General features: G+C 36.9%; 4 protein-coding genes across 6 annotated transcripts; 2 read left to right on the top strand and 2 right to left on the bottom strand.

The window, feature by feature from the left end:
* Positions 1-38,056: 38,056 nt before the first annotated feature.
* LOC113319841 lies at positions 38,057-42,609 on the bottom strand. 2 transcript variants are annotated; one of them, XM_026568000.1, is made up of 3 exons: positions 42,362-42,609; positions 41,917-42,279; positions 38,057-40,437 (listed from the first exon to the last, which is right to left on the bottom strand). In XM_026568000.1, the coding sequence occupies exons 2-3, from the start codon at positions 42,031-42,033 to the stop codon at positions 38,590-38,592; spliced, it is 1,965 nt and encodes a 654-aa protein (XP_026423785.1). In that variant the 5' UTR covers positions 42,034-42,279; positions 42,362-42,609; the 3' UTR covers positions 38,057-38,589. The 2 variants fall into 2 exon arrangements, with proteins under 2 accessions (XP_026423785.1, XP_026423784.1); XM_026567999.1 differs by having other exon boundaries at positions 41,921-42,279.
* Positions 42,610-46,224: 3,615 nt separating this feature from the next.
* LOC113273097 (putative disease resistance protein RGA4) lies at positions 46,225-48,412 on the top strand. The gene is made up of 2 exons (XM_026522868.1): positions 46,225-47,987; positions 48,040-48,412. The coding sequence occupies exons 1-2, from the start codon at positions 46,225-46,227 to the stop codon at positions 48,410-48,412; spliced, it is 2,136 nt and encodes a 711-aa protein (XP_026378653.1).
* A 332-nt stretch (positions 48,413-48,744) lies between these two features.
* LOC113319820 lies at positions 48,745-53,378 on the bottom strand. Of its 2 annotated transcripts, XR_003345807.1 has the most exons (3): positions 51,005-53,378; positions 49,375-49,649; positions 48,745-49,153 (listed from the first exon to the last, which is right to left on the bottom strand). XR_003345807.1 is itself a non-coding variant. In XM_026567998.1 (2 exons), the coding sequence occupies exon 1, from the start codon at positions 53,257-53,259 to the stop codon at positions 51,370-51,372; it is 1,890 nt and encodes a 629-aa protein (XP_026423783.1). In that variant the 5' UTR covers positions 53,260-53,378; the 3' UTR covers positions 50,676-51,091. The 2 variants fall into 2 exon arrangements, 1 of the variants encoding a protein (XP_026423783.1); XM_026567998.1 differs by lacking the exons at positions 48,745-49,153; positions 49,375-49,649 and having other exon boundaries at positions 50,676-51,091; positions 51,370-53,378.
* A 5,750-nt stretch (positions 53,379-59,128) lies between these two features.
* On the top strand, positions 59,129-62,658 carry LOC113319804 (probable uridine nucleosidase 2). The gene is made up of 9 exons (XM_026567997.1): positions 59,129-59,312; positions 59,586-59,701; positions 60,281-60,340; positions 60,609-60,794; positions 60,880-60,984; positions 61,288-61,384; positions 61,646-61,753; positions 61,843-61,978; positions 62,287-62,658. Exons 1-9 carry the CDS (start codon positions 59,258-59,260, stop codon positions 62,393-62,395), a joined length of 972 nt encoding a protein of 323 aa, XP_026423782.1. The 5' UTR covers positions 59,129-59,257; the 3' UTR covers positions 62,396-62,658.
* Positions 62,659-72,089: the final 9,431 nt, after the last annotated feature.

The following is a 72,089-nucleotide window of genomic DNA, read 5'->3' as shown; positions in this document are numbered from 1 at the left end:
CGGAGAGCAATGCACAAAGAAGAAAATATGCTCCGGGAGGGGCATTAAAAACTGGAGGACGTCGGGAATACCGGCGAGAAAACAAGGGGCGAGGGAAACAAAATGAAGGGGAAGACCTAAAAAGAGCCATAGAGAGTAGTAGAAGGGAATTCAGAGAAAGAAAGTATCCAACGCATCAATCAATGATGGCCGGTGGAAAAAGGAACAGTATCCTAGTGACAAAAAAGGCAATCGGACTGCAGCCAGAAATGATGAAAAAATGCGCGACAAACGAACCATGCAAGCCAGATATAGCGGCACTATTCTCGTTAAAGCAAAGGGGAAATGAAAGTTTACGAAGTCTAGTGGCGAGATGGGACGCGATTTGTAGAGAACTAAAAGGAAGGATTTCAGAGGAAGATTTAGTGCGCTCGTTCATCTATGCGCTGTCAACTAGGTAGCCATTATTTGCGACTCTGTTCAAGATCAGGAACGAAGTGAAGATGAGGGAGTTGACAAGATATCAATCTAATCACATTCGCATGGAAGAAGAACACTGATAGTCGAGGAAGGGTCGTAGGAACAAGATGAATGTACTTATTTTAATCCATCAATTGATAATGTATCAAATTTTCAAAAGGATAACAATGAAATTTTGATGAATCGTATCATAAATATTAATTTTCATACTTACAAGATAATCAAAGAAAGATAAGACTTCGCACTAGGAGGCAAATAAGATTCACGAAGTAAGCAGTTTCTAGGGAAACTTAAAACCTTCGCCTAGGAAGGCTGAGAATCCACGGCATGCACCCTAGTTCGCATGAAAGTGCTAGAGGCAAGACCTAAAGCATGTCGTGAACAACTCTCAGAGAGAAATTTGGGGGCAATGATAAGACCTATCAGTCGAGGATCCCTTTTATGATGGCCTTCGGTAAGGGGTGCAGAAATATGATCAAGGCGCCGATGTATTCAGTTGAGTTGCGGGTGCCTGGGACGTCTGGAGCGTTACTGTTTAAAAATTTAATGTGGGTTGTAGTTGTAGTGGTAAGGGGTATCGTTCAAACTCGAACTTGTGAAGGTAATGGATTTTTAGATTTAAAAATATATATACAAAATATTAACAATGGGTGCGAGAGGTAACCAAGACACTAGATTCCACTATTACGCAAAATTGATTGATAAATATTTCAAAACTCTATTTTATTCTTAAGTCTTCTTTTATCTTTAATTCACTATCAATCATACAAATTCTCAAATTTTATTTGTAAACTTTAAGCATAGATTATCAAGAGATTTAACCAAGTATAACCTATCAAACTGAATAACAAATAATTAAGACAATCATTCAAATAATTTAAAACTCTGCAAAAGCAGCGATTAGATGAATTATATAATTCAATGAAATAGTTACCCATTTATGTTGCGTGAATAGCTTCCTCCATTGCCTTGGTTACGAGGGAATTTTAGCCGCTCATCATGTTGGAAAAACTCTCAAAATATTTCATTGATGTTCACAAGTGTTTACAATGAAGAGAAAGATAAGTAAATGTTATAAAACAGGATTCTGCGACCAACAGGAGGCGTCCAGAAACAATGACACAGAAGAAATAAGACTGCCCTATAACGAAGTGTTGTAGAACAACGACAATATTCTGCGACTGTTGGGCGTGGGTTGATGTTCTTCGTGTTCTTCAGCAGCACCAGCAGAACAACTTCTTCTTTCAGCGCCTGGTTCTTCGATTTTACGCCTCTATTCACTTCCAACTCTCGACAGCCTCTTCCCAATGACCGATACTTGTATTTATAGTGTTTTGGAGCAAGAAATCCGACCATTGATTGCGTATATTTTCTCTTTAATTCGATTATTTTTTGCTTCCCAAAAATGAGAATACTTACCATTTATAGAATTTCCACACGTTAACTCGCTCCCAAAACGCTCCAAATTAGTTTCTTCATGCCTCAGAAGCTTTCCCTCTCCTCCACATCACTCCATGCACAGCAGAAACACACTTGAGCTCGCTTACAGTGCGTGTTGCTCTGTTTTGGTTTGGTGAATCGAACCAGGAATTTTAGCCAAAATTGACCGATTCCGTCACCCATACTGTGTTCCTCAACCTATATCACATCTCTATACCAAAATTCAGCCATTGAATCGACCTACCACTACTTCATTTCTTCGATCGAAAATTCTCCTGTGCTGTGAACATTTTTCCCGCCAAAATCGATATTCAAATGAAGAAGAGGGGTGTCCCCCTATCCTGTCTTGGTGTCCCCTTAGTAATTTGGGCTGAAATAGTAATTCTTGGGTTGAAATAGTAATTTTTCTGGTTTCCTCCGGGACATTTCTGGGACGTTTCCGAGACATTTCTGGGGTGCCTTTAGTACTTTTCTCCGGGGTGTAAATCATCACTTTTTGAGCAACTCTTTCCATACAAGGGTATTTTCTCCAAAAACACCTAAACAAACATAAAAACACCATAATGAGAACAAATGGGTACTAATAAAATACATAAAAGAGATCAAAATAGACACATAAATGTGTCTATCAAATACCCCTAAACTTATTATTTGCTAGTCCCCGAGCAAATTTTATTCTTGAAAAGTGACCGAGTTAATCTCGGGTGGGTTTATCAGAGGTGTACCCACAAAAACCAATACTCCATACCCTAGCTATCTACGAAAAATCTTGGAAAGCACTAAAGAACCTCCTTGGTTGGCATACTTATTAATTACATGAGGAAGTACCCTGACGCGAAATTCCAATTGCTGTATACGAGTTTGCATTCAAGCATATTAAAATTCATATAAGTGACAGAGCTCTACTAAGATAGTTTCACGATGGACATCATACTCGGAGTCAGACTAATCACATGAAAAGATTAAGAAGATGGAAAAAGAAAAATGTAGATGGTTGAAAAGCGAACGGTGTTTCCCATATCTGTCTGAAGGCCTCTGCCAAGATGAACCTAACCTAAATGACTGAGATACCGGTCTGACTAATATTAACACACTGGCATATACAAGGGAACCAGTGGTCAATAACTTAAATCTAGATCAACAAACTCGCAAATACAAGGGAACCAGCAGTTGACTACACATAACAATAACCATTTTTTTTTTAACTTAACGACATGAATAGATCTTTTTGATCCAAGCGCATTCTTCTTGTCAGCAGATTACACGATAGTTCCCACGGGTCCTGCATTCCACGCTTGCTTAGGCGACGGAAACAGGGAGAACACACGCATATTGCTATCCAAGTGTTAATACTTATTCCGATTGGTGTAACTGGTCCGGTCTAATTTTTTTTTTTTTTTGAAAAGGTAACTCAGTCACTTTATTTCACCCTAGCAAAGGTAACAACTTGAATCGTGTGCCCCACCAAATCACTTGAAATAAAAGAAAACTAAAAATAGAAAGTGAAAAGGACTCGACGAGATATGGCGAAACTATCATATTAATTCTAACACCTGAGCTCTGTGCTTTTATGAATAGACTCTATAGATGTTTCTATCTAGTCAGATTGGTTCCTCAGCTCCTAAAACAAAAATGTTTCCATCCACTTAGATTGGTTAGTGTTATCCTTAATAGGCGTAAATTTCTAGGCTCTGGAGTTTATTTATTGCAACTAAAAAGTTTCTCCCATACCCCCAAACTTAAATCTAACATTGTCCTCAATGTTCTAAAGATGAAACTAAAAGCATGAACAAGGAGAAACTGTTACCATTTGAAGCGGAAGAGTTAAGGGAAGATATTACCTTGTTGCATGAGCATGGGATACCTCCCAAGAAGTGCTAAGTTTATAGTCTTCAGCCAGACTTAGGAAAGGATCAGTCAACTCGGATCGTATAACAGTAGCCGGAATAACTGTGGGTCTTTAAAACCAAATAGAGCTGACCAAAGGAAATTGCAGTAAACCAAGAAAGTGAATAAGACTAGCGTGCCCTTACCTAGTTTCCTGATTAAGATATTTATATCTAATTGTGGTTCAGGTTCAGGTTCTATGAAAGGTTCTAAATAAAATATTTTCCTTGGATGCATTTCCTCATAGATTGGATCCAAATTACTAGGTCCTAGAGTCTGGAAAAACTCAAATAAGAACTTAGAATCACAAAATAATAATAACCTAAATAACTGAGGATCCTCTAGGTCAATCAGGTTTGACTTACATAATTGACCACAGTGAGAGTAGTGGTCATTCTTAAGCAAATGTGTCGATTCTAATTTCCTAAGGCATTTAGGTTTAGTCTCACAACTTAATATTCGACACATTTGAAATCTATATGTTCCCACATTTGGAAGAAAACTATTTGATGGGAAAACAAAATCAATCTTGGTATTATTGCCTGGGTTAACCACATCAACAAGAGGATGGGTTTCTAACAGTTGAGACTCTTGTTGGATATTATTAGGTTCTGGAAAACGAGTACGAAGATAGTCTCGTAAGATGGGTGAGGCATTGATGTCAAGTCCCAAGTGAGGGATATTTTTAATAGTTAAAGAACATGGAGAATGATAATCACCCCCAAACTTAGAGTTTTCGGCGTCTCTAGGTAGACTGGTCATAATCTCCCTAATTTCTAGGTCATCAGATTCCTGAAAGTGGGCGATTGATTTTTCTAAGTCAGGTTCATCCCCGCTAATCTCTACGAGTTCTTCTAAGACTATTGTTTCTAAATCGTTTGACTCGAAAACAGTAGTCTCAAGATAAACTGGTTCCTCTAAACCATCATCGGTTTCGTAATCATCGTCTAAAACGGGGATATTTCTAGTAAAATCCTCGTCCTTTTGAATAGGTAAATAATTATTAAAATTATTTGGATTTGAACTAGAAATATCATTATAATCATCATCACCATCCTCCTCCTCATCATCATCACAATATAATTTTTGATATTCACGAATTCTCAAGCTTTGTTCCCAACTACATGGTCTATGTTTATAATATTTCTCATAGATCGTTAGAGGTGATTCCTCAATAAAAGTTGGAGTATCCATATATCGCTGCCCACGCATATATTCACCAAGAGTCATTTCTGAAGACTTCTCTTGATAACGAGAATTTCTAGACATATATTCTCGCAACGTCATCGCAGGTGGCGTCTCCTCAAAAGGATTCATCACTGAAGAAATATAAACTACAGAGGGATTCTATACAATCACAAACAAGGCCGACTCGACTCCACCAAAGCAAACCTAAAGATTTCTAGCAAACAAAAAGCATGATGGCTCCACTTAGATTGTTTCTAGACCAGCTTCTATCTTTCGAAAGGGAATTCGTTGTAATTTGAGCAAACCCCTCTGGAATCAATCCGAGTCAAAGTAAGTTGAATTGAGGCGAGGGAAGCTCAGTGGAGCTTTGATACCCAAGGCCTCACCGCCATCACAAGGCGGCACAGTCACGCATTCAACTCACAGAAACCATCATGAACTTTGGAGTGTGCTTAAAGAGCAACCAATATTTTTCGAACGAGTTTCCTATTAAACTCGTTACCCTATCGGTCTCGTTCTATTCCAAATTTTAAGCTTGGGTTCGCGTTAGGTTTCGTTTTCCTAAGGCGGGCAAGAAGGGAACGGTGATGAAATCCGAACCCTTATCTCGTTTAGGCCAGGCCTTGCCCTTTACTAGGAAAATAAAGACAGTCCGGTTCGTCCTCAAACAATTATCACCTTAAGGCAGACAGTAACCCGCTTGCAGGAGATTCGCGGGTGTTTCGATTGGACTTACCTCCCATACCAGACGGGGGATGAACCGTTGTTGTCGACTCGGGCCACGACTCCTATGCCGTGTGCGAACCCGAGGGGCCGAGACGATATAGTAATCGTCGTCCTTCCCTGCACACAGTTTATATAATAATTTTTTTTTTTAATAATAATACCCTTCTGTAGGGTTAAAAAAAAACAAAGTCCAATTGTTTAAAGTCCAAAGTCCAAAATAAAAAAAAAAATTACAGTTTTCCTCACACACTCTAAAAAAATTAAAAATTAAATCCTAAAGTTGTCCTTTTTTCTTCTCTTTTCGCTTTTCGCTTTAAGCTTTTTCCTCTCCAAGTCCTTAGTGCTCCACTTCGAACCTGTAAATCAAAGAAAAAAGACAAAGTAAAAAGGAACAAATAATAAAAAAATAATAAAAATAAACCTATATACAAGTCCGCGTCGGCGGCACCATTTTGTTTAAAGATTTAATGTGGGTTGTAGTTGTAGTGGTAAGGGGTATCGTTCAAACTCGAACTTGTGAAGGTAATGGATTTTTAGATTTAAAAATATATATACAAAAATATTAACAATGGGTGCGAGAGGTAACCAAGACACTAGATTCCACTATTACGCAAAATTGATTGATAAATATTTCAAAACACTATTTTATTCTTAAGTCTTCTTTTATCTTTAATTCACTATCAATCATACAAATTCTCAAATTTTATTTGTAAACTTTAAGCATAGATTATCAAGAGATTTAACCAAGTATAACCTATCAAACTGAATAACAAATAATTAAGACAATCATTCAAATAATTTAAAACTCTGCAAAAGCAGTGATTAGGTGAATTATATAATTAAATGAAATAGTTACCCATTTATGTTGCGTGAATAACTTCCTCCATTGCCTTGGTTACGAGGGAATTTTAGCCGCTCATCATGTTGGAAAAACTCTCAAAATATTTCATTGATGCTCACAAGTGTTTACAATGAAGAGAAAGATAAGTAAATGTTATAAAAACAGGATTCTGCGACCCACAGGAGGCGTCGACACAGAAGAAATAAAACTGTCCTATAGCGAAGTGCTGTAGAACAACGACAGTATTCTGCGACTGTTGAGCGTGGGTTGATGTTCTTCGTGTTCTTCAGCAACACTAGCAGAACAACTTCTTCTTTCAGCGCCCGGTTCTTCGATTTTACGCCTCTATTCACTTCCAACTCTCGACAGCCTCTTCCCAATGACCTATACTTGTATTTATAGTGTTTTGGAGCAAGAAATCCGACCATTGATTGCGTATATTTTCTCTTTAATTCAATTATTTTTTGCTGCCCAAAAATGAGAATACTTACCATTGATAGAATTTCCACACGTTAACTCGCTCCCAAAACGCTCAAAATTAGTTTCTTCATGCCTCAGAAGCTTTCCCTCTCCTCCACATCACTCCATGCACAGCAGAAACACACTTGAGCTCGCTTACAGTGCGTGTTGCTCTGTTTTGGTTTGGTGAATCGAACCAGGAATTTTAGCCAAAATTGACCGATTCCGTCACCCATACTGTGTTCCTCAACCTATATCACATCTCTATACCAAAATTCAGCCATTGAATCGACCTACCACTACTTCATTTCTTCGATCGAAAATTCTCCTGTGTTGTGAACATTTTTCCCGCCAAAATCGATATTCAAATGAAGAAGAGGGGTGTCCCCCTATTCTGTCTTGGTGTCCCCTTAGTAATTTGGGCTGAAATAGTAATTCTTGGGTTGAAATAGTAATTTTTCTGGTTTCCTCCGGGACATTTCTGGGACGTTTCCGAGACATTTCTGGGGTGCCTTTAGTACTTTTCTCCGGGGTGTAAATCATCACTTTTTGAGCAACTCTTTCCATACAAGGGTATTTTCTCCAAAAACACCTAAACAAACATAAAAACACCATAATGAGAACAAATGGGTACTAATAAAATACATAAAAGAGATCAAAATAGACACATAAATGCGTCTATCAGTTACCGGCCATGTCCTAATGGCAAGTCTTGGCTACGATGCACTCGATACCAAAGAAACCTCACTTAGGGTGTGACTTCGTAACCCCAAGCCATATCGACGAAGGTGATAAGAAGTCATGAAAACCACTGAATGTCGTAATAACTGGATGGGAGGAGACCAACATGCATGTTAGGGTTAACCTCCTTGAAGGGGAAATCAGGGGGATATAAAGGGATGACACCCTCCATATTAGGGAGCTGTGTGACCCAAAAAGACGGCAATGTCATGGGACTAACATTCATGGGAATGGCTAGACCTGTCGCATTGTCGCGAGATGTGGTAAAATAAATGTTAAGGCGAGGTTGATGGAATATTATTCGAAAGAATAATAAGTGCCTGATACTACGCCGAATTAAAATCCTTAAAGAAGGATGAGGCACAATAAGACCTTAATTAGGAGGCACACTAAGACCTTGTATAAAGAAACATATAGCAATCAGAAAGTGAATAAGAACTAAATACGACAAGACGCTTTATGGATTCCAAAAAGAAAAGGAAGGTGAATAAAAGATCTAGCGAGATTCAAAGCTTGTGAAGCCGCAATGAAATAACAAAGGCAAAGCTACCAAGGGAAAATAATAGTTTGATTTGTACCACCTCGTCTTGATCGGCTAATGCTCAACAAGAACAAGAGACAAGTATATACTTTTACATTTTATGTTCTTCTTTAGCTTTATCCTCGCAAGACTCAGCGTTTTACCAAAGTAAGATATCCCATCAAAGAAAGGCAAAGAAAAGAGCAAGCGAAATAAGAAAGTCGAAGATGAAGACAATGTGAAAAGCACAGACGAAATTCAGAATAAGACGCGGCGAGATGCCTCGTGAACCCCAAGGGAAAGAAGGATCTCGTAAGGTTGAAAGCTTATAGAGGCACAACTGGGGAGGTATTGATTAATTTTACACCCTACCTTGGAAATACACAAAAGAATAAGAGGCAAGTATATACTTTGAATTTCATTATTCTTCTGAGTATTTCCTCGGTAAATATATACTTGACGAAATAAAAAATTATAATATTAACATAAAATTCAATCAAAATACTACCCAAATAAATTAAGATTTTTTACCCCCAAGCTTGGGAGCGCCCAGAAAGATAAACTGTTTCCAAGATAGTTAAGCATAAAACTAAAATATGAGGAAGAGAAACTAAGACTGTTGCTGAGGAGGGACGTCGTCAGGAAGAACATCACCCGCTCCACCAAGATCAGCACCAGTACTAGCAGAGGCACCCTTGGACTCTTCCTCCTCTACTTTCGCTTCATCAATCTTCCGCTCCTCGCCTTCTTCACTAATCCTCTCTTCTTCGCCAGAGATGATTCTATCATCCTTTGGTTGCTCGTCATCGGAGAACACCTCCAGAGGAAAATAAGGATAAGGAAGGCCATGCTCGTCGCAAAAATTACCAAAAAGAGAAACCAGATAGTTTTGAGTGTTCTTGCGATCTAACTTTGCTACCTTCGTAGAAGTTTCAATCATCTCGTCCATATTAGTATTCAAATCACTGACCTCATTCTTGAGGCGAGAAACCTTTGTGCGAAATTCATCCCTTTCACGGGAAAAGCTCATATGGCGCTCTTCGGATTCTGCAAAACCAAACAAAACTTCATCAGAAATTAGAAGTTTGATATAATCAATGGTATTCCGCACTGCACCTAAAGCTACATTTCATTTGCGAGAATTTGCGGACTTGGCTTGAGAAGAAGATTTGATAGACCTAGGACGAGACGAGTTATCTAACTGAGCTTGAAGAAGTTCCACTTTCTTCTTCAGACTGTCAATCTCTTCGTTTAAACCAGCTACCTTGTTACGAGATTTGCGAAGATAAACCACAACTTTAGCTTTACTATTGATCACGCGCTCATTATCTTCTTCCAGTCTCCTATAGGCAGCTAATGACGAGGAATGAAGGTTCCTCGAAGCAGTGAGGGAATTGCTGACCCGTTGAAGTTCAAGCTTAAGGCGCTCATTCTCATCGTGAAGATGATAATTCAGTTCCTCATTGCGAGAACAATCGATAGACAGGCGGTCCACTTGTGAAAAAAAGAGTCTCGACCTTCTCATTCAAAATATGGTTCTCAGACACATAACAATCATTTTGGGTCACGAGGTTCATATTCTCAGCACGAATATCTTCTAGCGAGGCAGATGCTTCGGAAGAATCCATTTGGCGTTGCATACGACGAGCTTGACGAAATACAAAATAAGAAAATAACAGAAGTAAAAGCAAAGGAAAAGAATGATTCTGCGAGGGGAGGGAATTTACTTAAAAGCTTCTGTATCTTCTGACTCTGCTTTCTGGAATGCTCCTTTTCCTCTTGAAGCTCCTTCGTCAAAACTTTGATTTGAGCCTCATCCCTCTTTGTTTTCTCGCGAACAAGTCTAATTTCCACGAGGCTGGCCATGTGATGGTTGACCTCCTGCGAATTGTACAATCGAAATTCAAGAAATAAATCTCGGGACAGGAAGAAGGCATAACGGAAAAAGCATAAAAGGCTCACCTGGTTCATCAAAGATGAATGTTGTTGGAGAGACAAGTTCATGGAGGCATTTAGAATTACAAATGATTCTTGAGAAAGGAAGTCATCATCACTAAAAGTCACCAGAGATTCTAAGGCACGGGACCTCATGGCTGGGTCTTTGCGAGCTTTGTCGTAGACCTCTTGGAGAAACTTCATGTACGGATCATAGACAGGGTTAGACAGAACCGACGGAGCCGCCTGCTTCTTCTTCTCGCCGACAGAGGAATCCTTTGTGAACTTATTCGGAGCTCAACCATGGGATGAACAGGAGGATTAGCTACTTTGGGAGAAGTAGTTGTGCGAGACTGAGAAGGTTGAAGCTTGGGAGGAGTAGAAATACTTGTAAGAATGACATAAGTTGGAAGTGCGGTCAAGGAAGCCAGATCCAAGACCTTTCGTTGTCTTTTGGACCCGCCAGAAGGGGGGACCCTAGTCTGCGAAATAACAAATTCAGCGTGAAAGATGGCTAAAAGGATGGGATATGCGAGGTGACAATAATAACGAAGTAAAGATACCTGAGAAGAAGGAGGAGGTGGAACAGGATGATCACGCCTTTTTCGCCCCTTAGTTGACCCAAGAACAAGATGCCTCGCAAGGAGAGTGTCATCCTGTGAAGAATTTAAAGATATCACAAGAGGAAAATAATAAGCGAGGTAGATACCTGTTTGGGAGTTGGAGACTTGGTAATAACAAGCTTTTCCTTGCACGTCTTCAGAAGACCAGAGGAAGGCATCACGAACTAAAAGAAAAGGGGAACATAAGAACAAATCGGGCCCCGAAACGAGATGAATCATAAGGAAGAAAGTCATACCTCGGCTGGCAAAGACCAGCCAAATATCCGAGGATCGCAACCAGTGAGATGGCAATGTTTAAGAAGAGGGACTTGGCGAGGAGCCCCCTTTTCGTCAAAACCCCAAATAAAAGGGCCACCAACCACTAGAGGAAACAACTCCCAATCATCATCACAAAAGAGGCGAAGTTGGGAATCCACATCTAACAATAGAGCTTTGGTCGGAGCCATAACAACATTTCGAACAAGATCAATGCCCCACTCCTTGTAATCTCTCATGCTGGTGAATTTAGCTGAGTAGTTGGCCACGAAAGAGTCCACATTGAAGTCTCGTGAATCGAATTCTTCTGTTGATGATGGGACTTGCGAAGTACCATTACCTGAGCGAACCCTAAACTCGTTGGAAATGCGGATTGCGTTACCAGAGAGTTGAAAAACTCCACACTGCAGCTTACCCAGAATCTCGAGCAAGATGGGGTTAGAAGGGTCGTAAAGCGGGAAATATAATCCAGCCCTCAATTGGCCCACAGTGACGATCATATTGTCAGACGTCCAAGTATCCGACTGAATCCACCTGTAGTTCAATTCCATGTTCTGAGTAGCAATAACAGGTGGACTCACAGAAGAATCAACAGCAGGAGTTAGGGCTAAACCCATCTTTTGAAAATCATCTTGGAATTCCTCAAGGGATTTGAGTGAGATAGTTGTGGAAACCTTCTTGGGATCCATGGTAACGAAAGAAGAGTAGAAGGTTGAGAAGGGTAGTGACAATGGCAGTAGATGGAGAAAGCGCAAAAACCAGATAAAACACAGAGCAAAGGGAGATAGAAGAGGAAAAGCAACCCAGACCTAAGTCAAGTTGGATATAAATAACATAGAGAAGATGACTGGCTCAGCGGGTTGACGACACGTTCGAGGTATATTAACCCACAATAGGCGATTACCCAGAGAACATGGTCACGTGGAGGCAGGAAAGTGGAGAACGTGGAAGGGAATCCAAAGAGGTTCTTATTCCATTCTCGAATGGCTCGAATAGAATAAGAAAAGGCAAAATGTGGGTACACGAAATAGGCTCTCCACGTGTCGTACATAAAGGGAATAAGTATGGCTAGAGAATCTCATTTAGAGATCCCAATCAGGGACTTTTCAATTCGAATGTCAGAATTACCTCGTCACTGATCGATCCCGCGAAGTACACAGGGGATACGAAGAGACTTACACGAAGAATCTAAGTTAGGAAAGACCAAGTTAGAGTACCCAACAAGATATCAACGACGAAACCGAAAGGGCGAAGTACGATAACTTGGTTGAAAAGATAGATAGCGAAGTAAATATATTGGGGAGCAAGAAAAGAGACAGGTGTCCCAACAAACCCATGTGAAGATAGCGAAAGAAGAAGAAAAACTTTATGGAAAATCGCCTGGACGAAGTATAAAGCACTCCTGAAAGAACTCGGCGAAGTAAAATGAGCTGTACCCCATTAGGGTTGATTGTCCTATAAATAGAGGTCCTTGGGCAAGGCATGGGAGATCGGATTTTGGGGAGAGAGAGGAGAGAACTCAGCTTAGAGGGTGATATTAGGGTTTCCTTGTATCCAAGAATTTTTACTCGTTTCCTTGGTTAAATCATCAATAAAGATTTTCTAGTTTATATTACTTAAACATGTCTTAGATCTTGGTTGTTTTCCTTTTGAGTGTACTACTGGATTTCCAGTAGATACAATCTTATTGCTCTTTTTATTGGACCAATCCCAGATATTAGACTTAATGTTGTCACCAAATTCCCAACTTACTCCAAACTATCCAAAAAATACTTTTAAATCTTTCTTGTCTCATCGCAATGGAGAAACAAACATCCATGGGTTTCCTGATCTCTATAACATAGCAAGCATTGATCATAGTTTACTAGACCTGCTCTATAAAGCTTATCCAAAGTTAGAGCTCCGTTGTTACAAAGTGTCCACACTAAAAAGGAAACCTTCAATGGAACTTTTGGAATTTAAGTTTAAACAAGGGAATATCTAGTAATTTGACAAGTAAGCCTTGCTATACAACTCTACCAATAATACATTCACGTATAAAATTGTCTAAGCTTCATAGAAAGAAAGGTGCTCGTTCTTCTGGATCGTGTGGCTTCAGCCGTATTGGCACCAGAGGTTGTATCGCTCTTGGCCGAAGGCATCTCTCTCCTCTGGATCATGTGTAAAACTTGAGTTGATTGTTACAGAAAGCGTAAGTTGTTATCACCATGTAGCAGAGATCTGTTTTTTTTTTAGTACTCAAAAGTTACCCATCTCTATCACTATTCTTAATAATTTGAGTACTCAAAAGGCTGTTACAAGAGCATTTGGAGCTTTAAACAAACTAACATTCTTTGATTTCGCTGGCACTCAACTCAAAGAATTACCAGAGTCTTGCAATAGCGTCCTCAATAGTTTGGAAGAATTTAAAAGTGTCTGCGGATTGTGTGTTTTCTACAAAAATAAAAAACATCTTGTATTTCCAGGACTGTTTGGACCAAGAGGTATAGCAAGACTAAGTTTCTCTTCAAAGCCTACGGACATACACAGTGAAGCACAACAACTACCAGAGTTCCCTTCTGTGTGTATGTAATGTTATCGAAAACATATCATTTTTGCATTGATTTTACCCTAGTTAGTAAACGAAGCATTTCCATTCCCTGCATTTTTGCACAACAACTGGAAGCTTCAGCAGTCATGGATATCACAAAATGAAGCCCGGTGACAAAGCCCATGCTTAGAATTTATACAAGGGTAGTTTTGGTAATTTCATTTCCACCTTAAAACCCTAAAGTTATCTATATATTCTTTCAGTTCTCTCCTTCCAAATCTCTACTTTTATCACTATACAGCGCCGTGTCTTCATCTTCAAATCTAGATCTCTAGATCCCCAACTTCAGACAAAACCTGCTACATTGAGAAATTTTGTGCAAAGATGGTTTTGCAAATCAGGGTTGTGAATGAAATACTTGTTGTGTATGGAAAACCTCACTCAACAAATCATGTTTGTTAATTAGCATTATGATATCTCCTCTTAAAAGTATGCCTCACTTTCATTAATTTTTGTGTGCATTTCCATCATTTTAATCTTAATTTCAGCTATTTAATTGATTCTTGTAAACTGAATAGTTTATTCACTTCCAACAGGTGATTCATAAATGAGCTGCTAATGGTATATTAAGAGTTGTGATGATACAATACTCTGGATGCAGTAAAAACGATTGCAATTCAACTCAGAAACTGTATGAGAAGACAATGTCTAATTTCTACCATTATGAATTTCCCTCTCAAAAATAAATTAGGTCTAATTTTTCTTTTCTTTATCCTTAAAGCTTGTAACATGTAACCCTCTTTGGGTTTAAAAGTAAATGTAATTGCATCACCGTTGGTTTTTTATCTGCTGAATGATGTACAAATTTGAATCCGCTTGTAAGCAAAGCATATGCCGGTAACCGGCTAATCCTGGTCATGTTTTCTGTTGTACATGTAAGATGAAAATTTGCATTTTCAATAAACAAATTGGTTGAAAAACTGGACCAAGAGCAACTCCAAGCACATTTTAACACGAGTGAACAACAGTGTTGAACATCTTTGCGTTAAATTTGCAGTAGTGATCAACCAAAATTCAGATCTGACCAGATAGGATGATGGGTAATCAAGTTTCACTGTCTTTGCCAAATTTGGTGGGGATCCAGCTTTGGAATTGGCCACAACAACAATTCGCCTCGACCTTGTTATTATCTTAATCTCGAGGAATTAAGATAATAACAAGGTTATATTTGACTTTTTTAAAATTTGGTTTTGAAAAAAGGTTAGGTGAATTAATTTTGGTTTTGAAATTTGATTTAGTTTAGATTTTAGGTATAATAATGGTCAAGTGTAAATTTGACTTTTTCAAATAATTTAGGTCCCCCTTATCCCCTAAGTATATAATATAGCATGTCAAGCACCTAAATTTCAAAAACTTTAAGCCCCATTAATAGGATTCTTTTAGAACCGGTTTTGAAATTCTATAACCAAACTGATTTCATGTATTTTTTGATTTTTGTTAAAGGGAGAGTAAAAAAGGATAGAGGAGAGCGAAAATCGTAGTCGACTCGCTAAACCTAGTCAATTTATTTCACCAACTCGGACAAGACTACCCTAATTTAATACGCCCGCAAACCAACATAACTCGTACTATCTCCAGAAACTACTTCACGACCGCACAATCCACCTCCAATGGGTTTTGGTTTACGTACCATAACGGCTTATTTAGTTGATTACTTGTTCATATCTACCCTTGACCTAACTAATCATCTTCTTCTGAGATTGAATAAGAAATTGATCATAATTAGTCATCCATCAAAGACCAAACAAAAGGCGAGCATTTGCGGAATCTCCAAATTTGGGAATATACCTAGCTGGTTTTTGAGGCAAAAATATCATTCAATTTAGACAAATTACCCCTGAAATTGTGAAAACAAAAATTAGGACATCAAATCATCCTGTACACAATCTGATTCTCTTTTGATATTTTAAATTAAACAAGTTATTTGCATCTAATTTGGGTTAAATAACAAATTTGATTATCTTTATTTATTTGATAATAGATGGACTTAGGAAAGATGGTGGAAGCCACGCAGGAAGAGTAATAATTAAGTAGATGAAGAGATTCTATTGGAAAAGTTGGACAACTGAATTCTAGATCATCTTGATGCCTCAGATGATTAGTAGTGAAGGAATGTTTAATTGTTGTCTATATGGTTCACAAACCAGAATTATTTGTTTCTGTACGAAGAGATTTATTATCTCTGAGTGAAATGTATGTTAATGGTGAGCATTAAAGAGAGGATCGACCTGTAATTGTGTTAGTGGCCGTGCAATAAATAGTTTGATGATGGTGCGGCGGAGAGGGTGGTTACCGTGAGAGGAAGATGAACATTTGGGGGTAAACTGTGTATCATCAAGTGTACTAAACAGGGGTAGTCTAGTCCGAGTTGGGAAAATTTATTGGCTAGGTCATAATTAGTGAGTCGAATACGATTTTCGCTCTCCTCGAATCACTTTTTGCTCTCCCTTTAACAAAAATCCATTTTTTTACTTCCATTTCACAATGTGCATCTCAACCTGATATATTAGAGGAAATGACATAAAATGAAAAATCAACCAAAAAAACAAAACGTGGGGCTCTTGTTGGAGCTTAAAAGGAAGTAGAAAGAAATTATTAATAGAAAAGAAACAGATATAACGATCACAATGTAACCCTAAAATCTAGGAACCAGATCTAGTTCTCTAAATTTTATAAGAAGAAAAGTTTCTCCTCCGTCTGTGGTGAAAAGAAAAAATCAGAACCCTGAAAATCAACAGAAACAGATCTCTATTATGTTCTTCTTCTTCATGTTCCAACGACGTCTTTCCATCACAATGATTTATCCTCTCAAAAAACTTTATTTTCAATAGTAGGAATTACCTATAAATTCTATTATAATGGTATTAGTTAGTGGCAGGTCCACCCACTAAAGCCCAATAACCGGAGATCCTTTTTTATAAAAAGGAAAATTATGGACCCATGTTTTTATCAACAGGTCCTACCACACGTGTGAATTTTGGTCGAAATACCAATAATATCCTTAATTTGTAGGAATATAAGAAAAATTCTTATCATAACCTTCTTTTCATTTCTCTGATCATTTTCGTCTCGAAGGAGCTCTGGCAACGAATGTTTTATTGAGATCATGCGATTTTGGGAAATCAAGCTTCGATTGATTGTAACTTGTAAGTTGATTTACCTATTATTGATCTTTAACTCAGGTTTCTTCTTGATTCAATCTTAATCTGAGATCCAAATCTCTTGATTCCTTGGAGAGAAATTAAGAATTAAGATTTTTGGGTTATGGAAAGAGGAATTGAACTCGGTTTTTTGTGTGTTTACGATCTTTATTCTTGATTCGTTAATTTTTTTACTTCAATTTTTATAAAAATACTTCAGATCTAGATACATAATCATGTTTTAGGTTCATTTCATTAGTAGATCTGATTTTTTAGTTTCATTTTGTTGGTCTTTGGTTTGTTTTTAGTTTGCTTTTGTGTATTAATCATCAGTACGTATATGATGTATTGGTGGTTTTTGATGAAAATAGTCCAGATCTAGTTATAAAATCATGTTTTACGTTCGTTTCATTTGGAGATCTAATATTTTGGTTTCATTTTGTTGGCTTTTGGTTTTGTTTCTGTTTGGTTTCAGTGTAGCAGATGTGTACTCGATATAATGAGCATGTAGACACACACGTTTGGTAGTCAGGGTATTGTGGTCATTTCCACACATTTGGTAGATTTATTTAGTTACAATTTCGTAAACAGTAGTATGATGCTTCATGTTATAAGCCATACCATGGTGTCTTGCTATGTCTTTTTGCAAACCAATGACCATTGCTCACCGTCACACAACCATTTGGTCAGTCATGGTACGTATATATCATCCGTATGCCGACCCTCTTGGGGTTCAAATCTTCCAAGAAACCTCCTCCATATAATATGAGTGGAAATCTTGGGAAGTATCTACCCACCTTTGGTGTTTGGAAAGACTAGCTATTAGGAACACGCGAAGATGAAGATCCAGGTACCAGTAGTGTTGAAAAATTGAATAGGCAATTTGAAGTCTTACTTAAGCCTAGTTCCATTGTTCGCTAGTGAATTGAGGGTCGGTCATAATATACCTTGCCCCATTGTATACTCCCTCCGTTTCTTTAATAGAGGCCGGTTTGGGATATCGGATAAATTAAGGTTTTTAACAAAATCAATCATTTCGGCCGTTTTTTTGTTGTTTTTTCCTTTTTTGCCCTCTCTCACGATAAATTCCTCTTTCCGAAACTGAGAAACAATTTTTCAGTGAGTGATTCTTTCTGAAACGGAGAAACGAAATTGAGAAAAAAAAATTCCAAACTGAGAAACAATTTTCCATGGATTTTAATCTGCTCCTGTTTTTAATTTAGGGTTTTCACCCAATTCAAATCTGTTATCAGATATCTTACTCTTCTTCATCTCCTTTTTTTGGTCGTTTTACTTCCTCCTCCTGGTTTTCACCCAATTCAAATTTGTTCAATTGATTAGTTAGATTGAGGTTTATCATGGGTTGGTATTAAAGAAAGTCTGTGTTTAGTTTGTAGGTCTGATTGGTTAAGTAAAAATGCGATTGTGAAGATAAGATGAGTTTCAATAACCAACTACTTCCTGCAAGTGAAATGGGTTTTGACCTGAATCAATGGGGATTCACCCTATAACTGTTTGATAAAATTACCAAGTGAAATGGGTTTTGACCTGAATCAAACTCCTGAGGATACTCTATCTCAAGGTAATTTTCCATCAACTACTCCAATTACAATTCCATCTCCAATTACTACAATTCCATCTCCAATTACAATTCCATCTCCAACTATTAGAGATTTAAATCAATATTGTCTCATCGATTTGAATAAATGTTACCCGGAAGAAAATGATGATGGTGATAGTGAAGAAGAAGAAGAAGAAGAAGAAGAAGAGGAGGAGGAGGAGGAGGAGGAGGAGGAGATACACTGTCCCTTTAACACCATTGCAGAACCAGAACCTATTCGCCATGGAAATAAGAAGAAGAATTTAACTTCTGATGTGAAGATAAGAATTCTTGAAAAATTGATGCAAGGGAGCATAGATGGGAAACTTCACAGGGGACTAATCACTGATACTGCGGCTCGGTTTGGAGTTGGATTTCGAACGGTTTCGAGATTATGGAATTGTGCAAAACTGGCTAATGCAAATGGAGATGTAGTTGATATCTCTTCTAAGATGGTCAATAGAGTTGGTAGAAAGAGAATTCAATTAGATTTAGATAGAATTAAGTTGATACCTCTTCGCAAACGAACAACAATAAGAGGAATAGCACACGAACTAAACTTGTCAACATCAACCGTACATCGACTAATCAAGAATGGAAATCTTCGACCACATTCAAATGCCTTGAGGCCGGGACTTACGGATGAACTAAACTTGTCAACATCAACCGAATTAAGTTGATACCTCTTCAAATTCATTCATTGACATGTTGGATCGGATTCATATAGATGAAAAATGGTTTTACATTACAAGAAGAGCACAAAAGTATTATCTTCATGCCGAAGAAGAAGAGCCTTTACGCACATGCAAAAGTAAGAATTTTATCACCAACATTATAATTGTGTCTGCACATACGTACAGGCGAAGAAGATGATGTATGCTGTCGAAGAATCTGTGGAAAAGCTTTCCAAGTAAACATGCCAGATCCAGAACTTCAATCAGGCCACTTTGATATTTGTTCAGGTTCCAGGATAACAGAAAAGGAACGTCTGTACAGGAAAAGGAAAGGGAGGAAAGCGTTAAAAGTTCGCCAACCAGTTTAACAAAAACTTCTAGTACTTCATATGAAGTCTAGAGATTATATTCATGATGATTCATTCTGCACAAGCAGATGTACTTGACCCAAATTTAAAATTTCCATTTTTTTTTTCCACTGTATTGGAAGACTTTTTGATGATTGAGTCCACATCATGGCAGGCCTTTGTTTCTTGACCAGAAGGTGTACATATTTTGTTTTAGACAGAGAAATGTGAGAAAGTATGATGAATAGAGAACTGTTGCAGGTGCAGAGCTAACTTCTTTGCGCGATATTTCAATGTCTGTAATCTTTACTCATACAAATTTGGATAATTCGGAGTTTAGATAGCTCATGCATGGTTATCGTATATCATTAAGTTTGGATAATTCGGAGTTTAGCTAGCTCATGCATGGTTATCGTATATCATTAAGTTTTACAGAGAATAACAGGTTTATCAATGTTTGACCCAAATTTAACAAAAACTGCATCAGTATCAGCTTTCACATCAGCTTCAGCTGCGACAAATCCCAAGGTGCCAGCTCCAACAAGTCTACATCAACTTCACCATCCCGTTCTTCCAACTGCTCAATCTTCAAACTTAATTCAGTAGCAGGACAATTCTCAGGCCAGATTCAAGTGTACACTATCAAAATGGCATCTTAGGGAAATTCAAATCTGTTATTATACCTGGTCTTTCTCGAAAGCAGCTTGAGCACTGTTGACAGCCATTGAAAACTGAAATCACAATCAGAAAATAAATACTCCGATTTTACAGAAGCGAGAAATTAAAAGGATCTCGAAATTCTCATTCCGGACTTTCTACAAACAACTTGTGGGCGTAAAATTCTCATTCGAGTTACTGAATTCTTCTAATCCGATTTGTTCATCAACAAAAAGCAGCAACGATTCGAGTTACTGAAAATTCTCATACTTCTACCAAGAAAAGATGGATATATCAATTTATGGCATGCAATTGAAGAAAATCAAACAGAAGAGAAGGGTGAAATCGATGGGGAAGAAAAATCACCTGGAGAGTTGTAAAAAGTAACTGTTACGATGATGGTTAGGGCACAAGATTGGGTTTGTTGTTACGATGATGGTCTTTGCTGTAATGGCGGCGATGGTGTTGCTGGTGGTGATTTTTGTGGGAAAAGATGGAGTTGAAGGAGGCCTGTAATGGCGGTGAAGGTGTTTCGGTGATATAATGGTGATAGAGAAAAAAACGATTTTATGAAGGTTAAAAGCGTAAAATTGAAATCTAGTACCCTCCCAATTAGGAAACCAGCCTATATTTTTGTAACATCTATTTTAGGAAACCAGCCTATAATAAAAGAACGGAGGGAGTATAACTTAATGGCTTTGAACATCTGAAGCCTACGAATGCGTAATCATTAGACTAATGTTATTCTTTTAGACTAATGTGATTCTTTTAGAATACAGCTTGCATCAAAAACTGTGAAATTCCTCAAATAAAAGACCAAATGACAGCATAGTATTTGCAAAGCATATTCTGAGACCAAATGACAACATGTTCTGAGAACTCCAAGTGCACGTCAAAAAGTTTCGTTTCCTAAATCATACTAGTAGCTAGTGTTGCACTATCTTTATACTAGCAACTTAATCAATCTATTCTATGAGGTTAAATCCTCATATCCCAAAAAGATCAGAAATGGCAAAAACTCTACTTGATGAAAGATTACCCATCCATAATAGTAACGTAATTTATTATTATGGACACTATGTGTTAGAATATGGGCATCCAACTCAAAAAAAAATTGGCAATGAGTGGAGTGGCCCATAAAGTGATCCATGAGTGGATCTAATAATCTCAACACGCCCTTCACGTGTAGCCTCGTTCGATCTAACACGTGGACAATTAAATCCGGTGACGCTAAAATATGGTATCAGAGCATGTTAGAATATGGACATCCAACTCAAAACCAATTGTGGAGAGGCCCTAAGGATTATAAATCGCAGGATCTTAAATTACCCGAACAATGTGGGACTAATAATCTCCTCAACACGCCCCCTCACGTGTAACCTCATTTTCATTGGTTCTAATACGTGGACAATAAATCGGGTGACCTGGAGTAAACGTGCGGTCAAGTGACTCGGCACAAATAGCCGAGTCTGATACCATATTAGAATATCGGCATCCAATTGAAAACCAATTGGCGATGAGTGCAGTGGCCCATTGAGCTATAAACGGCATGATCTTAGATAATCTAGTCAATGTGGGACTAGCAGTCTCAACATTATGGTTATGTCCTGCTCTACCTCTATGGTGGTGTGAAAAAAATAAAAACAATAGATGGATGTTGAGTTTACTGAGTGAGTGATTGGACCGCATACTTCGGCATGCCAGTGCTTAGGTATCTACCATATTGTAGAGAAATTGCGCGTAACTTTTTCAATATCAGTTATTTTTTTTAAATGAATCGCCCATGTTTTCCCGATGAGATAGATATAACGAGTCCGAGGGGATAGATATAACGAGTCTGAAGGAAATCCATTGAGATTTTTCCTGGGAGAGACAAAACTCATGGGATCCAGACCATCCCCAATTTTCCTTGGGGTGAGTAATAATCATAAATTTAGATTAATTTGAGTTGTTAATTGCATCCATGGCCTGTGATTCATTTTGGTCTTTGGATGGTTTCAGTGGATTCAGTTCTATACTCTTATCCTTTTGCAAGTCCGATCCAACTCTGCAATTAATTATATTTCAATAATTAGCTCATTCATTTATCAATTAAGGTTTAGCCAGCTGTTAATTGCTTAAGAAATGCAGAATTTAGAGCTAACAGAAGTATATTATAAGCCATGCCATGGTGTCTGGTTATGTCATTTTGTAAACCCTTGGGTTCAAGTCTTCCAAGAAATCCTCCAGCATATGAGTGGAGATCTTGGGAAGTAGGCCAGACTACCGATACCTTTGGTTACTTGAGCAGAAGCCCTGGACTCTTCAATGTGTGTATATTATCATTACTCTAAGTTATTCATAATGTGGTATGTAGCTGAAGATGATTCAACTAAAGCAGGAAACCAGAGGATAAAAATCCTTGGGAATGGCATATTTGATATATCAGAATCCTTTGGTTATGAGATTTAATTTTAAATACAGCTTGAATGTAAACAAGGAAATACATGTAATTTAGAAGCTCATGTAATTTAAGCTCATGTGTGTGCAGTGTGTAATTAGACGATCACAAAAAAAAAAAAAAAATTTCCCAAGTAGTCCTTGAAAACTTGAGGGATATATAAAAAAGCTCTACCCATACATTCATAGAAAGACAGGGACGGGAAAAGAAAGGTGCTAGTTCTTTTGGATCGATTTTTTTTAACGATTTTGGCTACAACAGATATGGAGTTGGACCAGTAGGGTCCTGGAGAAGCTGATTAGAAATTTGTTTGCTTAAAAAATATGCCTTCAGCCGTATTGGCACCAGAGTCTGTATCGCTCTTGGCCGAAGGCATCTATATCATTCTCTCTCGATGTCTAAAACTACAGATGATTGTTGCAAAAAGCGAAGTTCGTTGGCTTAAAGCAAACTTCAATGTGTAGTGTGTAATTAGCCGAGTACAATACTTTGGTGTAAGTTTAAAGCTCTTAAAGAAAACTCAAAGAATGGAACAAAGAAGTTTTTGGTCATATCCCGGCTAAATTGAAGAACATATTATTTGAAATCAAGTCTCTTGATTCTTTGGCTGAAGACATTTTTTTATCTGACGCACAACAAAAGGAGAAGTTGGAACTCAAAGCTGAGTTTGAGAAAGTTACACATATGGAGGAGATCTCTTGGAGGTTTAAAGCTAACTCAAAATGGTTAAAAGAGGGTGACACGAACACATCTTTCTTCATCAGAAAGGCTACTGCTAGAAAAAGAAGAAATATAATCAGGCAATTATACATAAAAGGTGATATGGTATCTGATAAACGTACTCTGCAAAAACACATTGTAAGTTTCTATGAAAACCTTTTCAAAGAAGAAGAAATTATAAGGCCTGCTCTTGAAGGTATTGAGTTCGACACTGTTGAATCTGGTATCTTGATGCTAATATTACTGAAGCTGAGGTATTGCAGGATATTAATGATTTAGGAAAAGATAAGGCTCCCTGGACGGATGGTTTTCCTATAATTTTCTTCAAGAATTGCTGGTGTTTCTTAAAGGGAGACATTATGAATACTATTGCAGAATTTTGTGAGAAGGGTTGTATTGATATGAAACGTAACTCTACCTTTATCACTTTAGTCCCAAAAAAGGAGGATGTAGAAACTATTAAGGATTGCCGACCCATATGTTTACTTACTAGTGTTTACAAAATTCTTGCAAAGGTTTTAGCTTCTAGATAGAAGTTAGTTATGTCAAAACTAATATCTCCTGTACAATGTGCCTATATTGAAGGAAGACAAATCATTAATGGTACTCTCATTGCCAATGAGTTGGTGGATTCTAGATTAAAATCTGGCAAGTCTGGGTGATTTGCAAAATTGATCTTGAAAAAGCATTTGATAGAGTTAATTGGAGATATTTGGAGTTTATATTGCAAAAAATGGGTTTCAGTGACAACTGGTTTAGGTGGATGAGATTCTGTTATTCTACTGCCTCTTTCTCGGTGTTAATTAATGGCTCTGCTTTTGGTTACTATCTCTAGGGGTGTAAGACAGGGTTGCCCTCTATCACCTCACTTATTCAACATCGCTATGGAAGGTTTTTCTAAATATGTGGATTAAGTAGCAAATTCTCACTTTTTCAATGGGTTTTCTATGACTGAAAATGGGATGGTGGTGAACCATCTTCATTTTGCTGATGACACTATCTTTTTTGTTGACAACAAGAAAAAAGAGCTCATTAACTTATTCTCGATTCTAAAGTGTTTTGAGTGTATTGCAGGCCTTAAAGTTAATACCTCAAAAACAAGTATCATTGCCATTGAAGACATTCCAGAAATTAACAGTTGGGCTGTGGAGTTAGGTTGTAGAACTGACTCTATACCTTTCATGTACCTTGGAATGCCTCTCGGTGCAAAAGCTACCTCTAGAGAAATTTGGGACTCAATTTTAGAAAGATTTGATGCTCATCTCTCAATATGGAGTCAGATTTCTCTTACAAAAGGTGGTAAGATGACCATGCTGAAATGCATTCTTACTTCTCTCCCCATGTATTACTTCTCTCTTTTTAAAACTCATATATCGATTATCAATGCTTTGGAGAAGAAGATGAGGAATTTTTTGTGGAAGCATCATAGTGGCAGTGGTGGAAGTTGTCAAATTTGATCAACTGGAACCAAGTTGGTGCTACCAAAGAGAGAGGAGGTCGTGGCGTGCTCAATCTGGGGAAAATAAATCAAGCATTATTGGCGAAGTGATGCTGGAGATTTGGGGTGGAAAAGTCACAACTATGGTATAAGCTTATCACAGAAAATTATTGGAGTTGTTCTCATACTGGATTCTAGGTAATGTTAGAACTCCTCATGGTGTTTCATGTTGGAGAACTATAACTGAAATGAGTTCTCTAATCTCTGAAAATTCCATTCTCACTTTACATTCTGATACGTCAATATCTTTCTGGCACGATATATGGATCGGAAGCTGCAGTTTGGCTACTTCTTTTACTTCTCTTTATAAACTGGATATGTTGCAGTTTGCAAGTTTTGATGAACATATTACTGCAGATGGGTCTTGGCAATTTGATTTTAAGAGAACGTTATCCAACTCTGAGACAAACTCTTTCGCTGCCTTGATGAATATCTTTAGATCCTCACCTCCAACAAGGGATACTTTTTTTGATACTAGAAGATGGGTTCTTCATTCCACTGGGATTTTTTCAGTTAAATCTCTTTATGCCAAGCTTGTTGTAGATGAAGGTATTCCTGATTTTTCATACAAATTCTCTTGGCAGTCTGGCGTTCCTCCCAAAAACAATTTCCTTCTTTGTGCTGTGCATGGTAAGTTAAACTCGCTAGACATGCTGCGACATAAAGGTATGGATTTATACAGCTCTGGTATCCTTTGAGGAGACAGCCCAGAATCCCACGATCATATTCTTATTCACTGCAAAGTAGCCTATAATATTTGGTCTAGTATTACTCCAAACTAAGATTGGGCATCCCGGAAACTATGTTTTCTTTGGCGTATACTTGGAATAATAATCATATTTCGGGTGCTGGTACTTTGATATGGGATCTTATTCCTGCGACTGTAACTTGGATTTTATGGAGAGAAAGAAATTGCAGAATTTTTTAATCTAATTATAATTTCAAAACATATCTGGAACTTTGTACTGAAGCAATAACTCTGGTTCTTACTTGGGCTACGGCTATGGGAAACGAGATACACAATATCTTCTCTTACACTGTAAATAACTGGGACTTATCCTTTTGCTAATGTCCCAAGTCTTTTATTTTGCTTTTGCTTTTGCTTTTTTCTTTGTCTATACTTTGTAGACTTTGTAAATCCTCCTTTCTCTTAATAAAATTTCTTTCTTCCTATCAAAAAAAAAAAAAAAAAAACAAAACAAAACAACGAAGTTCGTTATAACATGCATGTAGCAGAATATCTCAGACTTTCTGCTGGGAAAGTAAAGTATGAAAAAGTCGAGAAAATGGCTGCAGATATCCTAGATTTGTTTATACCGAGAAAAGATTCATACACGGTTTGGCATGTAGTATTCCTGCTGTATGAGTCTATCCTAGATTTATTTCTGCAGCGAAGAGAGTCTTAAAAGGTTGGGCATGTGATCTTTTTTTTGTATGAGTCGAAAACGATTCCTATGCCCGCATCGGTCTTAATTATTTGAGTACTCAAGGGGTGTTATAAGAATTGCCGATAGCATTTGGAGCTTTAAAGAAACTATCACTCTTTGATTTTGGTGGCACTCAAATCAATGAATTATCAATTTACCAGAGTCTTGCAATAACTTCCTCAATGGTTTGGAAGAATTTAAAAGTATCTACGGACTGTGTGTTTTCTGAAGAACTTAAAAACATCTTGCATTTCCAGGACTGTTTGGACCAATAAGAGGTATAGGAAGACTAAATTCTCTTCAAAGCCCAAGGATATATTCACTGAAGCACAACAACTACCAGAGTTCTCTTTCTGTTTTTTGGTTACCCTTTCTTAATGTTATTCAAAACATATTCATTTTTGCATGCATTTTCCTTGATCAGCCCAGGTATAAAAGTACGGGAACACATGGCAGTATGCTTAGTTCAGCTGGATGATGTGCAGAGCTATATTTCCTTTCAATACTTCCAAATATATATTTATATATGTTGGGAATCTTGGGATCATGAGCTGTCTAATGTGTTTTAGACTTTTAGTAAGTTAATGCGCTGCTTTCGTCCAGCATTTAGAAGAACGATTTTTTTAGGACCATGGTTTTTTAGGGGATCATGGTCTTATTAGGCCAACCTCCCTATACTTATAAGGGATGTTCCAAAATTAGGCAAAATTTTTAATTTAAATTAAAATTAACTTAATAACTATATAAATCTAATCATATACATCTAATCTAAATGAATTTATTAACCAAAATCAAAATCAAAAGAGCAATCGAAAATTTTTAGTTTTGAAAAAAGTTTATTCTCTTCTTCTTCTCTCTTTCCTTGACGTTCCTCGGTCGATTGAAAAACCCATCAATCGTTTTAATTCGTTTTTGGATAGGAAAATTGAGTAGAAATCATCAAAATATGGTTTAAATGGATGTTAAAGTGGCATGTTCGGTTAGGAATAGTTTTAAAAAAACTAGTTTTGTAACCAAACATTCTGAAACCAAGAACACGAAGAACACTTCGGTTATCACAAATTTAATTTTTTATAACCGAACTCCGAGTTCGGTTGGTTCACAAAAAATTCTAAAACTAGTTAGTAACCGAACTCTACCCATAATACAAAAAAAAATGTAACCGAACTGTGTTATTTTTCCTACTATGTTGAGTTATGATATAACCGAACTTTACCTACCTTGTTCGGTTGGTTCGCAAAAATTTCTAAAACTATCTAGTAACCGAACTCTACTTATATTCCAAAAAGAAATTTTTTTTCCAATGTAACCGAACTGTGTTATTTTGTGTACTATGTTGAGTTTCAATTTAACCGAACTAGTTCCACTATGTTCGGTTTGTTCGCAAAAATTTTTGACAAACCGAACTCTTCACTAATTGCATACATGTGGAGTTCGGTTAGATATGTTGTTGGGTTAAAGTTTGCGAACCGACCGAACATTACTCTGTAAGTCCTATAAACAAAGTTCGGTAACCTGCGTGTATGGAAAAGGTAACCGAACAACTAAAAACCTCCATTAAAGAACGAGTTCGGTAACCTGCGTATATGGAAAGGGTAACCGAACTACACTTTCAGATGAGTTCGGTAACCTGTTCTTCACATAAGATAACCGAACAAGCCCAAATCTACCCTAAAAATTTACAGTTTTTTGAAAATTTGGAGTAATTCAACCAACATTATCTAAGTTTGAAACATACCTGGGTACCCAAATACTCTTTCTTCGGTTGTGGTTGGTAAAATCCTTTGTTTTTCATGTTTTCCTTCTTCATCTTCTCCAACTTTACTCTCTCAATAATTCTGATTAATCATTTTACTAATCACTACACTAACTATTATTAACACTAACTAATCATTACCAAAAAATTAATCAAGAGGGTAATTTAGGCATTAATATAAATATATAGATAAGGGGTGATCTAGATTTACTTCTAATGTCTTTACCCAAAATAAAACTATGATCCCCCAAAATAACCATGGTCCCAAAAAAACCGTTCATTTAAAAGGGTTTATCACAAAGTGAAGCCGGTTGACAAAGCCCATGCTTAGAATGTATACAAGGGTAGTTTTGGTAATTTCTTTTCCACCTTAAAACCCTAAACTTATTCTTTCAGTTCTCTCCTTCCAAATCTTTAAACCTTATAAGAAGAAGAGCTTCTCCTCGAGTTTTCTCCTCTTTCATCTGTGCGGTGGAAAGAAAAAAACTCCAAACCCTAACCCTACAAACAACAAACAGATCTCTCTTCTTCGTCATGTTGCATCAATGGAAACAAAAACATCAACAACAACTTTACATCACAATGATTTCTCCTCTCATAAAACTTTCATTTTTTGCATATTAATTTCAACCCTTGATTTAGATTCTTTCTGGACCAGCAGCCTTTTCGTAATCGGGGGATTCTTCTGCACTAACTTTTTCCGTTGAGTATTCATCGATCTGCTCAGTCCAGCGGAACCTGTTTCTACGCTATGGGAATTTCCGTTTCAAGTGAAGATTTTAATTTTCTTTTTCTATTAATTAACACATCTTACAAAACTGGTCTTCTACACTTTTTTAATGTTTGTATCTCAAATGTGAAAATCAAATTTGTATGTGAAAAGCAGGAGCTCAATTATTAATCATCATATAGCAAGCTGTTAATTATTCAAGAAATGCAAATTATGGGGCCATAATAGATTTATTTCGTTACAATTTCCTTAACAGAAAGCCATGCTATGGTGTCTGGTCATTTCATTTTGTAAACCAATTGCTCACAATCACAATTAAGGCACTTGAACTCTTGTTTTGTCTGTGTTCATCTACGAGATTTGACATTACGGTGGAGTTTTGATTTTGTCAATAACAGCACCAACTGAAGGAACAAAACTACTACAATTGTGGTTTTTCTTTCATCAATAGCTTTTCTAGACCTAGAAGTGGTATGGAATTTTGTTAATGATTAATGAAAGAGGTGGATGATTCACAGGAAAGGCATTGTTATATGTAGAGAAAGCATGAAAGATTGATTTTGTCAAATGTTTTAGCCAAGTTAGTGCACTTTAGAGCTTCAGCAGTTATGGATATCACAAAGTGAATCCCTGTGACAAAGCCCATGCTTAGAATGTATACAAGGCTAGTTTTGGTAATTTCTTTTCCACTTTAACTCTAAACTTATCTACATATATCCTTTCAGTTCTCTCCTTTCAAATATCTCCTTGCTTGAAATCTACTCCCTCCGTATCTATTATATTGGTGGAATTTTCATTTTCCCTGTACCACTATAGGCGGAGTCCAAATTTCAAAACCATCTGTTACTTCTATTATCCCTATTTATCATCACAATTAAGTGTATGTCTCTAATATTGGAAATATAATTTAGGGTAAAACAGGAAAAAACACAGAAATTTATAAAATCAAAAAAAAATCTTAATCTAAAAGATTTTACTACTCCGCTTATATATGTGGTACGGAGGGAGTAGATCTCTACTCCCCCAACTTCAGACAAAACCTCCTTCTCAGAAATTCTGTGCAAAAATGGTTTTGCAAATCAGGATTGTGAATGAAATACTTGTTGTGTATGGAAAACCTCACATACACACCCCAACCATTCTAGTTAATTAATATTATGGTATCTCCTCTCAAAAGTATGTTTTACTTTCATTAATTTTTGTTTGGGTTTCCATCTTATTCATCTTAATTTCAGCAGCTATTTAATTGATTCCTGTAAACTGAGTGCTTTATTCATATGTTTGTTCTGTTTCCAACAGGTGATTGATAAATGCAACAGCTGTGTTTACATTCCTCTCAAAAATTAGATCTAACTTTTGTTTTCTTTTATCTGTAAAGCCCAGAGCTGATCCCGTGTCTAGAAGGACCCTGTGAGAAATTTTTTCGTAAAACTTTTTACAATGTCGAATATTTTGTAACAATAATAAACAAAAAAAATCAATAATTTTTATTTAATTTATAAAATTATCGACGATACCAAAGAAAAATTTACAACAAAATAACGGTGTTAATGTGTATTTTATATAGAAAAAATGAAAGTATTAAATCAGAACTTTTTTTCTGGATGTCAATAAGAATACGCAAGGATAACACAAATGATAGTAAGCTTACTCTTGGGTTAAATATGATCAAATTTAAATTTAAATTTAAATCAACAACGAATTGATTGCTCAGTGGATGGATTGTTTAATTATTGCCTCCATAGGTTTTGTGTTCGAGTTCGGCAAGGGTAAAAAAAAATTTAAATTTTTTTTTTTCGGCAGAGCTGGCCCTGGCCGCACACCCTCAGGCCCGGCTCTGTTAAAGCCTGTAACTGAAAACCCTCTTGGGTTAGAAGTAAATTTAATTTCATCACCGTTGGTTTCATTTTCTGTTGAATAATGTACAAATTTCAATCCACGTGCAAGCACTCATATGCCGGTAACCGGCTGGTCCTGGTCATGTTTTCTGTTTTACATGTAAGATAAAAATTTGCAATTTCTATAAACAATTTGGTGGAAAAACTGGACCAAAAGCAACTCCAAACACATTTTAACACTAGTGAACAACAATTTTCGATTTCTTTAATTATCTATTTTCAATTCAAGTCTTCCTTCTGACGCTTACTGTTAAATATGTCTACAAGCTCTTTGAATCAAAACCAAATGAAAAAGAATATAGGAAGAATAAGGTTAGTGGTAACATTGCTTATCGTTAAATAATAAATATGCTTATCGTATTTCATCTTTATCCGGTATGAAGCTCCCATCATGGTTTATGGGTAATCAAGTTTTACTGTCTTTGCCAAATTTGGTGGAGATCCAGCTTTGGAAGTGGTCATATGAACAGCTTATAATTACCTGCAACAACAATTTCTCATGGACCTTGTTATTACCTTAACCTCGAGGATTTGAGGATTATTTTTTGTCATGACTTGAGAATGGTACCAACATCGACACTTCCTTCTATTAATAAGATGGGTTGTGCTCATTGCTAAGGTATATGAGATTCCCAAACTCGAGTTTCTACCAGTAGAGATATGGAAACCTGCTCTCAAATGTCACAGGCTTAAGAGAGTTGGAAAAACGGGAATCTTACTGTTCGGTGGTTTTGCCAGAGTGGCTTAGAAATTTTTCATCACTTGGAAAACTATCCGTATTGGATTGCCCACTTTTGCTAATTAGCCTTCTAGCGTCTCTTTATTAAAGATTCTTCTTTTCCAGTTTGTATGAGAATTAATTTGTAAGTGAAAATGTAAAAATCAAGTTTGTATGTGAAAAACAGGCTGTTAATGAGTAATCATCATAATTTAAACTAATTTAAGTTGTTAAATAATTGCATCTATGGCCTGTAATGCATTCTGGTACTCCAAGCACCTTATCAAAGGATCTATAGGGTAAGCGCAGTGTTGGGGAATGACATTAGTTATGAGGGGAGTTTTTAAGGGATTACCAAATTCCTTCCTTACTTCAACTAAGGGAATCAAGCTTATGTTATAGACTCAGATACCTCACCGGCAAAAATAAGCAGGCTCAGTAAAACGCACGATCACAATATAAACAGACAGAAACATGAAGTAAGAAAAATTCAGCACTAGGTTGAAGGATACAAGACATTCAATCTGATTTGAGATCACAAGAATCAAAAGACTAATTAAGTACCGATCAAAAAATAAAATAAAAAAGACTAATTAAGCGTGGTGGTCAGTCAGTGGCCACAATAATCACATATTAATGTGAATGTTAATATGAACTGTCGGTTTCCCTTTAACGACAACTTCGTCTGTCCACATCTGTCGGTTGCATCGATCAACTGCTTGTTTTAAGGTTTTGACTAGATTGTGCACCCTCCAATACACCGAGGCCGAAGTCGTATAAACATTATATGCTTCAAACACCTTGCTCCTGTTGGCCGCTAGTTCGTCATACAATTCCTTGAGACGCATTTCAACATCATCGTCCACCACCGGTGGGGAGCAGGATGGGCGAGACCCGTAGGGTGATTGACCGTACGCGAGAGTGGCGATGCTAAACTCAGGCCAGTCGCCCGTGTAATCTCTCACTGTATCGCTCACCGATCTATCTTCCAGAATTGTGTTGGCCCAATATTCATCATGTAACCCATCGTATGCTTCAATATTTTGAAACTTGTCAAATATCTGACGTTTAGTATCTTCAACAGCATCGTGAAGTGGTTTCCCAAAATCACCAGAAAGGAAATAGTCCTTGAGATCAGAATCCAGTTTCTTCATTCTCCCCAGTTCTATCTCAAGATCCTCATGGGGCATATCACGATACTTTGTCTGAGCGTTATCTGTATCCTCCATTGTTTCCCATGATTTATACTTGTGTATAATCCGCATCATCGCCTTGGGTATTGACATCTTATGAAGATTCACCTAGATTATATTACTAAAATCAAAACACAGTTGCAGGAAAGAACAATAGTAAACCAAAGAAAGAAATCAAATTGATAAAGAATTTGCCACACAGAGAACCAAGGGTCTAATACCCTTTAAATACTTTAAGTTGATCACAGTAGTTTCCTAACACAGTTCTACCAGATTCAGAACTTAAATTTCCTAATATAAGCAAACTTTTTAAACTAAACCAAACTACCAATTGTAGTTCAGTATCCTATTATAACTCAGATTCTAAAACAGTCTCGTTAGACTAGGATTTCCAAAAACCTCCCTCACTTGTAATGATTCTTTCTTCATCCTTGTCAGGATTTTTTTCTATGTTTTTAGACCGATTCTTTCTTCATCCTATTTTGCTGTTTCATGGAATATCCTCCTTCCAGCATGGGTTCTTAAGGATGTTCCTATTAGTGTTCTAATTGAAATTGTATTGTTCACCAGGTATGCAGCAAAATACCCACCACCAATGAAAACCAGTAAGCTGAGCAACGCACTTAAGTACCTGACACAAGCGCATCTTGAGTACGTAAAGTTTTTGAACGGATCGATCCATCGTGATAGTTTTGTCTTGAAATTATAAATAGTTGATGCTGAAAGAAAAATATATATAATAACTGAGCAGGTATGGTATTCAAACTGGATACAAGACCCTTTTAAGGATTATGTAGCAACAACGAGGCTCTACAAGAGAATGCGTAATTTAAATCACAAAGCCGAGGACGTTTCAACTGGTACAGATGTACATAACAATAATTTTGCAAGTTGCAGGCAGAATGAACTCGATAGAATGACCCCGGGCCAACTCTTGGCCATTCATATTCATCTAAAATGACACGGAATAAAAAGGCTCTGCTGGTAGGGGTTGTCTGAAGGTATATTCTATAGAGGAATGACCAAGTACATTTCAATTGACTAATACAGATAGACTAGTGAAGGCTACTGCCTTTCTTGGTGAAAAAAAGCCACAAGTAAAGATGGTGAAGTGGAAAATATAGTATCGCCAATGGAAAGTTGTGGTTTTAAAAAGGAAGTAGGTAGATGTAAATCTTGTAGGTGGGATTTGGTGAATTTGGATGCAGGATTTCGAAGGTGGGATTTATGAATCCAAGAGATTTTGGTAGAATTATATTTCCCTTGTGCGTGTGGTTTCCAAATCCTCTGGAATCACTTTTCCAGCAAAATCCTCCATAGGAATCTGATCCCTTTCCCTTAAAAGTTTGATGGGAATCTTATCAAGCGATTTATAAACCCAATTCTTTGTACCAATAGATAGGTGGATTCTTATTTTCAAGATGAATTTTCTCACAAATATCCTTATTTATTGTACATAGAAAATTGTGTTACTAATAAGACAAAGGATAAAAATAGAAAAAACATGAAAAATGATGAATTCAAGGTGATTTTCTTAATCTAAAAGATTTGGTCCCTCCGCCTATATATGTGGTACGGAGGGAGTATATATATAGACACACACACGTAACTTTAAGATTCTGAAGGTAACGTCAAACAATATATGAACTTCAAAACAGAGAAATTCTACGAATCCAAAATATTTTAACTGAGTTCTTAAATATACGAGAAATTTGCATGAATCCCGAAAATTTAAAATTCCATGAGACTATAAATTCTCGGTAATTATATATTTCTCAACTAAACCCACAATTAGTGCAAATGGCACATAAAGAACAACATTCCACCATGAGGCTCTAGTTGGAGCTTGAAAGGAAGAAAGAAAGAAATTTCTTATATTTTTGAAAGGTGAGTCTCCCCTTTTGAAATAGCAAGAAAACATAATTCAAAAATAAAACTCCCCCACGGTGTACAAAAAGTAAATTCCTTCCGTTTCTATTAATTAGAAAAAACAGATATAACCAGCACAAATAAAACCCTAAACTTAACGGACTAGATTTAAATCTCTTAACCTTATAAGAAGAATAGTTGTCCTCCATTTCATTCTTCCCCCACCTGTGGTGAAAGTAAAAAATCCCCCCCTAACCCTAAGAGTCAACAGCAAACAGATCTCTACCATGTTCTTCTTTTTCATGTTCCATAAATGGAAACAAAAACATCACCCCACTGAACAACGTCTTCCATCGCAATGATTTCTCCTCTCAAGAAACTTTAATGTTTTGCCTCATGCTTTCCTCATTAATTTAGATTTCTTTCTTTTTCTCAGAATCTGGTTCTAATCACGAGGGTGGTTCTTCCTTGCTTTCCCAGTTGTTTTGTGTGGTTCATCACAAGATGTTCTTAATTGCATGGCCTCCTTCGCCTGAAAATCTTTGTATGTTATGGGATTTTTCTGAAAATGTAATTTTTTTTTCTTTGTTTTAATTAACGTTTGTATGCGAAATCTGAAAAGCAAGTTTGTATGTCAAAATTTCAGAGTAATTTAAGTTTTAATATGTATCCATGGCTTGTAATATCTGGTCTCTGAATAGTTTAGTGGATTCAGTTTTTTACTCTATCCTTTTGCAAGTCGAATGCAATTTTGCGATCAATTATATTTCAATAATTAGCTTCTTCATTTATCCAATTATCTGTTAATATGTCAATATTTTTCTGTTAATTATTTAAGAAATGCAAAATTTGGATCTTTATTTAGTTACAATTTCGTAAACAGAAGTTTGATGCTTCACATGGGACCGTCTGCCAATGTCTTTTTCCAAGCAAATGGCTCCATACCCACGATCACAACCGTCTGGTCGGTCATGAAATACGTATATCATCTGTCTGCCTCCCCTCTGGGGTACAAAGTCTTCCATGAAACCTCCTGCATATGAGTGGAAATCTTGGGAAATATCTGCCTACCGGAGTCCAGACTACGGCTACTTTTGGTTTTCGGAATGAATAGCTATTACGAACTCACGAAGATGAAGATCTACTACAAGTCTAGGTTAAGCCTAAGAAAAAGTTGATTCCGATTCCATTATTTGCAAGCGAAACTGAGAGTTGGTCGGAGGTGGTTTTACTCTGAAGTCATAATACCTTGTAATTTTTGTCAACAACTAGAATGAGGAAACATCCTGTATATTTTTGTCACCAACTAGGATAAGTAATCCTTGTTATAGCTCTACCAATAATGCATTCACATATGATTTGGTGGTTTTGCCAGAGTGGCTTAGAAAATTTTCATTACTTGGACTCCATCTACCCAGAACAAAATGTATTCACACTTGAAAGGCAAACTCACTGTTCCATTCAATTCAAACTTTTCCCCTTCTCCATTTACTTCCAGAGGAAGAAAGTCCATCCCTTCATCATTCATTATCATTTGCCACTTCAAAAATAGTACCAATGCTGGTGTTGGTGGGGGTACCGGAGGTTAAATCCTCCAGGTTATTCACTTGACCTTCGGCAATTTCCATCAATTCCTTATTTGACATTACACATGTAGCGTCAGAAATGAAGGGCATAATTCTGATGTCAGCAAGAATCTCTTGTTCCTTTACCGGCCCACCAACTCTTTCCTTCACTTCCTCATTTGACGTTTCACCAGTAGGTACTGTTATGGTTGTGGAGTCTCCTCCGGCGGCTTAGACGCTCTTAGGCATTGGCACCTCGCCTCGCTTCACGGCTCACACAACATAGCTCCTGGAAACCTCCTAGGTGCAAGTCATGTTCCTCATTTGGGCATTCTGGTGCTAAATATCTCAAGGATAATGCTACGGATAGAGTTTGGGTTCCTAAAGGTATTTTGAGAGATAAGGAAGATAACGGGAAGATTCAAGAACCTTAGAAGGGAGTGGAGCTAGAGATTACTGAGCCAATTGTCTTGGACGACCCTGACGAGAATATGGTGGGGAGTCTATAGGGAAAGGAGGTCACTGCTGAAAATGCTGATTTGAATGGGATGAGAGAGACTGGTGTGGTAGCAGCAACAACTTATTCCAAAGAATTCATTTGGTATGCTTGATGTTGAACCTAAAAACACGGATACTTGTCATGGTGAGGATTCCTTTGATTTAGATGAATATGAAAATGACGTTGGAGGCAAAGACTCTACAACTACAAGTAGGGGCAGTCCGAAGGTAAATACTCTTGAAGACTTACGTACCACGTACAATTCAGTTGACTAATGCGCAACAGGTAGATAGACTAGTGAAAGCTAGTGCCTTACATGGTGTAAAGAAGGCCGCAGGTAAAGATGGTGAAGTAGAAAAATGTAGAATTCCAATTGGATAATATGTTACTGTTGATAAAGGAATGATAGAAGTAGATGTATATTTTGTGCAGGTAGAAAGACTTGGTGGAAATGACAGAAAAATAACATTCGACCAAAGAACAAAAAGTGGAGCAAATTTGGGGCTCCGGTTGGAGCTTCAAAGGCGTAAGAAGCGAGACAACATGAACATAGTAATACAACTGAAAAAGGAACTCGCAAGACTAATAACACGTGTGAAGAATGTGTGGTTTTATATCTTTAACGTGAATCAAAGAACATCCCATCCCACCCATTGTATAGTAGTGAAACAAGATCAAAATTTAACCCTAAAATGAACGGGTTGGATCTTGATCTCTAAACCCTATAAGAAGAAAAGTTTGTCCTCAATTTTACTCTTCCTCCGTCTGTCTGGTGAAAGGAAAAAATCCGAGCCCTAACCATAAAAATCAACCAACAAATAGATTTTTATCATGTTCTTCTTCTTCATGAACCATCAAATGGAAACAAAAACATCAGCCGAGTCAACAAGATGTTTCCCTCATCACAGTGATTTCTCCTCTCACACAACTTTGATTTTTTGATTACCTTCGCCCATTGATTCAGATTCTTATCTGTCAATGACAACTTGATGTAATCAAATGGGTAGTTCCTCCTTGTCTATCCAAACTTTTCTGGTGTGGATCTTCTAAGTGCTCAGTGGTTCTTACGAGATGTTTTTTTATTGAACTACCTCCTTCACTTAGAAAATGTTGATCTGCTTTGGGATTTGTCTAAAGATCCAATCTTTTTCTTATGTTAATTAATGTTTGTATGCAAGTTTGTATCTAAAATTTTTAGAGCAATGTAAGTTGTTATTTGCATCTACGGCTTGTAATTCATTCTGGTGATCTCTGAACAGTTTCAATGGATTCAGTTCTTTACTCTATCCTTTTGCAAATCTAATGCATCCCTGCAGTTAATTGTATTCAATAATTAGCTTCTTCGTTTATCAATTACTGTTTAGCTAGCTCTTAATAAGAAATGCAAAGTTTGGAACCAAAATAGACTAAGCTACTGAGAATGTGGGATACAGCTGATTTAACTAAAGCTGGAAACCTGGCCTTTCTGCTTGCTAACTAGAGGATAAAAATCCTCAGAGAATGGCAAATTTGACATTTTAGAATGCTTTGGTTATTTGAGTTTTTTTTTTTAGAAATCCATGTATTTTGGATGTTTTTGAAGTTTAAACAAGGAAATAATCCTGTAATTTGTTAAATCAAAGAATTACCAGAGTCTTGTGTGTTTTCTGCGGAATTAAAAATTGAACGAATTTGAAACATCTTGTATTTCCAGTAATCTTTGGACCAAGAGGTTTAAAAAGACTTACTTCTCTTTAAAGCCTACCGACAATATTCAGTGAGTGGAGCACAAATGTGTTAAAGAGGATGGAAACCGTTAAAACATCTCCAACACCTTCCCAATGTTGAGGAACTAGAGCTGGAGCTTTTTAGTCACAATATGTTGCTAGCGATTTACCTGAGGTCTCTTCCTGTTCCTCTTCCTCATTACTAGTACCACTACCAGCAGAAGCAGATGAAGAAGCAGAAGATATCCAACACCTCATTTCCCTTCGTAGCTTACAACTATCTGCAGGGCTCAAGGGAAACTCTCTTCCCAGTCAACTTGAACACCTCACAGGTTTAAGAGAATTATCAATTAGAAATACTGCAGTGTATTGGATTAGAAATTTTTCATCACTTAAAAGAGTATCTGCATTGAATTGCCCTCAATTGATTATCTTTTCGAGGACTTCACCTACCCAGAACAAAATGTATTCACACATGAAAGGCAAACTCACTTTCCGTCGGCTTCTGTCATGTCTTCTTCGCTTGCATTCAATTTAAAATTTTCCCCTTCTCCATTTACTTCCAGAGGAAGAAAGTTCATCCCTTCATCATTTGCCACTTCAACAATAGCATCAGTAATGATGGTGGTGGTACTGAATGCCTCCTCGTTATTTACCTTTCCTCCGACAATTTCCATCAATTCCTCATTTAACATTTCACATGTAGCATCAGCAATGGAAGGCATAGTTCTGATGTCAGCTTCCTTCACTTCTCCACCAACTCTTTCCTTAACTTCCTCACTTGACGTTTCACCAGTAGCATCAGTAACAGGTGTCATGGTTGTGGCATCGGCTTGTTCATCTACTTGCCCGCCGATGTTTTCCATCACTTCCTCGTCCGGCATTTCACTAGTAGCAGCAGTAATGGAGGTGATGGTTGTGGTGGTATTTCTGATGCCGGCAAGAATCTCTTGTTCCTTCACTTCCTCATTTGACGTTTCACCAGTAGCATCAGTAACAGGTGTCATGGTTGTGGCGTCGGCTAAAGCCTCTTGTTCATTTACTTCCCCACCAACATTTATCATCACTTCGTCGTCTGGGATTTCACTAGTAGCAGCAGTAATGGCTGTGATGGTTGTGGTGGTGGCTAAAGGCTCTCTGTTTTCATCAACTTCCCCATCAATATTGTTCATCACTATCTCATTTGACATTTCAACAGTAGCATCAGTAATTGCAGCGATGGTTGTGGTGGTGGCTGGAGTGTGCTCTTTCCCATAAACATTTTCTGTTGCCTCCTCATTTAAAAAATCAACTGCTTCTGCTTTGCCAATATTAGCCTCAGAGGCTTCAACAGCGTGAACATCTTGCTCTACAACCCGCAATCGAGCCATGTGTTTTTTTCCCTTCTCATGACTGACCAACATTTTCTCAGTTCTGCACCCAACCTGGCATTGTTCACACCAATATTTGAACTTTTCCTTGAAATCTTCTTGCTTTACTACTGACTTCACATTTTTCCCAACGTCCAATTTAACATCCTCATTATCTTGCTTCAATGTCCGAATCTGAGCGATGTGTTTTTTTCCCTTTTCATGGACAGCCATATTAATTGCACTCCGGCACCCTATTTGACAATGTTCGCACCAGAATTTAAAAAATTTCTTTACATCTTCAGGATTCTGATTTTTCTGCAGTATTGCTTCCCCACTATTCTCTGACTTCATAGCTTTCGCTGGCATTTTCCCACCAACTGGATTGCACCTGCTATTAATCTTTGACCCCTCTGGCTTCTCCGGCAATGTAATGGAGCCCTCAATGTGCACTTTCCCGCCAATTGGACTAGACCTACTATCGATCTTTGGCTTCTCTGCAAATGTAATGGAGCTCTCAATATCCTTGTTCTCTACTCCCTTCATATTCAGTTCGGCCTCATCGTCTTCATCTTCCTCACCTTGGAGATGGTCACTCTGCTTATGCTCATTTGCAGCTTTGTCTTTCTGAACTGATTCTATGTCATTCATCTGCTCCGCTGGAATCTTTTTTCCCTCGTCACCTAATACTGAACTGCTACTGGCATTTGCAAGGTCTAGTTCATCACTGTGCTTCGACACACCAGAGCCTTCAATATCCAAACTTATTGCTCCCTTTGCTCTCATCAGTCCTAGTTCTCTGGCCTTGTGCTTTCTACCTTGTAGGTGGGAGTCCAGAGCCTTCTCACTGGTGGCACTTACCTCACAGAGAGCACAGCTCCATTCCTTTTGAGGTTTCTTCTTCGAACTACATAAAGCAAACCCATTAACTCCAATCGCGGTTATTTTTCTCTTGATCCCAGTAATGCTGGGGATTGCCGGCTTAAGCTGCAACGAAACAGTCATGGACAGCCTTATCAGGGATTCTACATGGAATAACTGTTATCTGATGAATGGTAATAGTCATTACAATTTTTTCTGTGTCAACGACACCATTTTCTGTAACTAAAACATCATATTTACCTTGCCTTACTTTTAGGTGCAGTCACATTTGTACTTTCAGCCTAAATAGCAAGAGTACAGCGATTTTATAAAGAAAGTTTCTCTTCTGGAATTAGTATGCACTTTGTGACTGAAACCGTACTTAATGGACAAACCAAGAGAAGAAAAAAAACACCCAAATCATACGTTTCCAGCAACATGATCCGGAGATGAGCATGCTTAAAAATTTTAAAAACAACACTGAACTCTTCCTAGTAAATTGATCACCATGAAGCATACCATAACGTTGTATTTATTAGCAAGATCAATGGCCTTGCTTATTAGCCATTGCAAGTACATAATCAGGGATAAAGAAAATCAAAATTATTTCTGGTTAAGGAAAACACATTTCTTAAGAGATATTAAGAAAAGAATGAACATTTCTTGTTCTTTGTCACACAGTTAATTGAACAGGATGGTTAGAGCCACAAAGGTATTGCAGAAGGCAGCTACAGGTGCATTTAGCATAACTCATATGAACAAAACCCACACCATCTAATTCCACGAAATAAAAAAAACTCTGTACCTAAGATTTATAAGTGGAAAGCTTAACTGTAGTTCTTGGTCATCAACTACCCACCATGGATGAAAACCACAACTACTAATTCTATTTGTACAAATTCGCAACACAATTTTAGGTTCCAATAAACCAAATGTCACCCCCTGATATGCAGCTGGCCAACATGATTTTATGACACTGCGAACCCAAAGTGGCATGAAATTTATCACATCCCTAATCTGTCTAGCAAAATGTGCAAAATAGCAGTATCCTACCTACAATTTGTATTTCTTCAGAGAAAACAAAATGAATGAGGACTGCAAGGATGTAGTTTCAAAGAAGCCTCATATGGTTGGTGGGGTTTTGCTCCTTTTGCCTATTAAACCCTTGCTAATAAATATGCTTGGGTAGACATTAGAAACATGACAATTCTTTCACGCAAAGATATATTTCCAAAATGAAAACCTAGAGTTTGACCTTGAAAAGAGAGGCACAGTTATTATAACAAAACAGCAATGAAAAAAGACTGTCAAAACATATCATACTTTCTTACTTGACAACATTACCCAATCTGGAAAAAAATTTAAATCAAATTTCATAAGATTCTAGTTTGAATGTTTACTACTTCAGGTAAACACAGTGTAGCTTTTTTACAATCTTTTTTTTTTGGCTTTTCTGATTGGCTCTAGCTTTCTAGAATCCTGAAATTAGGAAAATCCGATTACTCATCATAATCATTTCAACACACACCAGATTGCATCAAACCAAATGAAGGGAAAAAAAATTTCAATCAATTTTACTTAAAATGTAAAACGAATTCCTCTTACCAACCTCAGTGATTTTAACTCCATCAGGATGCCTCTGAAATGGTAACCTGCCAAAGCTTCCAACTTCAGGTTGTAATGAGATTGAAAATCTGTCCTGTAACCTAGAAGAAGAAGCATCAATAATTTGATTATTAAGATTATTATCAACGACTTGATTATTAAGTAATGGAAACCCTAATTGTCTCTCCATAGCCATTTCTCTTCTAACTTCATCTTCTAATTCACGTCTACGGATAAGTTCAGCTGCAATTATCTCTTCACGAATTCTTCTTTTTTCAATTTCCCTTTGAATTGCTTCTTCTCTAACAGGATTTGAATCACTAAAGAAATCTCTACTTATAATACCATTGTTGAAATAACCAGCTGAAAAAAAAACAAAATCAGGCAAAAGAATTAGTATCAAAAAACTCAAATCAAGGTTTTGTATTGATTTAGTGAATCATACCTCGCATTGCTTGTTCTGCGAAATAATTAATGTTATGGGAATTGGGAGGAAAGAAGTATGGAGGAGACGGAGCATTTCTATTTTCAGGTCGGAATCTGAAATCCATGGAGATTACAGTGATGGAAACAGAGATGGAGATAGTGAGTGAAAAATTGGGGCTAGGGTTTAAAATTTCGACATAAACAAGGGGAAAGACTCGGAGAGAGAGGGAGACAAAGGCATAGGGAACTGTAACGCACTGCGGTGGAGTTTCCTTGGTTCCTTTTTAGTTTTTACCCTTACTCAAAACAATATGCTAAAGAGTAGAGGGGCGGTACCGTGATCCTTTAGTTGGTTAGGGATGTCCTAAAGGGTTGTAAATTGATTAGATTACTCTTTTTACCTTAAATCAACCCAAATCAAATCAATTTTTTTTTAAACCTAATGAATAAGAAAAAATCAAATCAGTTTTTTTTTCATCTTCTTCTTCATCTTTTCTTCTCCTCCATCAACCGTAACCTCCGTTAAAACTGAAAATTTCATCGTCTTCGATTAACCGGCGATTTGAAAAAGTTTGGAAAAACCCTGTTAGGGTTTAGTTTGTTTGTTGGATTTAAGTTAATTTTGTATCAAAAATTAGGGTTTTGTATGAAAATTGAAATTGAAATTTCTGGTTGCATGTGAGTTACGATTGGTAATAACTCAAATACGAACCGTAACTGTAGATTGGATTGATTGTACGGTTGGTTTAAACTCAAATACCAAACGTAAGTTCTTAATTTTGAGAAATATGTTCAGTTACGGTTTGTATGTGCATCATATTTATCAACCGTAATTGAGTTACGGTTTGTTACTCAAACAACCATACCAACCGTAAATAATCTTGTGTCTTAAGAACTTATCAAATAATGATTTACGGTTCAAAAGTTAAGTTGGCACACCAACCGTAGGATAGTTACGTTTGGTCTCGATTCATTAGTTACCAACCGTAATTTAGTTACGGTTGTTGTCCAAATTTAATTACCAACCGTAACTGGTTTTACGATTGGATCTTCCCCAAATTTAACCAGTTACGGTTGGTATTCGATAAATTACGAACCGTAACCAAGAGTTACCGTTGGTCACAAGCAAAATTGCAACCGTAAGTTCTTCTGAAAATCTAGGATTACTGGAATCACTGGAATCACTCATTTTGGTTGAGTGAATCAAAATCTAGGGTTACTGGAATCACTGGAATCACTCATTTTGGTTGAGTGAATCAAAATCTAGGGTTTCACAAATATCACAAAAGATTTTCTTTTTCTTCTCCTCTGAACTTTTTTTTAACTCTAAAAATCTGATTTTGTTTTGATTTTGAGTTAATAGAAGTGAAATTAATCATTAACACTAAACTTGATTATCATCACTAAACTAGGTTATCAATGATGAGGGTTAATTTGTCATTTCTAGTTTTTTTTATAAGGGACACCTTGAATGATCTTGTAATGACCCTTTTTGTCCTATTATCATGTCGCCCCTCTACTAAATCATGTCGCCCCTATACCAAGATTGTTAATTTTGTTTAATGCATTTCACATCTTCACACTTAAAAGTCTTGATAAAATAAGCTCTCACGCCGAATGGTGATGAAATCATCGTTTCCTAATAGTCGGAGTAGATCTTTTCTAATATAGAAGTTATTGAAAACACTTGGCATAACTCTATTGGTCAGGATATTAAAAATAGGGTTTCACTTTGTTTACATCAAGTATTTAACCGTATGTTAGTAACGACGTCAACAAAAAGGAAGATGACAACACTTCCGTGAGAGTTTTAATCAATTTAATTTTCTTACACCGTGTTTACACCAAATACTTAATTGTACGTTAGTTCCACCGTCTAAGGTGGACAATACTTCTGCCAAAAATTTTGTTATGAAAAAAGAAAACTTAACTTACCGTGTTTAGAATTTTATGGAAGTCCAAACTCAATTTAGAACTCAAGTACATAATATATTGCAACTCTTTTTTCCAAATTAATACATTAAAGGGAAAAAAGATCATATATTTTCTGCGAAAATAAAAGAAACAATAAACAAAATTCTATCTTTTCTCCACGTATTTATTGCATTTGTCCGGCCGCACCAAATAAAAATTGCATCGTCACGGGGCCAGGGACGGACCCAAGAAGTTTTAATTTTTTCTCTGTATGGGCTAATAGCCTTGGCCCAGTATAGCATTTCAATTTTTAGTTTGTTGGGATGTGACGACTACCTGGGCTAAAGCCCGGGTTAGCCCAGGTGTAGGTCCGTCAGTGCACGGGGCTGGATGAAGCCCCCCGTACACCAAATAAGAAGAAGAAAATACCCAGTGGATAGCACGGGCACCAATCTAGTATATATAAATGTCGTATATAAAATTCGGCATATGTTTGGGTAATAGATAGGAAAATTTGTAGAGAAAACAATATTGCGCGAAAATTAAAAAGAATTATTATTGAGTCGTCTGACTTGCAATTTTGCGTACCGCAAGAATTTGGATCGGCAGAAATGCATGCATTATTCGGTATGTAAAATGCAAATTAGGTCAATTCTGCGATCAATTACGCGTAATTCTGTAAAAATGCGGAAACGACAGAATTCTCATTGAATAATACGTTTTATATATATGAATGGGGCACAAAAATTTTCGCATATATAAAATGAAGTATCTATATTATAAGGGACAATAGATTTTTTTTATTTGGACGGAGATGTACAGTTTGGCCACATAAAGAACGGTCCAGATTGAGGCACACATCTAATTAAGCTACAAATTAATTCACGTACTGCTTTTACCTAACACAATGAATTAAATTTTTAATGTGCATTTATTTGGGAATTAAAAAGTAACGGTTTGACATTAAATGAAGATTAAATTAAGAGTTAAGTTAATGGGCGTTTAATTTAGAATAAAAGTAACACATTAAATGAGAGGAATAACTCCCAAATAAATTCTCATTAAAAATCTAACTTATTGTCTTAGATAAAATCTATATGTGAATTAATCTGGACCCTTCTTTATATTCCTAAAATGTAGATTGAAAATCTACATGCCAATTTTACATTGATACGAGCACATAGTCAATATTCATTTTTGAAAACAATTGTTATTAAACGGAGGTGTTGAACAGAAAATACAGTGGCTGCAAGAATGAGTGTGGCAAATGTTTAATGTGGTAGTACAGATGAAGCTGATTCAGGTGGAATGAAAGGTGCAGCACTGGTTAGGCCTTGGCCTAACTTAGCTGACAAGCTCTCTGACTCAACCTGACTTGGCTGGCTTAACTCACTGGTTGACCAGTCGACTTTGACCGATGACCAAGTTTGACCGTCGACCAGTAGTGGACTTTCCTGGTAACCGGCGACAGCACTCCGGTCAGATTCCGGTGATGGCGTAAGCAATCCACATGGCATATCCGAGCCCACGTGTACAGTTTTCATGTTGATTTAACTGAGTTAAATCAATGATATAACATTAAATCAGTGATACAAAGGACTTTTGGGTCTTTTTAGTTACACCTAACGGTGCTAACTTTCCATCCATCACTTTTGGTCAAAACTTGTCTAGTCTAGCAATAAATAAAAAAAGTGGCCTAGATTTGAAAAGCACCAAAAAAAAACAAACCTATTTTTGTAAAAAGCCCAAAATTTAAGGAATCTTCATCTTGGTTGGAATTCCTTACTTGAAGGGCTACCTGGTTCCATCACTAGTCTATCTAACTTGCAAACATTAAATCTCGACTCTTGTGGATTGAAATGTTTACCTGATGATATTGGAGGTTTGAAAAGTTTAAGGTGCCTTGAGCTATGCGGAACTAGAGTTACCGAATTACCAAAGTCCATCAAAGATTGCGCCGATCTGGAAATGTTGGATCTTTCTGGGTGTCAAATCGAAGACCTTCCAGACAATATTGGTGAGTTAAAAAGTCTAAGGTGCCTTGATATTTCTCGTAATAGAAGTATAAGAAAGTTACCCGACTCTATCACTGGTCTAAATAATTTGAGTAAATTCTTACTTGAAGAATGTCGTGATCTTGAAGAATTGCCGATAGCATTTGGAGCTTTAAATAAATTGACATTCTTTGATTTATCTGGCACTCGCATCAAAGAATTGCCAGAGTCTTGCAATAACGGCCTCAATAGTTTGGAAGAATTAAGAGCATCTGCGGATTGTGCGGTTTCTACCGAAGTAAAGAATCGGACGAATTTGAAGCATCACACAATTCCAGGAGGAAAAAGACTACCAATTTCTCTTCAACGCCGAGGGTTGTATACAGTGGTGGACGACAACCGCATACATATTCAAAATTTACAAAATGTGAGAGGTGGAGCAGAAGAAGCCCGGCAAGCAAATCTGAAACTTATGGAAAACGTTATCCATTTACATTTGGAGTGGTCTAGAAATGAGGCGGTGGTGAGTGTTATGGAAGAGATTAATGTGGCAGAGGTCTCGGAAGAACTCCAACCTCACCCTAATTTGAAAGTGTTATTCATTGAAAATTTTGCAGGTTGGAAGCTCCCATCATGGTTGATGGGTAATGAAGTTTTACTGTGTTTGCCAAATTTGGTGGAGATCCAGCTGACCTATTGTTCGAGATGTGAACAGGTTTTAGGGTTTGGGCTACTTCCTTTCCTGAAAAAACTCAGACTACTCTTTATGCAAAACCTGAGAGAATGGGTAGAGCCGTTGCCATTAACTACAACAACACTTCCGCAAGGACCTTGTTATTACCCTTCTCTCGAGGAATTGACAATTGATAATTGTCAACATTTGAGAGTGGTACCAACGTCGACGTTTCCTTCTCTTAAGAAGTTGTCCGTATCTGGCAACAAAGAAGTGTTATGTTCATTGCTGGGAAACCACTTAACCTCTCTCAAGGAGCTTACGGTATGTAGGATTCCCAAACTCAAATTTCTACCGGTAGAGATATGGCAACCTAGTATCGAACGGCTAGAAGTTATAATCTGCCCAGAATTTCAATGTCTTGTTCAGAACGAAGAGGAGTGCAACCGTCACCTCAGTGGAATGGTTTCCCTACGGAAAGTGAGGATTGATTATTCAAAACAATGGAATCCGTTTAAGGATCTTCAATACCTTCCCAATCTTGAGGAACTGACTATTGGTAGTCTCCACTACTCGCTTTTTACTTGTCTTGATAACTTTGTTTTTAGTCAGGGGTGGAGCCAGAAAATTTCCTATGGGGAGGCAAAAAACATTGAGTTTCTGCAAAAGATGACAAATATGCTTGGGATAAAGGAAAAAAAGAGCAGAGATGGGCTTGGGAGCGTACGCAACATTGGTTCACACTTTGCCTCTTCCTCGTTACCAGTAGCATTACCAGCAGAAGAAGATGAAGAAGCAGAAGGTATCCAACACCTCATTTCCCTCGGTAGGTTAAATATTATCAATTGGAACGAGGGCAGTTCTCTTCCTCGTCAACTTGAGCACCTCACAGGTTTGAGAGAATTACACCTATGGAGCTGTTATGGTTTGGTGGTTTTGCCTGAGTGGCTTAGAAACCTTTCATCACTTGAAAGACTACGCGTAAGTAGTTGCCCACAATTGGGTAAAACATATGCAGACAGACAAGGGGAAGAGTATCAGAAGATATCTCATATAAAATACATGTAAGTATGCAATTACGTATTTCTGTTTGTCCTTTTCGGCTACTGGTTGTAGGCTACTGGTTGTAGGCTACCCTGAATTTCATAGTTTGGTTCGGGACAAAGAGGAGGGCCGTTTATACCTTAGTGGAATGATTTCCCTTTGCAAAGTGATGATTTATTATTCAGAAAAAAGGAAGCCTTTGGAGGATCTTCAATACCTTCCCAATCTTGAGGAACTGGGGATTGGTAACTCTGCCTTTTTTACTATCCCTTCCTCGATGATACCAGTACCCCTACCAGCAGAAGCAGATGAAGCAGCAGAGGGCATTCAACACCTCATCTACCTGCGTAGCTTACTTATCGACAGATTCCTCACGGGCGGTTCTCTTCCTCATCAAGTTAAACACCTCACAGGTTTGAGAAAATTAGACAGAGAAATGTTCTAGTTCGGTGGTTTCGCCTGAGTGGCTTCCAAACCTTTCATCACTTGAAAGCCTACGTGTATGGGTTGAATTTTATTGCTGGACTGTTGAAGATTGGTTATCACCACCAGAACTATTTGCATCCGTGTCCAAGTCTGTATAATACTTTCCTGGTTTTTGTTTGTTTGCAAACTCAATTTGATTAATCCGTACTCAGTTGTCAGAACGAAAGATTAACGTTCTTCTGAGTACAAACTTTGCGTCTATTTCTGTTTTAAATGACAAATTTCAGGTAATAAAAAAAAACGGTTAGGATTTCGCGATGGTTTTATTTGATAAATACGAAATGTACTGAATTGCTGCCAACAATGTTGTGATTGCATATATAAATCAAGATTTTGAAGGTTTTGATTAGTTAAATATGTTTATTTGTTGAAGACACCACAACAGCAAAAAGCTTTGTGATAGTGAAACCGAAATGCAAACAGTTGATTAAGGTTGGAACCATCAAATCTGCATTCAGCTACGCCTAAAACTCGTTTAAGTTTGTTCTTGCCCCGCAATACTGTTAAGCATTTCCCAGTACTAAGAGAGACCCAGAATCGAACTTCACGGTGGTTTAGATGTGATGGTGGATTAACAGATTTCCAATCAGCTTGGGCTAGGCATGCGAGGGACTGCAACGAGCGAATTGCTACGTTTCCCTTCTTGTCTACACTCAGATAGGTCCGACCTTCTGAACATTTATCCATGTAGTTGCTAAACCTGGAACATATCATCAAGAAGTTGAATTACTATCGTAATCCACTCCATGAGGAGTGTGAAATTTCTCAAAATAAGAATAAACGACAACACAGTATTTGCATAGCGAGTGGTGAAAACTCTAAGTGCACAACAAAAATGTTTGGATCCCAAGTCATACTCAGTTCAGACGCAAAATCATACGAGTTATGCCTCGTGGAGAAATCTTTGGTTAGTAAAATTACCTGTGGTATCCGGATTCTGAACCGGAAGTTGATTTCCATCCATAATAGGAATTGGAAGTCTTAGAAACACCACCAATGACATTTGGAACTGAATAGACACCTCTATCTCCAATACTAACATGGTCAGATTGTAAAGCACTAGCAATCAGTCTATTATCAAAGGTTGTCATATGTGGGTAAGATTCACTAGGTGGGCATTGATTTGCTTCACATTTAGAACACTGACTACACAGTTTTTCACTTCTCAGCTTCTTATCGCCCTGAGCAACACAAACCTGAATTACAATCAAAATCACAGCCAAGCAGATAGAAAAATGCATCACTCTTATTCTAACCATGGTATCTCCTCTGGTAAAAATGTCAAGATTCACAAAAGTTTACTCAGTTTATAGATTTTTGTATCTTTGATACTGTCGACAGTTTTTTTTAGTTTTGTCCTCATTCATCAGATAAAACTCAACTTTCTATTGGAAATTGAATAGAAAACAAGAAAAACAAGTAGTAGGTTTATGGCATAATTATAATTTCCGTTTCTGTCATTCTGAACTGCTAGTTTATGCTTTGTTTTCTACAAACTTTTTGTTGCATTAGTGACTTAATGGGATTCTAATCTTTTATAATTATAAAATTAGCTGTTTTAATATGGTTGAAAGGTTGTTTTCCATGTGAACTACATTGTAGAGTGAAGTGACCTATGAAGATACCTAACTGTCTTTACCCATTTGAAATGGATATGTTTTGGAGTTTACTTTTATGGTCCTACACTCTTTTGGTTGTGTCTATGAAGCCTGCAAGATTTTGGAAATTCAGCTAAAAAATGCCTGTTATAACCGTAACGGTCTCTGCTCAACTTGAAAATCACTGTTACAGTCAGTACAGTATAGAATGACTCAAAAACGATCATATAACAGGGGAAAAGGTTATATCAGATTGATTAATTAGACATCTAGTGTTCCTCTTCCAGAAAAACAGTAAAGGTCCCCGATCGTTACATCGTCTAAGCAGAGATTCTAAAGCATTGAACAACAGTAAAAAATTATATTCATCAGACTCTCTTTACTGTGTAGGTCCACTATGAGACAGAAGGAACTGAGAAACAACCTAAGTCGAAATCAATCAGTCTCTATCTATGTAGCATGTCATTAACTGTGAGGTACCAAGTAGGTGCAAAGTTTCACTCATAGCAATCAAGAAAGTTTTGGATAAGAGGTTTATTCTTATGGAATATGCTGTACTATATGTTGCGTAAGAATTCCTTAAAAGCAAACCTATTCCTATTTACTTTCTTACAAGATGAAAACTAAGAAAAATCTGTGTCAAGTTTCATTTTGCATCTATGATTATGTTTTGTTGATAGTCACCTAATCATCTTTCTTCTTTCATTGAGTTGTTATGGTTAGATGATCATCAACGAACACATTCGTAATTATATGCATTCCTACTTCAATTTTCTCATGATTCTGTGTATACTCTGCAGAATTCCCTGGATGTGTTTGAGAAATGAGTTTTTGGGTGAGAATCAAGACGCATTTCAGGAAATTTTACTTCATTAACAAATGGAGAAAGATGTGAAAAAATGAAAAGAAAAGATGAACATGCTCATAATTGAAGGTGTTCAAAGGATTCAAACCTGTATGAAGCGCTGCAATTCTGAACTCTGCAATTGTACCCAAAAACAGCCATACAGGATCTCGTTCTGTCTAAGTTTCAACTCAAACTACAAAAAAGTTCACAATTCACATGATCATAGGAAACACAACGAACAGAGTAAACTGTAAGAGTAATTGAACCCATGTGAATTACATATAAATTTTATCAGTACTAGTTTGAACATCAAACTAGACTAATTGAATATTACAACATGCACGAATAGATGATACTTTAACAAACATAATTCACAATTGTCTAGTCTAGACCTCAGTGTTTGAAAATGATGTAATTTAAACTAATGTTACAGAAATAAACAGAAAATAAAAAGAAAAAGAAGAAATGAACCTATCCTTGAAACAGACGGTTTTTGTAACATTGAGTCCAATCTGAATCCCCCGAAGCGATTAATCCTCCTCCGTCTGTGCTCATTGATTCTGCGCAAGATCTGAGTTTCTGAGGAGACTTTAGCTTGCTTTTTCCAATAATTTCAGGTTCTTCAGAGACAAATTCAGGTGATTTAGTAATGTTAACTAACTCGCCATCAAGAGATTCAAGACTCATATCAACTTCACAATCGAAATCTGCAGAACTTAACTGTTTATTCCCACAAAGACCAACTTCCACCTCCTCATCTGATAACCATCTACAAGAATCCAACTCATCCATATCGAATATCCGACTAACTAGTCCTTCTCTCCAAGATACTCTCATTTGGGAATCAACTGAATCTATGAAACTAGAACTTGAGACACCTAACAATGGATCCATCATAGTATCATGAAGCTTAAAATTCAACCCAGGGAGTGGCAAAACATCAGCTGGATCCCAACTCGTTCTCCTACCCCTAGGAGACAAACTTTTCGTTCGGAAAACATCTGCCAATGGATCAAATTCAAACCGAGACTCACGGTGATCCACAACATTCTGCATCCAGGAAAACCTCTGTCTCTCCGAACTTGAATCAGATTCCGGAGTACAAATTGCATTGTGACTATCCAAAGAGTCTACAGATAATGGAGAACTCTCTTCTACTCTTTTACTAGGTGTAATAGTAGTAGTATCAGCAAACGAAGACGGTGAGAAACAAGAAACCAAATGATGCTCAACATCAGGTCTAACTTGAAAAATCGATGGAGAAACATCACTAAATCCTTCAAACTTAGACAATTCAATTGGTGAAATCGACAAATCCATCTTAACAACGGAACTAGTTTTACTACTACCATTACTTTTCAAACAAACATCTGAAGACGGCGAAGAAAGTGATTGAAATGGTGTTGGACCCATTCTCCTCCTAAATTCAGCTGAGGCATTCGGGGAACAATTGTCCATTTTATCTTCTTCCTCTTTGCAAGGCGACAACAACCACCTCATTGACGCTCCACTAGGCGTCGGAACCAAAGACACTCTACGACCCTTACCCGAATTTGACACATTCTCATCACTAGACAACTGAAAACTCTCAAACCCCAATTCTTCACCTACTGTAAGTATACCTCTAGGTCTACATTTCCTCTTATCAGGTACACCAGATAAAACATGACCAGCAGCATAACAAGACCCTGTAGTGGAACCACCAACCATGGAAGAAGCTCCATACTGAAGCTCCGGCGACACCGAAGCTTGAATTGGTGGTGTTATAGTTTCTGGAGTTTTTTCTAATGTTTTACATACTGAATTCTCTTCAATTTCCATATCTAAAACAGACCCGGACTGAAATTTATTCAAAGGAGTTACATTTATGGTTTCATCTAACCCTAATTTACTGAAATTAAATAATTTTTTTTCAAAAATCTCACCTTTATCAACCCCCATTGCCTCAGACTCCAATTTCTTCTTCTTTTTCAAACCCGATTGTGATTTCAAGCTCGAACTTTTCACATTTGTGCAACCCAATTTCTGATTCAAATTCCCCCTGACCCCTTTATTAGACACCGATTTCTCTTGATTTTGAGGGGGGTTCTTTAATCTGGGATTTGAAATTGGTACTGATTTAGGGTTTTTAAGTTGGGGTTTTGAAGGATTTGATAAGAAAAAACCTAAACAACCCCTAGACGAAGCTTCAATTGAAACAGTACTAGCAGAAGTAGAAGATGAAGAAGATGAGGAATTAATGTCTGTTAATGGGTTTCTGAGATTGGGTTTCTTATGCTTCTTTGATGAAGATGAAAAATCGATCTTCATGGGTGGATTTTTTAGCCCAAAATTGCTGCTTTTTTCTCCCCCTCTCTTCATTTCTGTGAAATTGATGAAGTGAAAGTAGTGAGTGTTGTTGATTGATTAATTGATTAGATCTTCTTCTTCTTCTTGAACTTCATTAACTGTGTGTGTCTGAAAGTTGCAGTGAGATCTAGAGGAAGACGATTTTGAATTATGGAAAAGAGGGACTTTCTTGGGGTTTGGTCTTATTTACAGAGCATGCCACTGTGCAATTATTATGGCAGCCAGTGGTGGTTGGAAATAATTAGAACATCCCCTGCCTGGTCAAACGTTCGAGTCTTGGGGATAGCTTCTTAGCGAAAAATGCTAAAGGGGGGCAAAGATTACCGGACAAATCTGAATTTAGACCCTTGATCATTTTCCACTTCCGCCCGTTACCAATCCCAATATTAAAGTTATTCCCCTCTCAACGATTTACATTGTGTCACATCTTATACGTTAATTGTTTTAAGCATTGTGGTTCTGGTCGTAGCATGGTGGCTTCTTGAACTCGTTTACATTGTTCTGGGCATTGGATTTACCTGCATGGATATCAATAACGGGTCTTGCTAATTTATATACAAGCATATATGTTAGGATTCGATTAAGCAATAATTGTTGGGAAATGATTTGTTTGTAATGGTTTTTTGCTTTTTATAAAAGAGAAACCAATTTTCGATTTAATGGGAATAAAAAGAAAATCAAAAAAACAAAAAAATATATATTTTTCAAGATATGTAGTTTTCTTTTTCATAGATTATGGGTAGTTATTCAAAAAGGGGTCGGTGCCCAGCTTGTTGATAGGTTTGTCAATTTTGAAGATTCTATATACTAAGATAATTTTTTATTAAATCTTAACATGTATACGAGTATGATTTCCTTTACTGGTGACAAATTCTATTGACTTGATCTTTTTTTCTTATTTCTTTTAAAAGATTACAAGAATTAATGAAATTACTACTAATATGTGTGTAATCTTGTCGCAATAACAAAAATTCAATAGTTGAACTAGCACTTGGGCGATTTTTTTGCTTTTTCATGATTGAGTTATTTGATATTTTTTAATCTAGATGAGACATCTTTTATCAAGTCATATATGTGCCAACCAAATCAAATATATAATAATACCTTCGAGTCAAAAGTACGAGCATTCTAAATGTTTGTATCGTGTATAAAATACACGGGAGGCCTGCAAATCAATATAAGGAGGCATGTAAAGCAGATTAATGCCAGGAGGCATGCAGAGCAAGTCAATAGGCATGCAGGCAGTTTCATGCAGAGTTAATTCAAGGAGGTATGCATGCAGTTTCATGCAGAGTTAATTCCAGGAGGCATGCAGGGAGATTAATGCCATTTAAGTCTATCTCGAAATTAATTATTCAGCTGTATAAATGGGGACACCCTGCTAGAAGGAAAAAGGGGGAGGTTTTCAGAATCAGAGAAAAACATTGTAATTCTTATCAATAAAATATCTCTCCCTAAGGGGATTTCATTCGTGGATGTAGGCATCAATCGTCGAACGTTAAACCTGTCTTCCTTATTTTTCTTCATTAGTAACTTAACCCAATTACACATCAATTGTCAAAATCATCGTGTTTAGTTCCTGGAAATATTTCTGCGTACAAACATTGGCGCCGACTAAGGGGATTCGTGTAAAACAATCGTGTTTTATCATTGAGATAGGTGCGTTAAAAGCTCAAAAATCATGCCACGAATTTCCATGCAAAAATCAGCACCGTTCTGGTGCCACGTCAGCCATGTCGTCCAAGTCAGCAGTGACACGTGAGCGCTTATGCACTGTCATCACGCCACGCCAGCAAACACACCCGCTTCATCCAAATCTTGTTTCGTCAATAACTTTTTCGTTTGAAGTCCGAATTGAGTGATTTTGGCTAGTTAGAACCGTTTTTCAATTCCCTATAGCATGGAAGCAAAAATTACCGTGTTCGAGAAACTTTTATATGCACTTGGGGAAGCAACATGATCGAGTTCGAGGTTCGTGGATAACGACATGATCGAGTTCGTGGTTCGTGGATAGCGACATGATCGAGTTCGAGATGAGGATTGCACAGACCCTTCAATATTTAGCCTTGCATCACTTCGCAAGAACCTAAAGCCTCACCTTGCACGTGGGCACATAAGTCTTGCTTTTATCGCAAGCATAAAATCTCGTCCTTCACGCGAGTATGAAAGACTTGAATCTTGGCAAGCATAAAGTCTCGTCTGAACCACGAGCCCAATGCCCGATATTGGTCCAAAGACTCGTGCTCAACATAAGAAACAACCAGCCTGCCCGAGCAACAAGCGCTAGCCTTGTTACGTTGCGAGCAAAAATCCTTGCCCCAGCCGCAAGCACACACTACATTCTACTCAAGACTCGACTAGCTATCGAGCATCACAAGTCCACCACGTGGAAAAAAGTCTCGCCTAGCACGTGAGCAAATTTTATTGCAGGTTATCACAGTTTGGGGCGTCTTTGTAATGTCTCTACTCACGCTTGGGGGCAACTAGATAGTTACGTATCGACAATCGACACGAAGGAAAAACAAAATTCTTAACCCCCAACAAGTTGGAGGTTAAGAGGGGGCGATGTTTGTACCGTGTATAAAATACACGGGAGGCCCGCAAATCAATACAAGGAGGCATGCAGGGAAGATAAATTCCAGGAGGCATGCAGGGCAAGCCAATAGGCATGCAGGCAATTTCATGCAGAGTTAATTCAAGGAGGCATGCATGCAGTTTCATGCAGAGTTAATTCTAGGAGGCATGCAGGGAGACTAATGCCATTTAAGTTTATCTCGAAATTAATTATTCAGCTGTATAAATAGGGACACCCTTGTAGAAGGAAAAAGGGGGGAGGTTTTCAGAACCAGAGAAAAACATTGTAATTCTTATCAATAAGATATCTCTCCCTAAGGGGATTTCATCCGTGGATGTAGGCACAATCACCGAACCACGTTAAACCTGTCTTCCTTATTTTTCTTCATTAGTAACTTAACCCAATTACACATCAATTGTCAAAATCATCGTGTTTAGTTCCTGGAAATATTTCTGGGTACAAACACTAAACCTAGCGTTTTTTTTTTTTGCTCATTTGCGATCTTGTTTTCCATTGCTACATGAGCTATACAATAGGGATAGACCTATAAGAGAGCTAACTTGGGTTTTATCCGGGTAGATCTCTAGATCCAAAAGCCTAAAATATAAGTTGGAAAATAAATCTTTCAAAAAAATTGGGCATTGACGAAAGCTGCAAGCTTAGGCCTGGAGTTTTCTCCCAATCCCTAGATCCATCGTTGCTAATATAATATCGCACTTATTTGGCACGTCGGAAAACAATTTATTTGTCCAAATGACAAAGATGTGTTTTGTGATATAAAGTGTGTTTTCTAATCTTCTGGTATATTATCTTTCTGTATTCCAGATACCACTGAATGTGGTAAAGGAAATGGAAAGAATTATGATGAATTTCTTACCGGGTTCTGGTGCTACGTACCGTGGAGAAAAGAAGTTGGGATGCTTAGTCCAAGGTGGCACAACCGAAATGCTGGGAGGATTGGGCATAAAAAGTTAGGACTGTTCAATAAAGCTCTACTTGCTTAGTGGAAAAGAAGCAAGCTTTGTGGACAAAGATCATAAACCAGAAATTTAAGGTTTGACTTAAGTTATCTTTTTGTAAAAAATCTAATAGGCCATTTTCTCATAATTTATGGGATGGAAATTTGAAAGCCAAAAGTTTTGTTAAATCTAGTACTAAGTTAGCACCGGGTAATGATAGTGGTGTTTATTTTGGAATGATACGTGGGTGGGAGAATAGTCTCGAAGATATTTTTTTCATGTTTCATACAAGCTTTCTAGAAATAAAAGATGTCAAGGTAGAGTTTCCAGTACTATCCTGATTGAGTAAAATGATTATGGGGTTACTTATCTTTCAATGTTTCGTGGTGTATGTAGAGGAAAAAAAAAAGCTTTAACCGATTCAGGGTTTTGTTCTTCGTCCATGAAGAGCATGCAGAATCGGTTTATATGATGACTAGCACTGAGCGATTCTGGGTTGAAGGAAAAGACATCATCAGATGCGGATTATAAGTGCATTAGCATAAACCGATTCTGGGTGTAATTTTTTTATGATTTATGTGCTCTTACAATCAGGTTTTGTTTACATGCTAACATACTGATTGTGAAGTTGTCTCTTCAGATTCCATTTTACAATCGATATTTATATATGTACCACATAAACCGAAAACACTTGCGTTTATGTAGTAAGTAGGGATGCGTTTGCAGCTGCGAGGGATCGCGACATGCATTTAGAAGGTTTGTTTGAAGAATTGTCTACAGTTCAAGCCTTTGCTGAAACAGAAGATGATGCTGCTCCTGGTGATGGTGCTCCATGATACTGATGCTCTCTTTTAGATATTATATTTTAAAGTTTTAAGTTTCTAAGACTTTTGGTGGTTTAAGTTTTAAGTTTTTAACAGTTTTTTTTTGGATGGTTTAAGGTTTATTTCATGGATGATCATGGTTTGAACTTACGTGCACCTAAAATGTTTTAATTATAATTATGTGGATAATGAGTTTATCGTAAAACAAGTTTATGCATGTTCAAAATTATGTTTTGCAAATACAGGCAAACAATCGGGCTATATGCGACTTCTGAGAAAAATAGACTGTCGAGGTTCCTTCATGAAATTGGTTTATGTGGGGGGTCAATATAATCCGATTTTTCATGCCTTAGAAACGCTTTTTTCTGTATCTTTTTCTAGTGATAAACGGGTTACGTGTGCAAATATAAAAACCGATTAATGTCGGTGAAAATTCAAATTTTGTACAAGCGCATAATCGGTTTATGTTACCAATCATAAAGACCGATTCTAATGGGCATGAAAGAAAAATCAACTTTTATAGACATTCGATAGACTGGTTGTTCCAAATTATTTCACTTTTTTCGAAAAACTAGTCGTTGGGGTTTTTCTCTATATATAAAGACCTCATCCTTGGACCTAATTTGCCCCAAAATTGCTCGTTTTATTCCCTCTCGCTCCATATACTCCACAACTACTTGTTTCATACCTCCACATACAAGAAATGATATTGTTTGACTCTGCGGAAGATTTGGCAATCACCAAAACATGGTACGACGAAAGTCGAGTTGATCACTCCTCGTCCGAGAGCTTTTGGGCGAAGATATATAACAAATTTAGGCAAGATTTTATCTATGCAAACATTAACCGACTGATGGTGCTCTTCTTGAATACCAAAGAACACTATCTAGAATCGGTTTACAAGTGCATGAACGTTAACCGATTCTGAGTAGTGTTTTTGAAAAATAAATCAATTTTTTTCAGTTGTTTGATATTTTGAAGATCGATTTACATTAATTAATCTAAAATCTAATACGATTAATAAATACCGATTACGATTAATTAACGCCAATTAATCAACGGTAGAATAGGTAGTTAGAGAATAATTGGTTAAGGGTTGTGTGAAATTTAATTCTAATGACTTTTTTTTGTCATCTAATAACAGGCTCCAACTAAATGGACTAAGCCCAAACTAGCCAGGAAAAAACACTTTGTTGTTGAGTTGGACAACAAAGGGGAAAAATAGCTAGCTTGGGATGTACCAGTTCTTTTTTTTGTTTTGTTTTTTTTTTTTTTAGAGGAAAGTACCAAATTTCACCTAAAACAAAACAGAAATGAGGATGTCTTAAATGAAATCTGATGCCCTCCCTGGTATGCCCTCCCTAGTCAGATGTGGAGCGTGGATGCAAAGGTACCTACCAGCCTACCACAATTATTTTATTAGAGTGATAATTATCACCCAAAATAGATTAAATTATCCCAAATCACAATTATAAGATAGACACTAACTTACGCACATTGCGTACGCTGACCATCTTCTTCTTCCCCACTACCGTTATAACGTACCGGTACCTAATTTGACACCGTCTAGTCTCTCTCTTCTCTTTTCATCACCGTTTTTATTGATTTCATACCCAAAAAAAAATCAATCACAATCAATTTGAATCAGAATCATGGTAGAAGCAACAAAGAAAAAGAAGATCATCATTGATACTGATCCTGGAATTGGTAAGTTTTTTCTTCAGCAATCTCAATTCATTCTTTCCTTTTATCTCTATTTCAATCTCAATCTATAAGATTAACTCATTAATACTCAAATTGATCAACAACCCAATTTTAATCTCATAATAAAACACAATCTAGAGCTAAAAGATCATTGGTTTCCTGTTCATTTCCCTTTCAATTTTGTTAACATCTGTAAGGTCAACATCTATTGACCAGATTCTTGTGTACAAATTTTGTTTTCCTTTTGCCAATCTGATTAAGTTTTTGTATGTATAGATGATGCAATGGCAATATTTGTTGCCTTAAATTCACCAGAAGTAGAAGTAATTGGACTGACTACGATATTTGGGAATGTGTATACTACTCTTGCTACAAGGAATGCTTTGCATTTGGTAAGTAGGGTTCTCAATGTTGCAAGTCACACATACTTACTGTTTATTCCAATGAATTACAAAACATTCGGTTCAAGCATTTGAATTACTATGCAGCTCTTTAGACTAGTTATAGAGGGTGTCTTGAATTTGACTTAGAATTCTGGCCTGAGTCAGATTCAGGTGGTATTCGCCTTTTCTTTAAAGTATATGAATGTAATTCACATTGATGCTAGTTAACTGTTGTTTGTTCGAGTCAGCTATGTAAACATTGTAAAGCAGTCTCAAAGTTTAGCTAACTTTGAGGTGAAGATTGCAGGGTGTTCAAGGCAAATGCAGTCTGTAGATCGTATTGTACTACATACGCTTAGAGATCATGCTAGGTAGAAGGATGATTTATTCTAACGAGTTAGATTTAAACGGCAAGGAAACTAAAACAGACCTTGACTAATAAGAGTAGTTTCCTAACGAAACAAACACCATTTGTGTCTATAATATTGTATCGTTCATTTGTATTTGCAGACATAGTTTTCTCCTTGATTGGACTTGTTTTGTTTTGTAAAGATATCATTCTTACAGTTTTTATTTATCTTCTTATAGTTGGAAATTGCAGGACGGACAGATATTCCAGTAGTCGAGGGGTCCCATACCTCATTTACTGTATGTATTTATCTAATGGCAATGCTTTTTGTTGTTTTACTTGTACCTTCAATCAGTTTCTTTTTTAATCTTATCTACCAGAAATGTCTTGATTCTATATTATGGTAACATGTGGCTGAGAAATTCCATTCAGTAACTATCTAAGTGTCACTGATTTCGTAACACAGCACATACATGCACACTAGGATTGTGTTTCACTGGTTTATTGGTGTTACATATTATGGGTTATTTCATCATGGCTGAATTGTTTTCTCTGCTTGGTTTAAAGAAAGGTACGAAGCTTCGTGTTGCTGATTTTGTTCATGGTACTGATGGTCTCGGGAACCAGAACTTTCCTCCACCTCTAGGAAAGGCGATTGAACAGTCAGCTGTCAATTATCTCATCGAACAAGCAAATCAGTACCCTGGAGAAGTTACTGTGGTTGCACTTGGACCACTTACCAATATTGCCTTGGTCAGTTAGCATATATTTAAGCATTGATTCTTCTCAGGCGAATTTGTTTATGATATTTCCTAATTTCATATCCATGTCGATACAGGCTGTTGAGCAAGATCCCGAATTTTCAAAAAAGATAGGACAAATTGTTCTTCTTGGCGGTGCTTTTTTTGTGAATGGGAACGTGAATCCTGCCTCTGAGGCTAATGTATGTAGCTCGATATCTTTTGCAGTTTTATATCTTATGGACAGAGAGTTCAGTACACGTTAGTTATGATTCAAAAAAAAAGAAGAAAAAGGAATAAGAATTCTATCAATCTTCTTACCAAGCCAGATTACTCATATGTAGAAAAGAGTTTTCTATGTTGTTTGTTTCCGCAGTAACACTAATTTGTGTTTGAAATATGCAAGTCCTTGACTTATAACCTGTTTTTGCTGCCACCTTCAAAGCCAGCACATTCTCTCTATATATTCTCAAATTCTTTTTCCGTTTCTGAATTGTGATGACCAGATCTTTGGTGATCCAGATGCTGCTGATATTGTATTCACTAGTGGAGCTGACGTTGTAGCTGTAGGATTAAATGTTACTCATCAAGTTATTATGTCAGGTATGGTTCTCACAATTTCTTATGCTCATTGAGTTTTTGGTATGTTTTAATGTCACGTATCTGTCTTGATCCCATTTTCTGACGATTTGGCCCAAAAATAAAATAAAAACTTGACTGTAAAGATCCATTGAATTCCTTGTCATTAATGTACTGTGAAGAATGTGTGCAAAAGCTCCCTTCACGCTAGTGTCCTGCACGTTCACTTTTTTTTTTTGTTTCTTTAGCATGAATTTCATAGCCATATTCTCTTTTGTCTTGCAGATGATGACCGAGACAAGCTTGTACAATCCAATGGGAAATTTGCGCAATACATAAGCAAGATCTTAGACATCTACTACTCCTATCATCACGAGTCATATAACACAAAAGGTTGTACGGTAAATAGGGCTCCATCAACGAAATAGACTAGTAGATTCATCTTTTTGATGTCATATTAAATTTCTTGGCGTTACATACAGGTGTATACCTTCACGATCCAGCAACTATTATTGCGGCTGTGGATCCTTCTTTGTTCACTTACACTGAGGGGGTCGTAAGAGTTCAGACAAGTGGTATAACGAGGGGTACGACAGTTTTCTATAACACCGTCAAAAGGTAAAGCCGGCTTCTCTCTTATCACTCAGTAATTTTTTATTAGACTTTCTTTTTCGCTTGGTCAGTAAATTATTCCTCTTTACCTCAAATCATGTTTGCCACCACCCAGCAAAAAATGAAACGAGCGCGCCCTTTTTAACTCTTTAGCGGTTTACGTAACACCACATTCTAGTTCCACTTTGTTATATCATATTTTTAGACAGTACTATAGTTTTTTAGCTATTAATCACGTTTTCTTATAAAACTGAACTTAAATCGTATGTGAAATGTCTTGTTGGCTACTGACTAAATTTGTCAAAATAAACCAGGTTTATGGATGAGACGGAGTGGTCAGGTAAACCAACTGTTAAGGTGGCTGTTACTGTTGATGCTCCGGCGGTGCTTAAGCTGGTCATGGATCGCTTAATTAACTCCTAGCTTAATTCCAAAAGGACAACAACTACCCAGCAATGTGGTTGGGCTAGCTGATCACTGATGTTCCTCTCTGTTGCAATTATTGCGTTCTTTTCAAGCTGAGTTGTGAAGTTCGTTTTTTTAATTCTAGGAACTGCTTTTGTAATCTCTTCTGCTGTGACAATTCCACTAATAAATGAAAATAGGGAAATAAGCATTGTAAAGCTCATTATGGTTCAAAACTCGAAATCTCTATCAAATTAAAGAAAATTCGTTTCTCCGCTTAAGATTTAAATTATTACAATTTCATTTCAAAAAGGTAAGAAAAGTACCACTAAAAGACTCAAAAAACAAACCAAATTAAGGAAAAATAGCATAAATATCAATAAATCGGACCGAAATGCAGAGGCTTTATGTGCTATCGAACAGGCAATAGGCTCTCCACCAGAGTTGCAACCCTGGAGTTCGGATAGTACTTGAACCCACTGGTATCAATGTTTTTGCAAATCCTGGTCTTTAAACTGTAAAAATGAAGCTTGAAGAGCTGAGATTCTCCATGGGATCCTATGATTATCTTGTCTGTCCCTAACACAGACAGAAAAAGGAAATGCCGATTCCCGCTCCATAAATAAGGTAAATCAATTATAACTTCTGCCAATATTTTGTTACTGCTACTACTAGTGCGAATATTCTTCTCTTTGTCGCTCCCATGAACATCGTCATCGAATACCCATAGCTTTGCAGTGTGATCACTTATTCTACTTAATAGAGCTAAACGGCCTTCCAGTTCTAGAAAATGGTTAGGACTACGGCCATTTCGATAAACATACCTTGGTTGATTGAGGATGAAATTAGGAATTGTTATCTCTCTGAACTTCTCATTGCCAACATCAAATGCCACAACCTTGTCATTGCCGAGCTCGCCTGCTTTCATAAAATTTGAAGCGCAATAATATATAAAACCATTTAGATAAACACTGTGTTGGGGTTGATAATATTCAAGTTCAAGCTTGAATGGTGGGTTCTTAATCCTTCTCCATTTCTTGTCTTCTACAGTTAAAACTTCACACACATCATAATAACCGGGCGCTGCTATGGAATCATATATGGGGCATACATATGACTTTGTGCTTCTTTGTGACAGGATCAAATCCCATTTGATAATAAGGTGTTCTTTTTGTACTCGACATTGGTGATTTAATCCATGGTGTTGTTTGTTGGGTACTGATATGTTGGAAAACGATTAATAAAAAAATATTTTTTTTAAAGTTTTAATAAAAAATTATAATTTATTGTTTTCTTTTGTGAATGAAACTTTTTAGTCCCATATTGTGGAGTTTCCAATTTTTAGTAGTTTTAAGAAACTATATAAACTTATTAGTCCCACATTGTGGAGTTTCCACTTCTTAAATTGTTTTATTTCATTATATAAAGAAATTCACTACTTTTGTAAAATCTATGGGAAAGGGGTTGCTCTATATTTTAGAGGGACCCTTAAGGGAAAATATTTTATAGTGTTTTTTAAGAGTTCCCGATTTTCCTAAACGGTCCTGTGAGGGCTATAGCATCACTCTTGAGTGTAGCCGGGCGCTAATGTCTTCAGGGCAACGTGTTGAACACGTGACTCACTCTGTTTTTCCAAAGTATTTCCTTGTTGTTGTTGTGAAGATATGAGAAGCTCGGTCGTTAACTTTTGCTTATTTGATTTTTTCTTTATTTTAATTATTGCGACCAACAATCTTAAGAAATTATAATTTGTAATAATCGAAAATGGTTGGTTGGTTTGTGAATCATGGATGTTAATTGTGGAGTGAAAAACAAAAACAATTTTTTGGTCAGCTGTAGAGTTTCGAGATTATCTCTTAACTTAGAAGGAATTTCGATGAACCCTTTTGACACAACGTAGTAGACATCCTGATAGTTACCCACGTCAAATTTCAGAATTTTTGGAGTTGTAAAAGTATTTTTTTGATATTTTACAAAATAGACAAATGTTCCTGAAAAATTCTGACGGGCAAACTTTTGTTGTTAACTAAAATATTTTTTATGGGGTAATCATGAGTTTTTTGATATGGTGGTTCAAACGAAGTTTGTAAATCTAGATATTATCTTCAAAACTCATATTTTATCTTCCGTTTCGGAACTACGGTTTGTGAGATGTGGTGTATTAGGTGATTGGGAAATTACCGTGTCCGTGGTCAGAGTATAAACGAAGATTGTGACATGAAATTGAAAAGGAACATGGCTACGAGGCGCATGTGGATGAACACAAGTCTTCCAAAGCTGACACAGGCGGGAATATCAAACACAAATCTAACCGTAGTCTTCATAAGAAAGGTATGTTTCGTAAAACTAAATCCGGCGTTACTTTAATTAAGGGTGATTGTTATGTTTGTAAAATTCCGGGCCATACGGTAGTAAAGTGTAGACAACATAAAACCTTAATAAGTAGAAAGTTAATGCTAAGTTAGTTGAAACAAATTAGAACGAGTTCATTGACATGATGTCGGAAGTTATTTTAACAACCAATGTGAGAGACCAGAAGGTGGACTCTGGAGCCACCAAGAATGTTTGTTGAAACAGAGACCTGTTCACCTCCTATCAGAGGATAAGGGATGTCAAGAAACTCTTTTTGAGTAACTCATCTGCAATAGAGGTTGCATAAAAGGAAAAGGTCGAGCAGAAGCTCATATCTGTAATACTCTCACATTGAATGAAGTTTTCATGTTCCAAGCATATGCAAGAATCTTGTATCTTGTTCTATTATAGATGGAAAAAGATTTAAGATCTTAATTTTTTCTGGAAAACTTGTTGTAACAAGGCAATTATTTTTTAAGCAAGAGTTATAGGACTTTGGGTCTATATAAGCTTAACGGAAAAAACTGATGATGTGAACATAGTTGATTCTTGTGCTTTCTTTATGTGATTGATTGTTTTATGTGGTAAGCTTGTAACCGTAAACTTATAAGTCAATGCTTAACTGGATAGCATAGGCTGCGTACCCAAATTTAGTTTGGACTTTGAACACAAAAGTAAAATCTGTGAAGAATCAAATTTGCTTTAAAACCTTTTAGCACAAATGTTCAGAGTAATTCTAAGCCTTTAGAATTAATTCAGTTAGGCCTAGATGACATGAGTTCAACCTAAAATCACTGTGGTAAAAGATGGTTTATAACTTCCGTAGATGATTGTACGAGGTACTGTCTTGTATACTTGCTTAGGGATAAGGATGATGCCTTAGAATCCTTAAGATGTATAAACTTGAAGTTCAAAAACAATTAGAAGCCTTGAACATAACAACTGTATCCTTAAGAAGATGATAATTGTCATGTTGATTAGTTCAGGATTACCTGCGACCTTGTGGGGGGAGGCAGTCATGTTAACTAGTATATCCTGAATAGAGTACCCTTAAGGATCAGATAAAACTCCATATGATTTATGGATAGGTAGATGACCTTCTTATGAATGCGTCGAAGTGTGGGGGTGTGTGACTAAGTTTGCCATTCGTCTTCCTAAAAGAAGTAGATAGAAACCAAAAATGTTGATTGTGTCTTCATATAAGGTATGCTGAGTATACTTCTACATATAGATTTTTGTTTGTGTGTTTGATTTTTCTGACTTTGGTGTGATACTATTACATAATCTAGGGATGTTGAGTTCTTTGAAGATGTTTATTCTTAAACCTGTACCTCATTAGATGTGTTGTTGATCCCTAGATTTATTTTCAAATAGTCAGAACTTATCAAGGAAGATGAAGTTACGGTTGAGCCTAAGAGAAGTAAAAAAAAAAGACTTGAGACTTCTTATGAAGCCGACTTCATAACATGCCTAGCTTAGTCTAAGCCCGTACTTGTAAAGAATCCTTGATATCTACTGAAACCCCATTCTGGTAAGAAGCTTCATTTAGTGAAATGGACTCAGTCCGTCGGAACCTGACTTGGGAGCTTGCTATTTACCTCCAGGAGTAAGACCATGAATGTAAATGATCTTTAAGAGGAAATTAGGTAGATGAACTGTAGAAAAATTATTATGCTAAGTTGGTAGCTAAAGATATAAACTAAAAGAAGTTAGATTTCCTTGATTCTTATTCACTTGTGACGAGATTACTTCGTTGAGATGCTAATTGATATTGCTTCATAAACAAATTGGAGATACATCAGATGGATGTTAAGACATCTTTTCTAAAATGTGAATTAGATAAAGAAATTTACATAGACCAACCTGAGGACTTTGTAGTGAAAGGTTATGATGACAAAGTTTGTAAGTTGAAAAATTTGTATGGTTATAAAATAAGCACGTAAACAGTGACATGGAAAATTTGATCATGTATAATGTGTGTAGTGGATTTAAGTTAATGAATCTGACAAGTATATTTACAAGTAACTTGTTAAGGATGCCTGTGTGATTATATGCTTGTATGTTGATGATATGCTTATACTTGATACAAACTTAGATGTGATTAATTCCACTAAAAAAACATGCGCTGAATGAGAACGTTGACTTGAAAGACTTAGGCCCTGTTGATGTAATTAGGGATGAGGATTAGAAGATAATCTAGTATATAGTCTTAGTCGTTCTCATTATGTTGAATTTGTGCTTAAGAGATACAATCAGTGTGATTGTAAGCCTGCTTGTACTCCGTACGATTATTCTTGTAACTCAAGAAAATTAAGGATAATGGAGTATCTTAACTTGAATACTCAAGAGTTATAGGATGTCTGATGAATTTAATGAACTGTAAGTGTCCAGACATTGCCTATAGTGTGAGTAAGTTAAGTAGATAACTTGTTGTCCAGAGCAAGAGCATTGGGATGCACTAGTAGAGTATTACGGTACCTAAAATACTCTATTACCTTTTGTTTGGTTTATAAAAGGTATCTTGCTGTCCTTGAGAGACTTTGTGATGCAAATGGATAGTTGACTCAAGGAGTCTTAAGTCTACGAGTGGATATGTTTTCACTCTAGCAGGAAGGTTTGTTTTGGAAGATTTCCAAACATACATATTGCTCAATTCATTATGGAATCTGAGAGTATTGCGATAGATAAAGCACGAGAGGGGGCTGAGTGCCTAAGATGCTTTTTAGAAGACATTCCTCTCTGGCATAGGCCTGCGCCACTATATATACTGTGTTAGCCAAGCTATAATAGCTAAAGCTAAAAATAACTAATCTCAATTGGCGTTATTTCCATTGATTGGATAAAGTCCAAGGAGAATATCGCGCAACCTTTGACGAAAGGTTCTACAAGAGATTGTTAAACACATCGAAGGGGAGGGGCTTAATCATAAATTAAACTTGCCATGAAGGATACTCAACCTTGCTGACTGGAGATCCCAAGATCAAGGTTTCGAATGAGACAATAATTTGTGGTGGGTAAAGGTAAACACTATCAGAGAATTTTATTCTTGTCCCTTCCCTATGGTGTAGACGTGATAGTGTGACTGCATGTGAAGGATGACTTTTAGAAGTCTTAATGAGTTCATAGTTTCAATTTAAGATTGAAGTGGGGTGTAGCAGTAACACTCTTTATGGAAACTCACCTATCTGAATGAGGAAGTGGGCCACTTCCTATGAGAATATGAGCTTTGATTCTCTAGAGCATTCTGAGAAACAGGATATGTCCAGGGCCAAATTGGACAAAACGGCACGAGCTTGGCAGCAACCTTGGAGATATCACCGTGGTTGTTATCGCGAATTACATCAAATGCTAGCAGTTCAAGACATAGTTCACTGTCTCTAGCAAGTAATTCCGGTAATATCTCACTAAGCAAAGGTTCAAGACCTCATGGACACCTCTGCCTAAAATGGTATTTCCTGCTTTTTATGTGATTTTCGTTTTGATGGTTTTGGTATTACTGGAACTTAGGACCTAAAGGTCACTAAGGGTTCACTAGTTCATGCTTTTTCACTTTGGTGAAAGATACCTATAGTCTCACCATGTGAGAACTAAAGATGAAAGCTCTCAATACTATTATGATTTATGCAATCCATAGTATAACCCTGGGGTCAACACACTTTTGTGTGAGGGAGAGGACGTCGAAATGACTAGTATGATTTCAACACTTGCACAATCAGTCTGTTTGGATCGTGAGGTTGGGATGTTGATTTACCAAGATCTATTTGTGTTTTCATGTTTTATTGAGTTTTCATTCATGTGGGGGATTGTTGGAAAACGATTAATAAAAAAATAATTTTTTTAAAGTTTTAATAAAAAATTATAATTTATTGTTTTCTTTTGTGAATGAAACTTTTTAGTCCCACATTGTGGAGTTTCCAATTTTTAGTAGTTTTAAGAAACTATATAAACTTATTAGTCCCACATTGTGGAGTTTCCACTTCTTAAATTGTTTTATTCCATTATATAAAGAAATTCACTACTTTTGTAAAATCTATTGGAAAGGGGTTGCTCTATATAATTTAGAGGGACCCCTAAGGGAAAATATTTTATAGCGTTTCTTAAGAGTTCACGATTTTCCTTAACGATCCTGTGAGGGCTATAGCATCACTCTTGAGTGTAGCCGGGCGCTAATGTCTTAAGGATAACGTGTTGAACACGTGTCTCACTGTGTTTTTCCAAAAAATTTCCTTGTTGCTGTTGTGAAGATATGAGAAGCTCGTTCGTTTCGTCAATCGATCAATTCCATTATAAAAGAGATAAGTATCAATAACTTTTGCTTATTTGATTTTTTCTTTATTTTAATTATTGCGACCAACATGATATTGCATATACGGATACCAGTGTTTTTTTTAAGAGTCAGCAGACTCATAACCGATCAGACCATTTACAGGTCCAAAAAAAAGCTGCATCCTTTAATGGAAATTTCATCATCCCTATTTTGCGAAAGGATGCTGTTGATGCTTCTCTTGCTCTTCCTTCAAGTATAACTGTCACGAGCCTCATTTTATTTATTTCTGGGGGAACAATATGTTCATACTTATGTGCTAAACCAATATAAAACAGAATTGGATGATTTTTTGATTGGTTAAGGTGTAAATCCATAAAGTACGAGTCTTCTTCAATAAGGAACCGCCAATGTTTACATACGCATTTGAATCCTACAAGTGACTTCACTGGTAGTCTGCTTAATATATCGCATACCATGGCACCATGAACATGAAAACCACTAGTACTATTTGATAAACCAATGCTGCCACCAGCAGTACCTCTACTTCTCTTCTTGTGTCTCATCTGTTTTTCATTGTCGTTCCTTTTTTTGTTTTCGTATGTTGTTGTTGCGCTCGACATTGATTACGTTCAATTTCATAGGATTGGCAGTAAATTTCACTCCAGTTATTCCACCTGCAGTACGCTGCATATATTCATATATATAGAGCTATATATTAATCAGAGTATACATTTCATATCAAAATAATCCAGAATCAAGCTGAAGAAGGAACATCTATGTAATCATCATTAGCACTACGTAACTTAGGTTCAAACACAATATATATATATATATATATATATATATATATATATATACACACAAAATATTTGTAAAGCAGGTGGATATATAGCTACACACCTTTGTTCTTCTTCAATGAACTTTTATGAAGCGAGCGAGAGAGAGAGGAGCTGATCAAGATTGAAGAGAAGTTAGGGTTTCGTATAAAGAGACTTGCTGCGGGTTTTTCTCGGTTGACTATGAAGCATTGTGTGTACTTAATACCGGGCCTATCGAGCCCCCTAAGTGTAGATTTTTTATGAGCCCTACCCCAATATATGTAGGTTCGTGACTATTTTCAAATTTTTTTTATTTTTTTATTTTTGGTATGGGCACAGCCTCTGACTCTGCCCAACCTTATTCCTGTATATTTTACCACAACCAAAGCATTATAAGCGCGGGGGGTGTGGGCCTCAAATCCCCAACTTCGCACTCTTGTAAGCTGTGAGGGAAGATGTAAACCATTCTGCAAGACTAAGTGATATCTTAGGGGCAGAGCAAATACTAAGTTAATTGCCTTGGATAATTCATTCCCAGAATTCGACACTAATTGCAAATGGAGTTATATTCTACTTTGGTTGTAAATGGGTACCAGATGCAGCTAAAAACAACTCACCAATGCCATCTTGGAGAACATATGGTGTGGTCATGACAGTCCTAATTTATACGAGTCCAATTAAATTCCTATGTACTATTGGCTTCACAGAGCTGTACATCATCAAGTGTCCGTAGTAACACTGACTTATGTCTGAAATATGCAAGTCATTGGCTTATAACCTGTTGTTGCTGTCACCTTTACTTTTCTCTATATATTAATTCTCAACTTCTTGTTTTCCGTGTTTGAATTGTGATGATCTGATCCTTGGTGATCCAGATGCTGCTGAATTGTGTTCACTAGTGGAGCTTTTTTGTTTTTGTTTTGAACAAACTCCCGCTGAGGAATTTTAGTAGACAAGAAAAAAACTAAAAGGGGGTCATAGAGCCTGACCTCCCGAAGTAGTGGACCTGACATTACAGCTATAGGATTATAAGTTGCACACCAAGTTATTGTGACTGGTATGTGTTGACGCTCCTGCAGTGCATAATCTGGTCATGGATCACCCAAGGAGAACAACTAACAGCAATGTGGCAGGTCTGGCTGATAACTGGCGTTCCTCTCTGTTGCCATGCATTGTACGTCAATCTACATTCGTCTTTTGTATTGTTTTCAAGCTGGGTTGTGAAGCTCGTTATTTCAACTCAAGGAATTGCTTTAATCCATAACAACTCCGCTAATAAGTGAAATAGGCATTGTAAAGCTCATTATGTTTCAGAAATCTCTATTTTATTAATATTGTTGCTTTGCTTAAGAATTGAATCTCAATTCATTTCAAAAAGGTAAAAAAATACCACTAAAAGACTCAAAAAGCAAAAATACCATAATATCAATAAACCAGAGCGAAATGCCGACGCTTTATGTGCTACCGAATAGGCAATAGGCTCTCCACCAGAGTTGCAACCCTGGACTTTGAGGGATAGTATTTGAACCCGCTGGTATCAATCTTTCTGCAAGACTCGGTTTTCCAAAAGTATTTGAGTTCAAACCTTTGGGTATAAAACCATGCTTCCAAAAGTATTGAATAACTTGAATTACACCATCTCTTATGATATCCCAAGCAAATCTGTAGAACAAGCCTGGAAATCCATCTGGTCCTAGTGCACTATCAGCATCTAATTGAAAAACAACATTTTTGATCTCTTCAGAAGAAGGAATTGATTCTAGCATTTTATTATCTTCTTGAGTAATCACCTCTGGAATTGCTTCTAATATGTCACCCACCAAATGATTCTCTTTAAATTTAAACTTTTCCTCGAAGTGTTATTCAAGAATAGAAGAAATCCTTTATTGATCTGTTATTATAGCTCCTGAATCATCTTCCAACTCAGATATTGTATTAGATGCTTGTCTTAATTTAACTGAAGTATGAAAAATCTGGTATTAGCAGCTCCTTCTTTCAACCATTTTTCTCTTGACTTTTGTTGCAGAATAGATTTATGTTGCTGAGTTATGGTCTCTTGTCTCCCCCTTGCTGTAATAAGGTTACTTAAAAGAGTAATGTCAAATCTTTCATGGGTACTCACTGAGATTTTAAGCAAATCATTTATTTATTTGTAAGTATATATTCGAGTGCACTATCATTTTAACGTGACATTTTAACAGGATACAACGTACATGTAGCGCTTTTATATATGTTGCACACTGGTGCTTTATAGTAAGTACCCAATTGAGTAGTG

Source organism: Papaver somniferum, chromosome 1 (assembly GCF_003573695.1).
Source record: "Papaver somniferum cultivar HN1 chromosome 1, ASM357369v1, whole genome shotgun sequence".
In the NCBI taxonomy this organism is placed as follows: domain Eukaryota; kingdom Viridiplantae; phylum Streptophyta; class Magnoliopsida; order Ranunculales; family Papaveraceae; genus Papaver; species Papaver somniferum.
The sequence above is the reverse complement of the archived record's forward strand: the minus strand, read 5'-3'. Positions and strand labels throughout refer to the sequence as shown.

What these genes read in the sequence shown, in the direction of transcription:
- LOC113319841 (XM_026567999.1), bottom strand. Translation starts at nt 42,467, where the DNA reads ATGGATTTCAGATTCCGACCTGAAAATAGAAATGCTCCGTCTCCTCCA. An exon ending in CGCAGAACAAGCAATGCGAG is followed by an intron (nt 42,280 to 42,361) that starts GTATGATTCACT and finishes TTTTTTTTTCAG; the next exon opens with CTGGTTATTTCAACAATGGT. An exon ending in ATGGAGTTAAAATCACTGAG is followed by an intron (nt 40,438 to 41,920) that starts GTTGGTAAGAGG and finishes GTTTCGTTGCAG; the next exon opens with CTTAAGCCGGCAATCCCCAG.
- LOC113273097 (XM_026522868.1), top strand. Translation starts at nt 46,225, where the DNA reads ATGTTGGATCTTTCTGGGTGTCAAATCGAAGACCTTCCAGACAATATT. An exon ending in ATATCTCATATAAAATACAT is followed by an intron (nt 47,988 to 48,039) that starts GTAAGTATGCAA and finishes TACTGGTTGTAG; the next exon opens with GCTACTGGTTGTAGGCTACC.
- LOC113319820 (XM_026567998.1), bottom strand. Translation starts at nt 53,259, where the DNA reads ATGAAGAGAGGGGGAGAAAAAAGCAGCAATTTTGGGCTAAAAAATCCA.
- LOC113319804 (XM_026567997.1), top strand. Translation starts at nt 59,258, where the DNA reads ATGGTAGAAGCAACAAAGAAAAAGAAGATCATCATTGATACTGATCCT. An exon ending in CAAGGAATGCTTTGCATTTG is followed by an intron (nt 59,702 to 60,280) that starts GTAAGTAGGGTT and finishes ATCTTCTTATAG; the next exon opens with TTGGAAATTGCAGGACGGAC. An exon ending in TCATCAAGTTATTATGTCAG is followed by an intron (nt 61,385 to 61,645) that starts GTATGGTTCTCA and finishes TTTGTCTTGCAG; the next exon opens with ATGATGACCGAGACAAGCTT.